General features: G+C 50.0%; 1 protein-coding gene across 1 annotated transcript; it reads left to right on the plus strand.

The window, feature by feature from the left end:
* The first annotated feature begins 23,907 nt into the window (after positions 1 to 23,907).
* Positions 23,908 to 60,546, plus strand: LOC135893499 (protein-arginine deiminase type-1-like). Its single transcript, XM_065421330.1, has 16 exons — positions 23,908 to 23,996; positions 35,554 to 35,734; positions 36,993 to 37,065; positions 39,204 to 39,265; positions 40,810 to 40,927; positions 43,366 to 43,491; positions 45,916 to 46,094; positions 47,805 to 47,908; positions 48,501 to 48,624; positions 49,466 to 49,573; positions 52,642 to 52,793; positions 55,048 to 55,192; positions 56,751 to 56,844; positions 56,926 to 57,005; positions 59,255 to 59,380; positions 60,313 to 60,546. The coding sequence occupies exons 1-16, from the start codon at positions 23,908 to 23,910 to the stop codon at positions 60,544 to 60,546; spliced, it is 1,995 nt and encodes a 664-aa protein (XP_065277402.1).
* Positions 60,547 to 60,948: the final 402 nt, after the last annotated feature.

The following is a 60,948-nucleotide window of genomic DNA, read 5'->3' on the forward strand; positions in this document are numbered from 1 at the left end:
TATGAAAGCCAAAAGTATAACTGGGTTTAAAAACAAAATTAGATAAGTTCATGGAGGATAGGTCCATCAATGGCTATTAGCCAACCCCACATTCTGAGTGACCCTAAACCTCTGACTGCAAAACGGTGGGACTGGAGGACAGGGAATGGACCACTTGATAATTGCCCTGTTCAGTTCATTCCCTCTGGGGCGTCTGGCACTGGCCATTGTCAGAAGACAGGATACTGGGCTAGACACACCGTTGGTCTGACCCAGTGTGACCATTCTTATGTTCTGTAGGTTGATTTCAATTCTAGGGGGGAAGCAAGGTGGCATTCTTTTATATTCTAAAATGGTTGTAAAATCCATTGACACGAGCCGGTGGAGGAGGAAACCCCACAGTTTCTCACACTAAATCCTCCCACTGTTAGGTATTCAGGAACTGTCGTCAGACGTCCCTGGTGTGGTGCTCTGCTCTGTTCAGTGTTGATACCAGTCGGCTCCGTGTGTGTTCCCTCTGTGCGCTGCCCTGGCTCTGCAGATCGCTAACACAGCAGACCCCGAGAGAACCCCCAATGACCACAGACTCCGATAAGGTACGAAGGCACCTGGCCAGGTTTATTGCCAAACGAAACATAGTCTCTAGCTCCCCGGATCAGATGTCTACAGTTCTGCTAGTACATATGTGCTCCCTGACAATGGACTGGCTCAGTCAGTGGCCGGACTCTCCATTGCCCCCTAGGCCAGACAAAGACAGCTCTTCAGGGGTACACTTTTATACACAGGTACAAACAAGTTATACATCACTCCCGACGTATAGAGGTGCAACCCCTCTATGTGTTAGGGTGCCGCCTCTCACCTTGTACATGTTGGTTCGAACAAAACAACTCTATCCTATTACCCTCCTGCCCCTGTCTTTAGGATGGGTCAGCCTGTTCCTTGTTATCTATGTGGAATGTGCTCGTAACGGAATGTTCTGGTACCGTCCTGGCACATTACTAATGCTTAGTACCTTTTAGGTATGTGTATATTTGCAACATCAGCCTTCATCTTGCCAGCTTCTGTGAGCAGGGCCTACTGTACAGGGAGACTTTGGCAAACCAGTAAAGTGCTTGAAACCACTATGGCTTATTGTTAAAGACAGCCTAGTCAGCAAGCTGTAAAGTGGCCATGTAGCAATCTCAGCTTGACCAAGGCAGGAGGGGAGGGGGTTTTGGGGTGCCACAGAAAGGGCAGCTTGACCCCGCATCCTTCCTGATAAGAATTGTGTTGAAGTTGCTGATACATGCATTTTAAAAGAATGAGCTATGCCCTAGGAATGTCTATTGAGGTCTCAAGGTTGCAAGTTCTAGAAAAACCCACACCTGGTTAATCAATAATCAGAAGGAACCTCTTGCTTGAAACTGCTTACTTAACAAGGTTTCTTTAAGGGACATAGGGTCCTGTGGCACCTTTAAGACTAACAGAAGTATTGGGAGCATAAGCTTTCGTGGGTAAGAACCTCACTTCTTGCATCTGAAGAAGTGAGGTTCTTACCCACGAAAGCTTATGCTCCCAATACTTCTGTTAGTCTTAAAGGTGCCACAGGACCCTCTGTTGCTTTTTACAGATTCAGACTAACACTGCTACCCCTCTGATACTTTAAGGGACATGTCATTCTATTACTAATGTATAAATAAGGGGACTCGTTTGGGGACTGGTCTCTCCCTCTGGATGCATCTTGTGTTCCCCACTGGCAGACGGGCTGCCACTGTGCCACTCGAGAGCCACACTCAGCTTTGGTAATTATCAAGGGTTGGGGGTGTTTTACTAATCTTGTTGCGGATGTGTGTAAGTGCTTGAGTCTAAGTAAAGTTTAGCTTTAAGTGAAAGCACTCTTGTGTTGTCCTGTTTGTGCCAGCCATCTATCGGTCGGACGGCCATGTCTCCCCTGATTTATTTCCTGACACCTCCTCGCACAGAGTAAAAGTTACCAAGAGCTTTAGATTGAAAGAATCCCGGGTAACACTGCCTCTGGCTCACAGCTTAACTTTTCTTTATGTTAGCAAAGTCTTGACCATTACTTTAGTTCAGGCCTTAGGCTTCATACCAGGCCTCTGATACAAGGACTTATGTTTCAGGGCCTCATCTTACTACAGGAACATTATGAAATATGAAATTAGTGAGTCTTAAACAAGAGGCATTTGGTAAATAAAATTACAAACTCTAGACACAAACAAATAGGCTTCCACACAGCTTGCATCCCAGCTTTGTCTCTCTTGTTTACCAGGGATGCCACCCTGCTGGAAATTCTATAAAGCTCACAGAGACATACAATGGCTGAACAGCATAGTCAAAGTATATATATATTTACAGGGGAGACGCATGTCTTACAAATTCAACCCTGAGACATTTGTTCTCTAACAAGAGGCAGAATTCAAGATTTCACAGTGAGAGACTGATAGCCCTGGCTAGAAACAGGCGTGACATACTGGATCCATTTTACAATCCATGGCTGCATATGTATGCAGGGAACATTGGCCAATTAATAGCCTAGAGGTCAATGGAGCAGGAACTGAACTTGTGATCTTCCACTCTGAAAACACAGCTCCACTTGAGCGCTAGAAGAGATTCTTTTAGATTGCAGCCATAGCTTGACATGGTCTACACAGGCCAGTCTCTCCAAGGCTAACAGCCCCACCCTTGTGAAGAGGGCCATGGGATCTTTCATTACCCCATTTCAAAAGCTCAGACTTGCGGCGCATAGTGCATGTACATAACTCTCAGTGGAATACAATAAGGACCATCACGTGAAGAAGAAGAAAAAGAAGAAGAAGAAGAAGAAGAAGAAGAATGCCATCTACTGAACCACGACCCTCTGCCCTTGTAGCTGCTGGGTTTTTCTAGGAGGTGTCCCAGCTAACTACTGGCTAGACTCTTCCCTTCTTAACTTTCAAGCTGTGGTCTTTGTAAGTGGCTGGGGAGCAGCCTCAGGAACCCCTAATCCAGGGGACGACTCTAACAGAATGTCCCTGCAGCAGGGTAAGTCTTTCAAGCTGCGTAGCTGGCAGGTGCCCGTCTATGGGAATGAGGCCTGATGAGTTATTTCCTCTTCAGATGCCGCAAAAGCAGAAGTGGCTAAAGAAACCTCCCGGTTGAACAGCTGGTGATTCATGTGACCAGCGCTGAGCGGTGAAGCCTGTCAGTTCGAAGGGGCTGGTTTAAATCCAGCCTAGTTCGGGAAGGACCAAACGTTAATTACCAGGCTGAATGGCTGGAGAGTGGCCAATGGGTCCTGTTGCTAGTTGAACAGATATCAGGTCAGCACCCCATTAAATGGCAGCTCCTGCAGCCTGGTTAAGAACTGAAGGGCAGTGCAGACCAAGCTGCCCTCTCTTGCACTGGTGGCCACGGCTGAGGTTCATTGGTGGGGAGATCTGACTGCTACTGTCCTGGAGCCATGAGCACGGGCATGGTTCTGGAGCACAGGCTCCAGGCACCTGGCTGTCCTGCAGCGAGGAGATCCTAGTGCCCTACCCTCAGTGTGCCAGGTCGCAGCCCCTCTTCCAGGTCCTCCAGAACCTGACGCTGAGGTTCTCTCTCTGCTTTTCCTGAACACGCCCCCCATCTGGAGCTCCACAGAGCCCATAGGCCTCTTCGCCAACCTCTTCCTGGTACTGGCCAGGATGCCATCTACCAATCCAGGAGGCAAAAGTCCTCCAGAGACGTTCTGTGCTACTGTCAGGTCCACTTCTGGTCCCTCACTGGCTCTGGGCAGCATCCATTGACTCCGTGGACTCTTTCATGGAGCAGCAGGTGCTCTCCGGGGTTCTCCGCTTGGTGTCCCCATCCAGTTCCCTTGTGTTTGCCTGCCCCTTCTCAGGGGGTGGGCGTGGTGCTTGGTGGGCCAACCTCTTCACCACCACATTCAGTTCCAGTACAATGACCCAGGAGATTGTGTTCCTCTAATGAACTTTTACAGCTAGGAGCGATTCTCTGACTGAGGGGAGGAATCTCGCTGCTGGAAAATCCAGGGAGGCCTGAATTGTGGGGCTGATGTGTTTTAATTGGCCGCGTTACCCAAGGGATAAATCTGGCCCAACATACTTCCTATTGTTTCCTCTTCAGGGCTGGAAGGAGCGTCCCGGGGCTCTCTCATTGGATCTAGTATTGTTGGAACAATCTGAATGGGTTTAAACACCCTCTGAACAATCTTAAAATCGAATGGGCAGCTCAGAGTCTTCACAACTGTCAACACTGTGAATCCTTTGTCTTGAAAGAGGTTATTTGGCTGTCTTAATTCCAACCGACCCCCTCCGCCTCGGACTACGTCGGAGGACAACCCGGCGAGGGGGTGTACGAGCCCCACGCTGGGTTAGGGCTGCTCCGTGTGTGTGTGTGCCAGGAGGAAGCTGGGATTATAAAAGAGAAAATGGTAACCCAGAACATGGGGGAGGATAAAACGATCTCCTAGCCGCTCAATACACAGAGTTCCTGCATCCGGCGCCAAGAGCCCCCCATTGTGTATGCTCCTGGCTGAGATGGAGCACATATTTCTGGGGTCAACAGATTTGCGGGGGGGGGGAGGAGGACACCAGGGGGTCAACAGATTGGGTGGGGGACACCTGACAATAGCCTTTCCCAGGTTGAGAAATTCCCAGCATGCACAGTTCAGGGTAACACGCTGCAAGCAATGCCACCAGCTCCCAGTGGCCAGTAGGTGTCGCCTGGGCACCACATCACAGCTGTTCAGCACCAGCTGGGATGTGGAACAATTCAGATGGGAGAACTGAATTCTCTATTTGCTGCCCAGCCGGTCAGGAAGGTGTCCCCAGGCCCTTTGCTGCAGGGTGAAGGAGGGGAGCGAGGAGAGCTTTAGGGACTGGGAACTGCTGGGGATCAGGACACGGCTAGGGGGTCCGCAGAGGAGGGGGTTACCAGGTCTGGTGGGGGAAGGAAGAGAGTGATTGATAGATTCAGATGTGGGATTCCTACTGCTTGTCCGCTGTCCAGACCCCACCCTCTGCTGAGAGTGCATCACCTAATATTATATGGTAAAATGAACCATAACCCCCACCCCGCCTCCAACTGTCTATTTTAGACCCCCAGGCGCAGCTGCCGATAGGATGCTGACACCACTCAGCCGCACACTTTATTCCCAGCTAACGTAACCGTGGTCGCTACTAGAATGGCCACAGGAAGTCAGTTCTTGGGTGAAGAGCCTCTGGCTGCAGCTGGGTCCTGGCAAGACCAAAGTGATGCTGGTCCAAGACATCGTCTCCACCTGCCGTCGAAGGCTTCGGTCTCAGGGTCCCGTCTGTCTCCCTGCTAAGCTAGCTCCTGGCGTCGAGGGCTCTGAGCACCCGTTTGACTAGGTGCTAAACTCACATCGGCTCAGGCGTGTGTTTCATCCACGGTTTGAAAAGCTCACCAAAACCTCGCTCAGCTCTGGCATTGTTATATCAGCCTCTGGTGCTGGCCGAAAGCTCCCCCAGCACAGCTCTTGCAGTGGACCAATCCGGGGAGAACTCCTGGTGTTCAAATCAGTTTCATTGCTGATTTTACGAGCGAGGCCGAACCTGCCAGGATGTGTCCCAGACGGCACCTCTCGGGCGCCCCTTTTTTTCAAGTTGGCGCCATCCGTTAGGAGGGGCTGGTTCCTGGGGCTGGAGCTGGGCACAAGGTTTTGATCTTTCAAAACTAAAACGAGGGGCGGGGGGAGGAATTTGAAAAAAAAAAATTGTGAAATTTCCCCACAAACCAGCTCTGCTTGGGCTCTGGCTGCCCTGAGACATCTCCTGAAATCCCCCCACCCCCGAGAAGGTGGTTGATCTCGTGATTAGTCACAGGTTGGAATAAAGACCCTCTGCATGACTTTGGGCAAATTACTCTCTCAATGCCACTCTGGTCCCCGTGAATCACACAGATAAACCCCTCCTGTATAGGGAGATGGGCCCTACACCTGATTTGTCTGTCATCTCCATTTTGACGGTAAGCTCTTTGAAGCAGGGACCGTCTCTGTCTCCATGTGCAGTGCCTAATGAAATAGGGCTCTGATCTCAGAGCCTCTAGGCTGGGGGTGGGCAAACTACAGCCCGCAGGCCGGATCCGGCCCCTCAGGGCTTTGGATCCGGCCCACGGGATTGCCCCCCTTGGCGCTGCGGGCCCTGCACTGCTCTCAGAAGCGGCCGGCACCACGTTCCTATGGCCCCCAGGCGGGGGGGCAGAGGGCTCCGTGCGTTGCCCTTGCCTCCAGGCACCGCCCCCCGCAGCTCCCATTGGCCAGGAACGGGGAACCACACGGAGCTCTCCACCTGCCCCCTATGGGCCGCAGTGCTTCCTGGAGCGGCGCGGGGCTGGGGACAGGGCAGGCATGCAGGGATCATGCCCTGGCCCTGGTACATGCTGCTGCCACCCCGGAGCCGCTTAGATAAGTTGTGCCGGGCCGGAGCCTGAACCCCTCCTGCCCCCTGCCCCCCAACTCCCTGCCCTAAGCCTCCTGCCTGCACCCCGCACCCCTCCTGCACCCCAACCCCCTGCCCTGAGCCCCCTGCTGCACCCTGCACCCCAACCCGAGCCCCCTCCTGCAGTCCAAAGTCCTCCTGCACCCCTGCCCTGAGCCCCTTCCTGCATTCCGCACCCCTCCTGCACCCCAACCCCCTTCCCTGAGCCCCCTCATACACCCCGCACCCCTCCTCTACCCCAATCCCTTGCCCTGAGCCCCTTCCTGCACACCGCACCCCCTCCCACACCCCGCACTCCCTCCTGCACCCCAACCCCCTGCCCCGACCCTGCATACAATTTCCCCACCCAGATGTGGCCCTCGGCCCAAAAAGTTTGCCCACCCCTGCTCTAGGCGCTACCATAACACCCCAAAACTGGCAGGAGCTCTAGAGTAGACTGGCCAGCAGTGCTTTTATCACCATGCCCTCTAGATCTAGATCTGTTCTAAGCAGGGTTAGACAACCCAGGCGTTGGAAACACCAGCACTTGCTATACACGTGCATCCCTGCTTTTGCTACCACCTGAGAATCTGCACTTCTACTAGACTGATGGTGGGAGAATATTCAGAAATGTCTCAGTGTAGATGCAACCAGGGAGGATTAATTCCCCCCCGCCCCGGCACCTTGTGGAGATGTTATCCAGGTGAGGTCTGAGCCAGGATCCTTTCTGAATGCTTAGTACCAGTCACACATGGTAGCAAGGATTTTGCTGCTAGCCGGACCAAGCCATTCCACTGCCAAGCCCTGATTCTCCAACACACTACACCAGCTTTGTGTTAGTAGAACTCCATCAACTCTAATGGGGGCTACACTGGGGTAAGGCTGGACTCATTCATCACAGGGTCCACTACCCAGCCTCCACTGAGGTTAGATTCTCCACCAAGGTCTCCTTGCTTATTCCATCCCTCACGAAACCTCTCAGAACACATGGGTTACCTAGGGAGGTGGTGAAATCTCCATCCTTAGAGGTTTTTAAGGTCAGGCTTGACAAAGCCCTGGCTGGGATGATTTAGTTGGGAATTGGTCCTGCTTTGAGCAGGGGGTTGGACTAGATACCTCCTGAGGTCCCTTCCAACCCTGATATTCTATGATTCTAGGAACACATCCTTTGGCTACATTTTTCAAAGGCAAAATGATGACGAGTACAAAAGCAGCCTCTGATTTTCAGTGCCTGCATTTTGGGACAGTCAGCTAGAGACAGGCAGGGGCCTGGCTTTCTGAGGAGCCAAGCACTGAAGCTGGTTGAAAGAAAATTAAGTGAAAATGAGCTTTTCGACCAAATGGACGTTTTCCTCAAAAAATTCCATTCCCATCAAAAATGTTCAGGTTATTGTTGAAAAATCAGAAACCCCAAAATAGACGGGGATGGGTGTTGTTTTGTTTTTGGTTTTCTGCAGCTGGAAAACAAACAGTTTTCAGTTTTTGAATGAAAAGCTAAGGGTTTTGTTGGTTTTCAGTCACATATTTCATGGGGAATTAAAAAGACTGGCCAGTTCAAACCACAGTGGACATTAGTGCGAGCTGTGGGTGCTCAGCACCTCTGAAAAAATAAGGTCCAAAGAGTCTCAGGATAGACCCCCCCCGAATGAGACGCAGCTTTTCAAAATGTCGGCGTCGGCTGGTAGGCAAAGCACAAATGCACAATGATTCTCATCACTGCCTTGGTCTGGGCACCAGCCCATTCCAATTTGGTCTGTTACGGGAGTGGCCCTTTACTCTGGAAGAGGGATCATAGAATCATAGAATATCAGGGTTGGAAGGGACCTCAGGAGGTATCTAGTGTCCAACTCCCTGCTCAAAGCAGGACCAATCCCCAACTAAATCATCCCAGCCACGGCTTTATCAAGCCTCACCTTAAAAACCTCTAAGGAAGGAGATTCCACCACCTCCCTAGGTAACCATTCCAGTGCTTCACCACCCTCCTAGTGAAAAAGTTTTTCCTAATATCCAACCTAGACCTCCTCCACTGCAACTTGAGACCATTACTCCTTGTTCTGTCATCTGCTACCACTGAGAACAGTCTAGATCCATCCTCTTTGGAACCCCCTTTCACGTAGTTGAAAGCAGCTATCAAATCCCCCCTCATTCTTCTCTTCTGCAGACTAAACAATCCCAGTTCCCTCAGCCTCTCCTCATAAGTCATGTGCTCCAGCCCCCTAATCATTTTTGTTGCCCTCCGCTGGACTCTTTCCAATTTTTCCACATCCTTCTTGTCGTGTGGGGCCCAAAACTGGACACAGTACTCCAGATGAGGCCTCACTAATAATCACAATGACTTTGTTTCTGCAAAACCTCCTCAGTCAGGTTTGGCAGGTGCAAGACTCTACATCAGTGCAGAGATGGTCTGAAGGGGGGTCCCATTTTTACTAAGGGGGGACTTGCAACATTTTGAGGTATAAAGTGATTCATAGATTTCCAAGTCCCAAAGGACCATTCTGATAGTCTCACCTGACCTCCTGCATCACCCAGGCCACCGAATTTCAGCCACTAACAAATGGTCCTGGTGTGGGGCCCCTCTCTCCGTACAGGAGAGCTATTTAGGATGTTCCCAGGCGTTCTGGAAGTCAGGTTGAGACAGAAAAGCAGCTCACATTTGCACTAGTGCTAAAATAATCAATCAACTGTGCAGATTGGAAAACGACTTGATCAAGATCAGTCAGTAGTATAGCTGGGCAGGAAACAATGTTATGTCCCACAAAATTTTTTAAGATTTTGAAATAGTTTTCCCATCCAAATTGGGGTGAAAAGTGGAAATCTTGAAAAAATTTTGCAAACTGAAAATCCAAACGTTTTTTGGATTGGTGCAATCAAAACGTTTTGTTTCAATTTCACCTCTTTATTTTTTTCACACACTGTAAATTAACTTAATCCCAAAAGAAAAAGTTGTTTTTAATGAAAAAAGGGAGCACTTTTGTTTAGAAAATATGTTAAAATGGGACGTTTCAACAATTTCAAAACTTTTTTCCAAAATTTTTTGCGAAACAGGAAATTCATTGAAACTGGCCCTTTCCCATGTAAAGCTTCCGGTTTCACAAATTTGCATTTACTAATGAAAAAAAGCGGAGTAGAAAAATTCCCAGCCAGCTCTAGTCAGTAAGCAAGAGCTGTGAAGAGAACCCAGGATTCCCTCACACCCACTGCTGGGCTCAGTCACCTACATTGTACTGTGTCAGAACACGCCTCTGTTATCAACATCCCTGTTTTACACAGAGGACACAAAGGCTTGGAGAAGTTAAATGACCTGCCCATGGTCGCACCATGGATAAGTGGCAGAGATGGGAAGGAAAGCCCAGGCTAAAAGGACCCACCAGGCTTTGCTTTAAGGCCACCAACTCCCCCATTTGGGTCATTATATAAAGTGCTTTAATTAATGCTCATGTAATGCTGGGAAATACTCTTCTTACTGATCATTAGCACTTAACTGCACACTTTATCTTAGGTAAGGCATCACTCTTCAAAGCCATCTTCAGTCACCCTCTGCCGCTCCTTGCTAACCTCAGCAGGAATGCTGCCACTTAACTCACTAATGGGTCCTCCCTTGATATTTTCGGAATCATCCCTGTATTTCAGGCGGAGGTAAAGAGGCCTGGCCTGATTTTTCCCAGAGGTGCTGAGTCCCCGCAGTTGCTAGTGACTTCAGCGGCAGTTCGGGGTGTCAGCACCTTGTACCCCAACCCATTGTGCCCAGCCGTGAAGGAGAGAACCCATGCAATACATGGGGGGGGGGGGGGGGGCTGGAGCACATGACTTATGAGGAGAGGCTGAGGGAACTGGGATTGTTTAGTCTGCAGAAGAGAAGAATGAGGGGGGATTTGATAGCTGCTTTCAACTACGTGAAAGGGGGTTCCAAAGAGGATGGATCTAGACTGTTCTCAGTGGTGGCAGATGACAGAACAAGGAGTAATGGTCTCAAGTTGTAGTGGGGGACAGGGCCGGCTCTGGCTTTTTTGCCGCCCCAGGCAAAAAAGCCTCCGCCCGCCACCCCCCCCGCGGGGGGGGGCGGAGCCGGGGGGGGGCGGCGAGCCCCGGCGGGGGCTCCGCTCTCCCGCCGGGGGGAGGGCGGCCGGAGCCCCGGGGCGAGGGTGGCGAGCCCCGGCGGGGGCTCCGCTCTCCCCCCGGCGGCCGGGGGCAGGGCGCCGGGGGGGAGGGCGGCCGGAGCCCTGGGAGGAGGGCGGCGAGCCCCGGCGGGGGCAGGGCGGCGAGCCCCGGCGGGGGCTCGGCTCTCCCCCCGGCGGCCAGAGCGCCGGGGGCAGGGCGGCGAGAGGGCGGCGAGCCCCAGCTGGGGCTCGGCTCTCCCCCCGGCGGCCAGAGCGCAGGGCGGCGAGCCCCAGCAGGGGCTTGCCGCTCTCCCCCCGGCAGCCGGGGGGAGGGCGCGGGGGGGGGGGGGAGGGCGGCCAGAGCGCCGGGGGGAGGGCGGCGAGCCTGGCTGTGGCCCCGCTCTCCCCGGCGGCCCGAGCGCCGCGCCGCCCCCCTCCAGGTGCCGCCCCAAGCACCAGCTTGGTTGCCTGGTGCCTGGAGCCGGCCCTGGTGGGGGAGGTCTAGGTTGGATCTTAGGAAAAACTTTTTCACTAGGAGGGTGGTGAAGCACTGGAATGGGTTACCTAGGGAGGTGGTGGAATCTCCTTCCTTAGAGGTTTTTAAGGTCAGGCTTGACAAAGCCCTGGCTGGGATGATTTAGTTGTGGATTGATCCTGCTTTGAGCAGGGGGTTGGACTAGATACCTCCTGAGGTCCCTTCCAACCCTGATATTCTCTGATTCTCTGATTCTCTCTCATAACTGGGTTATTACGGTGGGTCACAGAGTAAGGATCCTTCAGCCAAGAGTCAGAGTGTATTTAAACCCCTCTGAAAGCCACGGTGTCTATACGGACACCAAGTTCCAGGACGATCGGGTCGACTGACACCTAGTAACCTGGAGCCCGCACACCACCAATGGCACGTAGAGAGTACAGGATGGCTGGTTCACCCAGCTGAGTACAGCATTGACAGTTTCGCCCAAGGACACCCAGACACCGTTGTGCCCACGGGCCCCATTCTCCTGTAGGCAGCAACAGCCCACAGAGGGGCTGAGAAACACGTCTCATTTTGCCGCGAGGCGTTTCCACGGAAGTATTCTCATTGACTGTGGGGAGGTGAGACACAGCTCTGCACCCCCCCCCCCGCTGCCTTCATGGAATAGAGGTTAGGATGGGGTTCAATCTGCTTCATCTGTGGATCTTGGGACACGTTGGGAAAGGGAAGCCATCAGCACACAGGCCCCATGTCTCCCCCAAGCCCTAACTAGGTTTCCAAATGCCAACCCTCCAGGATTGTTCTGGAGGCTTGAACTAAAGATCATGTCATGTGATGAAACCTCCAGGAATATGTCCAACCAAAATTGGCAACCCTAAGCATAAACAACAGCGTGGCTTGTCAGGAAGTGAACTCCCAGGCAGTCCTGGGTGGCTTCTCTCAGAGAAAGGGGAGCCTATGCAAGAACCCCAAAGCATCATCAAGATCTTTGATCCTTGCCCAGAAAAGCCCTGGCAGGGTCAGTGGGGAGCAGCTGTTCTCCAAAACCTACCCCTTTCCCAATTCAGAGCCCAGTCCCCACAGGGCACGGACTGGGGCGGGGATCAGAAGGAAAGGGGGAGCACATCATGGAGCCAGCTGTCACGCTCTTCTGTGTCCCTCCTCACCCCTGATCTGCCCAGCTTGGGCATCCATCAGGAAACCAGGGGGACAATAGAATCATAGACTGTCAGGGTTGGAAGGGACCTCAGGAGGTATCTAGCCCCACCACCTGCTCAAAGCAGGACCAATCCCCAGACAGATTTTTGCCTCAGATCCCTAAATGGCCCCCTCAAGGATTGAACTCACAACCCTGAGTTTAGCAGACCAATGCTCAAACCACTGAGCTATCCCTCCCCCCCAATCAACCCCCTAAATCAACAAGTTCAGCCCCGCCCCCCTGCAGAACCTCCAAGCAGGTGGCACGCGAAACCAAACCAACCAGTTGCTAAACAAACCAGCTCCGCGCCCTGAGCTCAACCCCTCCTTTACATGAGGTAGCCAAGAAGTTACCAAGTGGGATCGTTGTTCTTGGCATTGAACGTACAAGCGCTTCTCTTGTTGGCTCCTGCCGGACCTGCCAAGCACGTACAGACAGGACGCGGCCGGGATGTTGGAGAGCCAGCCAGGGGTGACCGGCTACACTGTTGGTCTCCATGGCACCTCAACAGCCCTTTTCAGCAACGCAAGTGGTCGAGCCACAGTGCCGTTGAGTTTCATGGGTGCGACCCTGAGGCCAGACTCACCCCAGGCAGGGGGTTAGCACGAGCTCAAAACGGGGCTTAGTTGGGACTTCAGTGAAGCAAAGGCCCCTCTGCTGGCCCATTTGTAGTGGGACAGGTCCACCCTGAATGATCAGTAGAAAAATCAGGACACACAACACCAAAATCAAAGGAATCAGAGGTAGAGGAGAGGAATGACAAAACTTCCCTCTATGCAGATGTCCGGATTTACTGACTTTGGGCCCTTCACCACGGCTCCTCTCACAAGCATGGAAACATAGAAACATGAGGGATTTTTCACAATTTAAAATAACTTCGCCAAGTCTGAACCTTTCTTCTCAAACGGCCCCACAGCAGGTGGATGGGACTGGGGACTCAGAAAGCCTTGCAAGGTCGTCACATGCATGTACAGGAACAAAACCTACTCTCCCGCCAGGGACGCCACTTCGGATTTTGGAGGGGCTACATAGGCACCTGAAAACTCTATTTTTTTCTTTTGTTGGCAGATAACTTAGCAATTAGCTGACAGGAGCACTGTATCTAATTCCTATATAAAAGAAAGAAAATTAAATAAATATTTGACCCACTCAGCTCTAATACTAACATGTTCTGACATCTTGTGGCAAGTCACTTAAGGGACCCTGGTTATGTTTAAAATTGTAACGTCTATTCCTACTTTGTTCCTAACTCTGCAGAGGGAGATACCCCGTCAGGATTCCTGGGTTCTACCTTGGCTCTGGAAGGGGAGTGGGGTCTAGCGGGTTACAGTAGGGGGCAGATACATCTGGGTTATATTTCAGAACATAAGAACGGTCATACTGAATAAGACCAATGGTCCATCTAGCCCAGTATCCTGTCTTCTGACAGTGACCAATGCCAGGTGCCTCAGAGGGAATGAACGGAACAGGCAATCATCAAGGGATCCATCCCCTGTCGTCCACTCCTAGCTTCTGGCAAACAGAGGCTAGGGACATGCAGAACATGATGTTGCATCCCTGCCCATCCTGGCTAATAGCCCTTGATGGACCTATCTTCTATGAACTTATCTAGTTCTTTTTTGAACCCTGTTATAGTTTTGGCTTTCACAACATCCCCTGGCAATGAGTTCCACAGGTTGACTGTGAAGAAGTACTTTCTTTTGGTTGTTTTAAATCTGCTGCCTATTAATTTCATTGGGTGACCCCTAGTTCTTGTGTTATGTGAAGGAGTAAATAACATTTCCTTATTCACTTTCTCCACACCATTCATGATTTTGTAGACCTCTATCATATCCCCCCTTAGTTGTCTCTTTTCCAAGATGAAAAGACCCAGTCTTATTAATCTCTCGTCATATGGCAGCCGTTCCATACCCCAAATCATTTCTGTTGACCTTCTCTGGTCCTTTTCCAATTCTAATATCTCTTTTTTGAGATGGGGCAACCGGAACTGCATACAGTATTCAAGATGTGGACGTACCATGGATTCATACAGAGGCAACATGATATTTTCTGTCTTATTATTGATCCCTTTCTTAATGATTCTCAACATTCAGTTTGCTTTTTTTGCCTGCCACCGCACATCGAGCAGATGTTTTCAGGGAACTATCCACGATGACTCCAAGATCTCCTTCTTGAGTGGTAACAGCTAATTTAGACCCCATCATTTTGTACGTATAGTTGGGATGATGTTTTCCAATGTGCATTACTTTGCATTTATCAACATTGAATTTCGTCTGCTATTTTGTTGCCCAGTCACCCTGTTTGGTGAGAGCCCTTTGTAACTCTCTGCAGTCAGCTTTGGAATAATTTTGTATCATCTGCAAATTTTGCCACATCACTGTTTACCCCTTTTTGCAGGTCACTTATGAATATGTTGAATAGGACTGGTCCCAGAACAGACCTCTGGGGGACACCACTACTTACCTCTCTCCATTCTGAAAACTGACCATTTATTCCTACCCTTTGTTTCCTGTCTTTTAACTGGAGTGCCTCTCAATGCTTCCTGGATCATCTAAGGATCCATAATTTATTTAATTTAATTTAATGACAAGCCTTTTGTTATCTTAATCACCTTGCCTCTGTTTATAAACAAACTCCCTGCCCTTAGGACGGAAGCTGGGAGCAGCACAGAACTCATCACATTCCTTCTGGGGCTAGGGCCAAGACCTCTGGTAGGAAACTTGGTGGGGGGGAGGGCAGGAGCCCCCTCCGCCCCTCCAAATGGCACCCCTATCTCCCACTCAGATTGCAATGAAAAGAACCTCAAAGTTAGTCCAGTGGGCACATGGCGTTTTACAAGGCCAGTGATAAACGGGCTAGTAAATCCCCAAACTTACACATCCTTTACCCCCTTCATAAGCATGAGAAATGTTCGATTGCTGTTTGAAGTTTGCCAAGTCCCCCATCCTCTCTCATTTCTGAAATCTCCCTTTTTAAAGTTTAGTGTCACTCTGTCACTGGTTGGTACACTACTTCCCCCGAGGAGGCTGAACTTAGTTATGGCGTGGTCAGTATGAAATAATGGCTCAGCAGCAGTTGCTTGCTGAATTAGCTCCCGTGGGTTACTTGTGAGACACAAGCGTTCCTTGGTGAGCTGATACTGTGCTTCTAAGGTGGCCACTCACGCATCCCCAGAATATTGTGCATTGCGAGACTGCTGGGAATGGTCTGGGGCTGCCCCTGCTGGCACGACTGCATCTCCACCGGCATGAGCGTGCGAGGTCACACCGGCAGGGGTGCCACGGTGCGCTCTTCAAAATAGTGTCGCCCAGCCGCGATACCGGACAAACCCATATCCAGTTTTGTCTCAGTGTTGGACACAGGACAAGCCATTTAAAGCCAGGACCGTCTGGCTTAAAACTGGCCTGCCTTTGTGTGTCTGTGCTCTCACGTCACTGAATGACACGCAGGATATCTAGGCCCACAACGAACTCCTGTCACGAGGGAGTGCAAGAGAAAGCAGATTGGGAAATGATACGGACATATACAGCGTTTCCATTAGCCGACCTTGGTACTCAGAATGGGAAAATGGGCGTACGTGCATAGCCAACCAAGGTGTAGCCGTTGGTATAAGGTGCCGGGAGAGTGACACCCATAGGATGAGAAAAGCAACTGGATTTACCTGAATTTCAACTGGCAATCGGTTTTTGTCCAAATTTTAGCTAAACAACAACTGAAATCCCAAAGTGTGTCACACCTGGAGACTGCCAGCAAGGGCGAGAACATAACGTGCTTTGATCAGAGTCACGCTCCAAAGACACACAAAGGCCAACACTTCCGGTTGGAAACCTCCATAGGTGAGCCAAGCAAGCACCACAGAGAGAGAAAGAATTAGAAGACATCTGGCTAAACCAAAAGGCGCCACGGAGATATCATTGCCTTTATATCTTATCTCCCTGTGGCTTGGGGTCCAACACAGCCCAACAGCAGGTAGTTCTTAAACCTTGATCCTGCAGGCCCTTGTGCTATGTTCAAAGCTGTTTTCTTGCCATAGGGGTGTGAGTGGAGGCTCCATGGGGTGGTTTGATATGTGGTTCCTGTGCGACTTAAAAAGTCCCAGCTTTTGTTCTCATGGGCAGCAGCACCAGACATTTGGTTGCCCTCCCTTAGGACAGGCAAGAAGTTGATAGTTGGGAAGGATGGTGGCAAGAATCTAAGCAGAATAGATTAAACACAGAGAAGCTGGACAAGTCCACCGAGAAGCCAGATCTTCCGGTGTACTTGAGGCTCATGGAAAGACCTAGACATAGAGGAATTGGTGTGATTCCATGCCAGGGAGGAGCCAGATCCTGCACCGAGGTCCAATAATCTCCATATACCACAGGCCATCTGCTCCTCACAGATTCTATCCATTGTAGACACTGGCACCGACCTTCACCAGGAGAGCTGCTTTAAAAGCCCTTCCGAGCTCTGCCAGCAGGGGGCAGATGCTGAATCAGGCCAGGATGATGATCAATGGTTTGTATCGGGGTAGCCCCAGCCAGGATCGGGGCCCCATTCTGCCAGGCGTGTTACCAACATATAGGAAGACAGGTTCTCAGGACCACCTCGACATTAACACTCCCAGCCCATTAAGCACAAGCATGTAGGACAATTTTGCTAAACTTGGCAGGAGGCTCTGCACTCATTAGATAGGCTTTTCTTAGGGTACAGCCGCCCAGCTAATTAAACAAATCCTTATGCAAACAAGAACGGCAAGCGACGACTGGTTTAATGCCTCTCTTTATTGCAGGTAATTAGCCAGCAAGGCTATTGAAATTACCACCTTCAGTTACGCACATGGAGGAATAAATAATGTGCAATTATCGGCTCGGGGAGATTATTAACCTTTTCCTGCTACGATGTCGTTATGAGGCCGATTAAAATGCCCAGCAAGGGGTCAGGTTAGCTCTGATTCCCTTCTCCATAAGGGAGGGGTTTGTTTACCTAGGGGGTCACAACTCAATAGGGGGCATGTATAGGTATCAAGGGATTGTAACCACCCTGCCCCACCCACGCTGCTAAATGGGAGATTGCTAGATCCTGGCTAGGAGATGGGTTCTAGTAGGGAAAAGGCAGAACTACCGCCATAAGGGAAACATTTAACAGAGACTGTGTCGGGGGCTTATAAGTGCATGCACATTTCCATGTCAAACCCTGTTGTCAGCATGAGTAACTGGGACGGGAGCTGGGGAGCCCTAGGTGGGTGAGGAGAAAGCCTCCTTCCTGGGCCATGGAACCAGAAACTTAGGTCCTTGGCTACTATTCCAGACACAGTAGACTCTGCAGCTCTCCGCCGCGGATGGCAATACGGCCAGTGGATCCATGCATCCCCAGATCCACCATCCGCAGCACCCCTGATTTCTGGGGGTCATAGCACACAATGCCGGGTTCACTCCCCTTGAGCAGACCCTCCAAAGCCTGTCCCACTGCACAGCCCAGCGTTGACGCTGTATCTGGGACCCTCCAAATACAGTGGGGGCAGGAAGTTGCCCAAGTCATATCAGTGAGTGCCTGTATTGGGACCTCTTGGTATGTCACAGGTTTGGGTTCTACCAACACTAGCCTGGCTAATGATCCACCATGCAGGACCCTGGGGTGGATCAGGATTAAGTTACACACCATTTGCCAGACTGGTGGGTATGAAAAAATTACACGCGAGCTACTCCAAACAGGCATGGGATTATTTCTGGAATTGGCTTCTCCGGAAGGCAGCTCTCCTCCGATGACCTCCCCATCACAGCTTCAGCTGATCGTATTTCCTGAGTTTGAAGGAGTCACTTCCAGAAAAAAAATGGGCCCGATCCCCATGTGCAGTATGGCGTCACCAACACCCGTGCAAGTGCTAACAAGTCAGAAGGCGGTTTGCATAGTTGATAGCGATTCCACAAGGCCCAGGGTATTAAAGAATCAGGTCCGACGTGTCTGCAGCTCGCTCCCCTTGTTAGAGTACAGTCACACAGTCGTTTCTATTTCTGCAGGCCCTGCTGCACGATTTTCAGGGTGATGTTCGTTTCATAACACCCACTTGTGCAATACGGCTTAGAAAGTTATAAATAGTATATTTTCCCCTTGCGAGAGATTTGTGTAGCAGGATCAAAGTAAACAGTATTTGGGGGGGCAGGGGCATCTTTTTGCTCTGTGATCGTACAGTGCCTAGCACAATAGGGTCCTTCTAGGAATGCAAATAATGATGATAATTACAGCAATATTTAAATGGACCACATGGGATGAATTTTCAACAAAACATTCGGAGGGAGCGTTCCCTCTCCTTTACTCCAGGATTAATCAGCACGGAGCTCTACTGTGAATCAATTCTGTGTCACAAGCAGCAGGGCAGCCCATAATTTGTTTGGGGTGTGTGTGTGTGTGTGTGTGTGTGTATTGCACTTTTCAGTGCTCCGGGGTCTGGCGGAGGTGGCTGCCATTTTGGGTCCAGGTCAGTTGCAGCACGGTTCAGAGGAGATGCACGGTGTGCTCTCTCTCATGGAGAACTACTTTTGTTCTTTCGGGCATGCCCAGTGCTGGCACCCAACTGTGCTGATGCCCTTGAAGAATTTTTCTGGCCGTCCCAAAGTCAGCAGAGTAGATTTTCCACCTCTTGCCCTTCCCTGTTCCTCAGGTTCCTGTCTGTCTCCCCCCAACCTCCTACCCTCTCTCCCAATAGAGCAAGATCATCGCCTTAGGGCTAACCAGGTATTTTCCTACAACCTCGGCTTCCAAGAAGAGGTCCTTCCAGTCACAGGGCTTCCCGAGTGCCTCCCTAGACAGAGGAAGGCTGCACAGGTGGCTAACGTAGCCTCTTGCGTCTCTTTAAAAAAACCTGCTTATCTCTCTGAGAGCTGCTGATGCACCGAGTGGTTGGAGCAGTGGCTTGTTCTTGGCACAGGCCTGGCTGAGTCCAGGAGCCATTTCAAACAGGACGGCACAGGAGATGAAACTATGGAGGGGCAGAGAATCTTCCCTGGGTGGCCAGTGCTGAAATCAGAGCCAGGGGAACGAGTCAGGCTGAAAAACAAGCCCGACCAAACCAGCTCCTTTGTCTGGCAAGCCCCACCCCAGCTCAGCAAATTCAATTTGACACGGGCGAGAAATAACGCTACCACCAGATAGATACGTGCATCTCTGCGGCGTGTCGAGGCACCGGGACATGTCAGTCACAGGCTGCAGACATCAGAAGGTCAGGAGCATAGGGCCACAGGAGACGAATAGCCACAGGAGAGCTTTATGCTCCGGGGGAGCCCATCTCCGAAGCGCAGAGGGGAGTTCACCGATCTCTCTGTGGTCCAGATTCCTCCACCCACCCCTAGTTGGGTGTCTTCCAAGCTTTTAATAAGCAGCCTGCGGTACAAGGTGTAATTATGAGAAAACGCTCAGCCCTGTCGGAATATACGATTTAAAGTTCGAAGCACCCCTGCGGCTGGGTGGGCAGATAAGAGCCACGCGCTAGCCCCGACAGATGGAGGAGAAAGAGACGGGTGTAGCTCCCGAGCAAGGAAAGTCGTGTGTGTTAACAGGAGGAATAATATAGCTGCTAGTGACACAGAGAGCCATAAACGGACAGGGGCCCAGCTACAGTACCCACAGGCGATGGTACTTTTCCATCTCTCCTCCTCTGCCCCAGCAGAGCAAGGATCTTGGGCTTATACATTGCAGAACTGCTACTCTGGGTTCGGGGAAGGAGGAGGAGCTCCTGCTTGTGAGAACAGACTCTGACACTACAGAGTCTATGCTGGCGTAGCCCCTAGCATGGACGCAGAAAAACTCCTTCTGATGGCATAGGAACCCCACCTCGCCGAATGTTGTTAGCTGTTGGCATGGCTGCGTCTACTCTGGGGGTTTCGTTGGCATAGCTATGTCGCCGGGGTGTGTGTGTGTGTGTGTGTGTGTGTGTGTGTGTGTGTGTGTGTGTGTGTGTGTGTGTGTGTGAGCAAGCCACAGAAACTTTGGAGCTCCCACGGCACACGGGAGCAAATTCTACACCATGGGCCTTGACATCCTGATGAGGTTCTCTGTCTTGGTTCATTTCTCACTGCAGCGTGTGGACTGGAATGGTAGGGCGCTGTGGGAGAGGAACAAGGCGACTTATCGGGGCAGTGGGCAGCTCTGGACTGGTCTTAGGGTGACCAGATGTCCCGTTTTGAGAGGGACAGTCCCGATATTTGGGGCTTTTTCTTATATAGTCACCTATTACCCCCCATTCCCTGTCCTGATTTTTCACACTGCTATCTGCTCACCCTAACTGGTCTGCAGATGTCAGAACTACCTGAGGAAGTTAGCACTATGCCCAGCTCAAACCAGGAGCTCACTGATAAGCAGTGACAATGTCACTTGCACGGATACATAGCACTTTCCAGCCACAGATCTCACGACAGATAACAAATACGAATTCCTTCTCATAGCTGCCCTGTGAAGTAGGTACAGTATTATTACAACTGTGTCCACACTGGGGTGGTTGTACTGTTTAAAGTATACCAGTGTATATACAGTCAAAGCTGTATAATGTGTTTGTGTAGACAAGACTCCATGCTGTGCATAACAAGAGCTATCCCAGCACCTCACCCAGACACTTAAAGGTGCAGCCCCCAGTACCACTCCTCCATGAAATTTGGTTCTTTACAACCCTGACCCTAATCTCACTGAAGTCAATGGGAGTTTTGCCTGGAACTTCAACGGGGCAGGATCAGACCCGGCGAATTGCAGGTTTTTAAAGGGGTTTAAACAATTAAATATTAAATGGCTGTGTGCAGTTTTTCTGTCCTAGCTTCCCATGACCAACTCCTTCACGGGCATTAAGGGCTTGTCTACATACAGAAGTTGTACCACTTTACCAGTGTAATTAAAGCCGCACAGCCCCCTATATGGTGTGGATGGAGTTCTTCGGGTGGCGTTCTTTGGGTAAAAAGGTGCCTTTGGCCTGGTCTACGCCTAAAACATAGGTCACCCTAGCTACGCCGCTCAGGGCTGTGAAAAATTTTGCACCTAGTGTGACATACTTGGGTCAACCTAACCCCCACCGTTGACACAGGTAGGAATTCTTCTGTCTCTCAGAAAGGCGGATGACCTGCATTGATGGAAAACCCTCTTCCGTCGATGTAGAAAGTGTCTACGCCACAGTGCTACTGAAGCAGGCAGAGTTGCAACTGACCAACTCTGAAGAAAATGTATCTATGAAGTGGCTCTAGAACGAAAATATTTCTAAAAAGAAAAGGCAATCGGAAAACACAGGGATTATAATAGGGGTGACAATGAAACCCATCTAAAGATTACACCCCCGAACAAAGAACCTTCAACCAAATTTACTATGGCCGGTATTCACTTAAAACTTATACTGGCATTACTATGTCAGGTACAAGTGTGATTTTTTTTAACCAACATATGGTTGTGCCGGTATAAGCCCTAAACACTTAGAGGCATACAAGTTCTTCTGCTGGTATAGCTTATGTCTCCCAGGGAACAGGTATCAGCTATACTGGCAGAAGCACTTTTATGCCAGTACAAGTTGCATCTCCACTAGGAAGGTTTGCCAGTTGTCAGCAAAAGGCCAGTGATTCTGGAACAAGCTTTGTTAAGCTCCTCAAATTTGCTCCAAGACTGGGCTTGATAACTTTATGGAGGGGCTGGTAGGATGAGACTGCCTGCAACGGCACGTAGCTGATCCATGGTTCAAAATATCTCCAACAGCCAGAGATGGGACACCAGTTCGGGAGGGCTCTGAGTTACTACAGTGAATTCTTTCCCAGGTGTCTGGCTGCTGAGTCTCCACCCACATGCTCAGGGTCCAACGGACTGCCTTATTTGGGGTCAGGAAGGAATTTCCCCCCAGGTCAGATTGGCAGAGATCCTGGGGGGTTTTCGTCTTCCTCTGCCGCATGGGGCACGGGTCACTTGCAGGTTTAAACTAGCGTCAATGGTGGATTCTCTGTAACTTGAAGTCTTTAAACCATGATTTGAGGACTTCAGTAGCTCATCCAGAGGTTCTAGGTCTATTGCAGGAGTGGGTGGGTGAGGTTCGGTGGCCTGCGACGTGCAGGAGGTCAGACTAGATGACCTTGATGGTCTCTTCTAATCCTAAAGTCCATGAGTATGTCGGCTCCTTTTTGGTATCCAGCACTTGTTTTGATTCATTCTAGACTGTTGGGAAGACATTTTCTCCCCAGTCCAAGTTAGATATTTTCACTGGGTATAACAGAGCCACCTCAGAGCCACCTCAGTTGGGGTCAAAGATCCAGAGTCACTGTGCAAAGCAAAAAGGACTCTCTTTTCTCCCCTCTGGTGCAACGTCAGACAGGATGGACTCCACCCCATGCCGGGGGTCAGCAGAAGGAGCCTGCCAATATTATTTATTATTTGTATTGTGGTGGTGCCTAGGGACCCTAGTCACAGAGCAAGACCCAAAAAGGATTATCCTCAGATGCAGGGCTGGCCGTACGGGTGGATGACATGGGTGACCGCCGTGGTCAGGGGAGGCTCCATAGTGAAGATGCAAGGAGCAGAGCAGGGCGGGCCTGCGGTATGAGGCCATGGAGGGGGAGGCAGCGGGGGCCAGGGACAATGGGGGGATGGGTGGGGAAGAGTGGGAGCTGGGGTGTCAATATACAAGTTGGCCCAGGGTGCCAATTTTCCTAAGGCCGGCCCTGCTCAGATGAAGCCAAAAATCTCCTGGGATTTCGCCACCATTTGATCCTATCCATAGCCTCGATTCAGCCCTGAACCTGAACCCAGAACATAACCCCGAGCTGGGTCTGAACACCACCTCCTAGAACACTCCCGTTTGCCTACCCCAAGGCGGGTTTTTAAGACTCAAATAACCTTGTAAAGCCCCTAGCCCGGGTGAAGCGCTCCATCTGACCATCCCCAGGAGCAGCACATTGAGCAAACACCCAGGACTTTCTGATCTTCCACACCTGAGTTTGTCGTGAGCCAGTCTCCGCATTTGGAATGACCATGCAGGCAACGCTTGGAAGTGGCACACTCCAACCGAGCCCACACTACAAGAAGGATGTGGAAAAATTGGAAAGAGTCCAGCGGAGGGCAACAAAAATGATTAGGGGTCTGGAGCACATGACTTATGAGGAGAGGCTGAGGGAACTGGGATTGTTTAGTCTGCAGAAGAGAAGAATGAGGGGGGATTTGATAGCTGCTTTCAACTACCTGAAAGGGGGTTCCAAAGAGGATGGATCTAGACTGTTCTCAGTGGTACCTGATGACAGAACTAGGAGTAATGGTCTCAAGTTGCAGTGGGGGAGGTCTAGGTTGGATATTAGGAAACACTATTTCACTAGGAGGGTGGTGAAGCACTGGAATGGGTTCCCTAGGGAGGTGGTGGAATCTCCTTCCTTAGAGGTTTTTAAGGTCAGGCTTGACAAAGCCCTGGCTGGGATGATTTAGTTGGGGATTGGTCCTGCTTTGAGCAGGGGGTTGGACTAGATGACCTCCTGAGGTCCCTTCCAACCCTGATATTCTATGATTGGGTCAACCCAGCTTCTGCCCTTTCTTCCTCCACCCCCTCATCTAAAACCAAAACAGAAGTAGGTAGAGACCTTGGAGGGGGAAGGGCCTGAGCCTCCAGCTAGTCAGTTCAGATAGGGAAGGGAGGAGGGTGGAGCAAATTTTCTATGCCTTGTAATCCAGTCATGCTGGTTTGCCTGTAAAAAAACAGAACAGCAGAGGAGCACAGCTGCTCACTTCGCACACGTTTATGGGCCAAGGCCAACTATGATGCAGCGGAGAGTCCAGGTGTCCACCGAGAGCCCCAGCTATGCCGTCTGTGTGCTGGGCACAGAGGTCTCTATAGACATCTCTGGGTAAGACATTCATTTTTCATACCGGGAGATTTGCTGATCTTTGTCACTTTCTCTAATCCGTTTCGACTGTCCAAGGCCAATAGGGTGGGGAGCGGCCTCTAGTATTTCGTGGTTATTTTACAGATGAGCCCAAACGAAAAACATGGATCTAAACTCCCTCGCTGAAACTTGCATCCCGTCTCTGGCCCTCCATCCCAATTTCCTAGGCAGCGTTAGCATAATGTGAGATCTGGGGTGAAATGCTCCCATTTTCAAAAGGGAATCAGACACTTACTGAAACTCAAGGGAAGGAGGGTGACCAGATGTCCCGATTTTATAGTGACAGTCCTGATATTTGAGGCTTTGTCTTCTATGGGTGCCTATTACCCCCCAGCCCCTGTCCCGATTTTTCACGCTTGCTCTCTGGTCACCCTAAAGGGAAGTGACTAGGTCACTTTTGAAAATGGGACTTAGGCACTTTTGGAAATTTTCCCTTGGTCTCCTTGCATTATTTCCACTGCTGGAAGGAGACCATGGCCTGGTATCACCTTGTCCCTAAATGGCTATGGCTACGTCTTCACTGGGGGAGGGGGGGGAAATCGATTTAAGATATGCGAATAGCGTAGCTGAATTCGACGTATCCGAGCCGACTTACCCCGCTGTGAGGACGGTGGCAAATCGACCTCCACGGCTCCCCCGTCGACAGCGCTTACGCCTACCTGCGCTGGTGGAGTACAAGCGTCGATTCGGGGATCGATTGTCGCGTCCCGAGGAGACGCGATAATTCGATCCCTGAGAGATCGATTTCTACCCGCCGATTCAGGCGGGTAGTGAAGACGTAGCCTATGTGAGGTATTAAACCAGTTCTGAAATGCAGATTCAAACACAGATAGCTGAGGCAACTGCAGATACTAAAGCCAGTGCACACCCCTGCTCAATGGATGCTATTTCTGGCCATCAGAGTGCTAGGCAGCAACCGCGCTGTGGGAGTAACTTGTAAAGAAAGAATAAATATGCCGTCTTCTAAGCACATAAAAGTACATGAATATGCCAGAGTACGTTTTAAGGGGTAACCTAAGGAAAAGAAGATTTTTCCGATGCGAAGACCAAGAGTTACTTTATTGTGCCAGAAATGAGGTTGTATTTGCTAATGCTGTTCCATTATGACGATTTAATAACGTTTGTACCGAAATAGTGCCTACAGGCAAACCAAGCTAGGAACCTGTTTTGCTAGATGTTGTTCTACACATGATTATTAAAAGTATTTCTAGGATTGGAGCCCTAGTCTTGGACCGGGACCCCCACCGTGCTAGGCGCTGTACAAAAAGATTGTTCCTGTTCTAAAGCGCTCGCCGTCTAGGTAACACAATGGTCGACATTTAAAGGTCAACATTAACCTGTTGTTGCCTTATTGTTACACAAGAGCAATGGTGGTGGAGGAGCCCAGACTGGGGTGGTGAGAATTTGACTGCAGGTGCTGCAGGGTTGGGGGTAAGGGTGGAGGTTGAGGGTTTTTGGCTATGAAGATTGAGCATGGGTGGGGCGCCAGGTCCTGGCTGGCTGGGAGCTTCCCCCCTCACTAGCAGCCCTTTTCTGGCTTTCACAATCATGGCAGCATTCAGTCCTGCTGCCTGACAGGCGCTGTGGCCCAGAGCCATTGAAATCAACAGGGGTTAGGCACCTCGCTGTGTTGGAGGATCTAGGCCTGAGTAAATAGACGACTTCCTTCTCCCCCAAGCACATACAATAAACCCAGGAGAACACACGCACATCTGGCACCAAGCCTCGAGTCCTCTCTTCCATCTCCATCCACTTCCTTTGGCAGCCACGGCCTCAGACTTCAGGACGGAATTAAAAAAATAATAGAACAACTCGGAACGATCCAGTGGTGGACGCAGTTACCCGTGTAACCACGCAACCTTACTGGAGTCACCCTCCTCCTCCCTTTCCCCATTCCCTTGAGTCATTGTCATGGCTACTACCTCATGTAAACCAATCAGGATTATTTACATTGAGAACATATGACTAAGGGAACACGAGCAACATACTGGTCTGAGAATCACCTCTTAAAGCAGGGGTGGGCAAACTTTTTGGCCTGAGGGCCACAACTGCATATGGACTGTATGGTGGGCTATGAATGCTCACGAAATTGGGTGTTGGGGTGCGGGAGGGAGTGGGGCTCTGGCTGGGAGTGTGGGCTCTGGGGTGGGGCCAGGGATGAGGGGTTTGGTTGCAGGAAGGGGCTGCGGGCTGGGGGTAGAGCAGAGGGATTCAGAGTATGGGAGGGAGCTCCAGGCTGATGCAGAGGGTTGGGGTGTGGGAGGGGGTGAGGGCTCTGAGCTGGGGTGCGGGTTTCAGGGTGGGGCCACAAATGAAGAGTTCGGGATGCAGGAGGGGGCTCTGGGCTGGGGCAGCGGGTTGGGGTGCAGGGGAGGGGGCAAGGGCTTCAGCTGGGGGTGCGGGCTCTGGGGTGGGGCTGGGGATTAGGGTTGCAGGAGGGCGCTCTGGGCTGGGACCAAGGGGTTCAGAGGGGGATCAGGGCTGGGGAAGGGGGTTGGGGCCCAGGAGGGTGCCAGGGGTGCAGGCTCCAGGCGGCGCTTACCTCAAGCAGCTCCCGGAGCAGCGGCATGTCCCCCCTCTGGCTCCTACGCGGAGGTACGGCGCTGGCTAGGTGGCTCTGCGTGCTGCCCCCTCCGTAGGCGCCACCCCTGCAGCTCCCATTGGCCACGGTTCCCAGCCAATGGGAGCTGCAGAGCCGGCGCTTGGGGCAGGGGCAGCACACGGGGCCCCTACACGTAGGAGCTGGAGGGGGGACATGCCGCTGCTTCTGGGAGCCACGCAGAGCCACAGCACGCGTGGAGCGAGGCAAGCCCCCGACCCCACTCCCTGGCTGGAACGCCTCCTGCTGGTCATCTAGGAATTAGCTCTCTCAGCCCTGGAGCGCCCTCTATGGGCCAGTGTCTTGCCCTCTGTTGCCTATCCCTCTGCAGTCTCTTTATCTCCACCACGTATAGGCCCCAAGTCCCTCCCAGACCATGGTGCCCCTTGCCTTGGGGTGCTGCCACTCACCCAGGGAACCCCACACCTCTGAGCTCACTGCCAGTCTTCATCTAGCCCCATCCCTCAGGGGCAAACTGCAGTCTGAAGTGGCCACTCATCACTGGCTAGGGGGTTGGACCTCTTGCGTTTCCCTGCAGCCCCAGTACCTCCTTAGGCCTTCCTGCCAGGCCTGAGTTCCCCAGCTCAGCCTGCCCCTTCCCCAACACCGCTCTGTTGAAGGTACCCTGTGCTCCCAGGCAGCCCAGTCCTTCCCACCTCAAGGCTGGAGTGAGACTGCCTGACTCCTACCTCACAGCCCTCTTTATACCAGCCCTACCGGGCCCGGATTGGCTGCTACCTGCCTTCCCCTGATTGGGTCCTTGGGGCAGCCCTTTCCCAGAGCTGGTTTTAACCCCTTTCTCTCCGGAGCGGGGTGCTCGCCACGCTACAAGGTCCCTGGGTTAATCACACATCCCCAGTATCTGTTGCTTCTCAGGAGTGCCTGTGTTTTAGCAACAGTAGCATACTAACAGTATGCATACTTTTGCCAAGAGCATGAATTTGTGAGCATCTACTTGAATACATGGCCTCACTTTGGTGCAGGGCCTCAGGTCTTGCACCAGACCCAGTGCTCCAGGATCTCTCTCTTTCTGTCCCCTACCCTGGTCATCTCATCATACATCTTAACTTGAGGGGAATTTCCCCACCTCCTCTAAGAAATTATGAAACCATTTGTTAGTTTCAGTAAAGCATCTGCCCCAAACCTATAAGGATACAGCTTTGAATACATAAAAGGCCAGATCCTCATGACTTTAAAGGAACTATGATCATTTGCAGCAGCTGATGTAGTGGCCCAAAATGTAGAGCTGGCAGAAAAATGGAAAAGATGTCCCGAACAATTTGGTATGTTCTACAGTGTTTCTGCTTCGCGGGCTCCAAAATGGAACTATTTTTCCCTCCCCCGCCCAAATCGTGAAACTTCTTCAAAATGTTTAGATGTTTTAAAATATATCTCCCAGGCCCTCCCTTCCTCATTGGTGCTGTTGAATGCAATTAAATGAATGACATCCACGATTCTTTCTTCCATTTTTTCATTCCCCTTTCCTTTTGCTACTCTGTAACTTTTCACACTTTCTCTAACCTTGGGAAAGGAATAAAAGGGGAAAAAAAGGAAAGGTAAAAAATCAAAGTCAGGCCATTTTAAATTTTGAGTTTTGACAAAAATCTAGAACATTCGTGAAATTTTGTTTCATGCTTTCGGTCTGGGGAAAGGGCCATATTTTGCTGAAAAATTGCTTCAAACAAAACATTTCAACCAGTTTGACTAAGATGTCATAGGATGCAATCCCACTTTCCCATCCTCTTTCCCTGCAGGGGGCTTTCCCCTCCCCCACTCTGGGTCTCCGCTTTCATGCCTGCCCATCCACCCAATTCGCCCCCATAGGTAGAGTTTGGGGGGGGGGCACAGGAGGGCATTGTCCACCCCCCCGAACTGCAAGCCTCAGGCAGGCAGCCTGAGGGTGCAAAGTAAGGCCTTGGCTACACTGGCGCTGAACAGCGCTGCAACTTGCTGCGCTCAGGGGTGTGAAAACGCCCCCCCCCAGCGCAGCGCTGTAAAGCGCCAGTGTAATCAGAGCCTGCAGCGCTGCACGCTCGCTCGCAGCGCTGCAAGCTACTCCCCTCGGAGAGGTGGAGTACATACAGCGCTGTGAGAGCTCTCTCGCAGCGCTGGCGGCGCGACTACACTCGCGCTTCACAGCGCTGCCACAGCAAGCGCTGCCACGGCAGCGCTGTGAAGTCCCGAGTGTAGCCAAGGCCTGAGAGTTCTGCAGAGGAGACAAAAGATTTGTCACGTGCTGCTCCCAGCTTATGCCCCTGGGGCAGGGAGTCAGAATTTTGTTTATAAATAGAGTGATTAACTGGTGATTAAGATAAGAAAGGGCTGTGAGGGTGTTTCCTAAAGTTAAATGAGCTGTTCCAAGCTTGGTGAACTGCAAAAAGTAAAAAGAACAGGAATACTTGTGGCACCTTAGAGACTAACAAATTTATTAGAGCATAAGCTTTCGTGGGCTACAACCCACTTCTTCGGATGCATATAGAGTGAAACATATATTGAGGAGATATATATACACACATACAGAGAGCATGAACAGGTGGGAGTTGTCTTACCAACTCTGAGAGGCCAATTAAGTAAGAGAAAAAAAACTTTTGAAGTGATAATCAAGATGGCTCAGTACAGACAGTTTGATAAGAAGCAAGTGTGAAAATACTTACAAGGGGAGATAGATTCAATGTTTGTAATGGCTCAGCCATTCCCAGTCTTTATTTAATCCTGAGTTGATTGTGTCTAGTTTGCATATCAATTCCAGCTCAGCAGTCTCTCCTTGGAGTCTGTTTTTGAAGTTTTTCTGTTTTAAGATAGCCACCCGCAGGTCTGTCATTGAATGACCAGACAGGTTAAAGTGTTCTCCCACTGGTTTTTGAGTATTATGATTCCTGATGTCAGATTTGTGTCCATTAATTCTTTTGCGTAGAGACTGTCCGGTTTGGCCAATGTACATGGCAGAGGGGCATTGCTGGCACATGATGGCATATATCACATTGGTAGATGTGCAGGTGAACGAGCCCCTGATGGTACGGCTGATGTGATTAGGCCCTATGATGATGTCACTTGAATAGATATGTGGACAGAGTTGGCATCGGGCTTTGTTACAAGGATAGGTTCCTGGGTCAGTGTTTTTGTTCAGTGATCAGAGGATAATGGCCTGTAGAATGTGTAGAATGTGGTGTTACAAGGATAGGTTCCTGGGTCAGTGTTTTTGTTCAGTGATCAGAGGATAATGGCCTGTAGAATGTGGTGTTAGAGAGCTGTCTAGCAGCCTCTTGGTCATATTCCAATTTATTCATGATGACGACAGCACCTCCTTTGTCAGCATCACTTACCCCATAACCTCAGCCATGCTGAACACAACGCCATCTACAGCCTCAGAAACAACCCTGACATCATTATCAAAAAGGCTGACAAAGGAGGTGCTGTCGTCATCATGAATAAATTGGAATATGACCAAGAGGCTGCTAGACAGCTCTCTAACACCACATTCTACAGGCCATTATCCTCTGATCCCACTGAGGATTACCTAAAGAAACTACACCATCTGCTAAAAAAACTCCCTGACAAAGCACAGGAACAAATCTGTACAGACACATGCCTAGAACCCCGACCAGGGACATTCTATTTGCTACCCAAGATCCATAAACCTGGAAATCCTGGACGCCCCATCATCTCAGGCATTGGCACCCTAACATCAGGCTTGTCTGGTTATGTGGACTCTCTCCTCAGACCCTACGCTACCAGCACTCCTAGCTATCTTCGAGACACCACTGACTTCCTGAGGAAACTACAATCCATCGGTGATCTTCCAGAAAACACCATCCTGGCCACTATGGACGTAGAAGCCCTCTACACCAATATTCCACACAAAGATGGACTACAAGCTATCAGGAACAGTATCCCCAATAATGTCACAGCTAACCTGGTGGCTGAACTCTGTGACTTTGTCCTCACCCACAACTATTTCACATTTGGGGACAATATATACCTTCAAGTCAGCGGCACTGCTATGGGTACCCGCATGGCCCCACAGTATGCCAACATTTTTATGGCTGACTTAGAACAACGCTTCCTTAGCTCTCGTCCCCTAACGCCCCTACTCTACTTGCGCTACATTGATGACATCTTCATCATCTGGACCCATGGAAAAGAAGCCCTTGAGGAATTCCACCATGATTTCAATAATTTCCATCCCACCATCAACCTCAGCCTAGATCAATCCACACAAGCGGTCCATTTCCTGGACACTACTGTGCTAATAAGTGATGGTCACATAAATACCACCCTATACCGGAAACCTACTGACCGCTACACTTACCTACATGCCTCTAGCTTCCATCCAGGACACACCACACGATCCATTGTCTACAGCCAAGCTCTAAGATATAACCGCATTTGCTCCAATCCCTCAGATAGAGACAAGCACCTACAAGATCTCTATCAAGCATTCTTAAAACTACAATACCCACCTGCTGAAGTGAAAAAACAGATTGACAGAGCCAGACAAGTACCCAGAAGTCACCTCCTACAAGACAGGGCCAACAAAGAAAATAACAGAACACCACTAGCTGTCACCTTCAGCCCCCAACTAAAACCTCTCCAGCGCATCATCAGAGATCTACAACCTATCCTGAAAGATGATCCTTTACTCTCACAGATCTTGGGAGACAGACCTGTCCTCGCTTACAGACAACCCCCCAACCTAAAGCAAATACTCACCAGCAACCACACATCACTGAACAAAAACACTGACCCAGGAACCTATCCTTGTAACAAAGCCCGATGCTTTGTTATGCTTATGCTCTAATAAATTTGTTAGTCTCTAAGGTGCCACAAGTACTCCTGTTCTTTTTGCGGATACAGACTAACACGGCTGCTACTCTGAAACCTGCAAAAAGTAAGCAGCTTACAATTGTTGTATTCAAGAGATAGTAACAAATTTACCTTTCTTTGAGCTGATAACTGATTGTTTAGAAGACAAAGGAAATGCAGTAGATCTAATCTGCCTGGATATCAGGAAGGCATTTGATACAGTTCCACATGAGAAATTATTAGTTAAATTGGAGAAGATGGGAATTAATATGAGAACTGAAAGGTAGATAAGGAACTGGTTAAAAAGAAGACTACAACGGGTCATACTGAAAGGTGAACTGTCAGGCTGGAGGGAAGTTACTAGTGGAGTTCCTCAGTCTTGGGACCAACCTTATTTAACATTTTATTACTGACCTTGGCACAAAAAGTGGGAGGGTGTTAATAAAATTTGCAGATGACATGAAGTTGGGAGGTATTGCCAGTCCCGAGGAGGACCGGAATATCATACAAGAAGATCTGGATGACCTTGTAAACTGGAGTAATAGAAATGGGATGATATTTAATAGTGCAAAGTGCAAGGTCCTGCATTTAGCGACTAACAATAAGAATTTTTGCTATAAACTGGGGACTTATCAGTTGGAAGTGAGAGTGGAGGAGAAAGAGCTGGGTGTATTGGTTGATCACAGGATAGCTATGAGCCGTCAACTTGATGCGGCTGTGAAAAAAAGCTAATGCAGTCCTAGGATGTATCAGGTGAGGTATTTCCAGTAGAGACAGAGAAATGTTAGTACCATTATGCAAGGCACTGGTGAGACCTCAGCTGGAATACTGTGTGCAATTCTGGTCTCCCGTGTTTAAGGAAGATGAATTCAAACTGGAACAGGTGCAGAGAAGGGCTGCTAGGATGATCTGAGGAATGGAAAACTAGACTTTATGAGATGAGACTCAAAGAGCTTGGCTTCTTTAGTCTAACCAATAGAAGGCTGAGGGGAGATATGATTACTCTGTATAAATACATCAGAGGGATAAATACCAGGGAGGGAGAGGAGTTAAAGTTAAGCACCAATGTGGACCCCAGAACAAATGGATTTAAACTGGCCATCAACAAGTTTAGGCTTGAAATTAGATCAAGGTTTCTAACTATCAGAGGAGTGATGTACTGGAACAGGCTTCCAAGGAGAGCAATGTGGGGCAAAAAAAAAAAAAAACCCTAACTGGCTTCAAAACTGAGCTTGATAAGTTTATGGAGGGGATGGTATGACAGGACTGCCTACAATGGTGTGTGGCCCATCGGCAACTGCCTGTAGCAAAAATCCCCAACGGCTGGAGACAAGACACTAGATGAGGAGGCTGTTCTTTGTAGTATCTGCCTGGTGGGTCTTGCCCATGTGCTCAGGGTCTAACTGATCATATTTGGGGTCAGGAAGGAATTTCCCCCCGGGTCAGATTGGCAGAGACCATGGGGGCTTTTCACCTTCTTCTGCAACATGGGGCACGGGTCACTTGCAGGTTTAAACTAGTGTAAATGGTGGATTCTCTGTAACTTGAAGTCTTTAAACCATGATTTGAGGACTCCAGTAACTCAGCCAGAGCTTAGGGGTCTATCACAGGAGGAGTGGGTGGGTGAGGTTCTCTGGCCTGCCATGTGCAGGAGGTCAGACTAGATGATCATGATGGTCCCTTCTTACTTTAATAGGAGTATCCTAGTAAGAATAGACATTACAATTTTAAACTAACCAGTGTCCCTTAAGTGACTTGCCACAAGATGTCAGAACATGTTAGTATTAGAGCAGAGTGGGTCTAATATTTATGTAATGTTCTTTCTTGATATAGGAATTAGATACGGTGCTCCTGTCAGATATTTCTAAGTTATTATCTGCAAAAAACACTGGAGTTTTCAGTTGCCTAAGTAGCCCCTGCAATCACAGTTAAAGTTGTCCCCCCCCAATCTGAAATGGTGCCCCTATTGTCAGGCATGGAATTTGTCCCCCCCCCCATGCAGCCCTGTTGGCCTGACTGGAGCCGCCCCCCCAAATATAGAAGTGAAACTACACCTATGCCCCTCTGGGTTCCTGCTTTTTTCACCATTACGCCCCCATTCCTTTGCAGGTCCCTGCTCCCTGTCCACCCTTGCCAAGTCCACTCCCCCACCCCCAGCCTCCCTATTCCTCTCACTCCGCTTGCCCCCTCATCAGGTCCCCACTTCTCCCACTACAAATCCTCCTTATAAGGCTCTCTTAGGTTTCAGAGGGGTAGCCGTGTTAGTCTGTATCAGCAAAAAGAACAGGAGTACTTGTGGCACCTTAGAGACTAACAAATTTATTTGAGCATAAGCCCACGAAAGTTTATGCTCAAATAAATTTGTTAGTCTCTAAGGTGCCACAAGTACTCCTGTTCTTTTTGTGGATACAGACTAACACGGCTGCTACTCTGAAACCTCTCTTAGGTCTGTTAGAGTCCAGGCAACAGACAATGTCTCCATGCAGCAAATTAAGTTGCTGCCTCCGATATAGGTTGACAGCAGTAGGGGGCTGCAGAAAGATTTCTCTGCTGGCCAGACAAGGCAGTCTGGAGGCCCCGATTTTCCTGTGAATCAGTGTTCCCATTTAAACTAAAATCAGTAGGCGCATGCCCAGGGCCAGCTCCAGGCACCAGCCGACCAAGCACGTGCTTGGGGCGGCACCTTGTAAGGGGCGGCCAATCTTGGGGTGGCGCAGCAGCGCTCGGGTTTTTTTGTTTGTTTGTTTTGTTTCGGCGGGGCGGCGCTCGGGGGGGTTGGTTTTGTTTCGGCGGGGCGGCACTGGGGTTTTTTTTGTTTGTTTGTTTTTGGTTCGGCGGGGCGGCGCTCGGGGGGGTTGGTTTTGGTTCGGCGGGGCGGCGCTGGGTTTTTTGTTGTTGTTGTTTTTGGTTTGGCGGGGCGGCGCTCGGGGGGGGTTGTTTTTGTTTTTGTTTCAGCGGGGCGGCGCTCAGGGGGGTTGTTTTTGTTCAGCGGGGCGGCGCTCAGAGGGGTTGTTTTTGTTTTTGTTTCAGCGGGGCGGTGCTGGGGGGGTTGTTTTTGGTTCGGCAGGGCGGCGCTGGGGGTGTGTGTTACGGCGTGGCGGTTTTTTTTTTTTTTTTGCTTGGGGTGGCAAAAAAGTTAGAGCCGGCCCTGCGCATGCCCATTGCTGCCTAGAACATCCCCTGAAACTTGGGGGGCTGATGGGATGCAGCGTCCCAAAGTTAGCACGTTCTAGACAAACACCATTGAGTTGAACATTAGACTCCACTTTGCTCAGTCAATTCAAGATTGTGAGACGCCCAGATCCGACAATGGCAGGGACCACATAAGGACCCCGCCTGCAAGTAATTCACACAGTCTATGGCTGTTCTCTTCATGCCTATAAACACACGCGCACTTTGCCAGTCTTCCAAAATTGGCCCCAGAAGCCATGTACTTGTTCTGGCAGCATGTGATAAATCTGACATTAACACTTCAGCGGTACCCACCAGAAGAGAAGAAGCTATTAGACAGGTTTACAGGTAGATTTAAAATTCTAGAGGAGGCTGAGTGATGACAGATTAATCTCTCTCTTTACGAGTTGCTTCAGGCACTGACATACTCATGTAAAGGGAAACAGGGAATAAATCCCTGAAATATTTTTCTTATGGTTAACGTTTACAGGAGAGATGCAAATCACATGCAAGACAAAAATGCCTCCCCATAGCACATTTAGGTGTTAATAGGTTAATTAATGTTCGCAGGGTGCTTTGAAAGTGTGAAGTGCCGTACATGCTGAGTGCAAAGAATAATTATTGCTTGCAGATGCAAAATCCAGTCCATTTAAATGCCACCTTTTAGCTGAGAACCTCAATCATTAATTTAGCGTCATAAAAATCCCATTTGGTCAGGATTAGATCTGGGGGAAAATGTTCAGAGTCAACGCAAAAAAAAAATAAAAAATGCAGATTTGGCAACATCAAGATGTTACGTGAATGAATTTGCGCCGATTTCACCGATGACTCACAGCACCTATGAGAATTTCCTGAGTCTATGGGGATCTTTAGTGCTTTTATGCGTATACATAGACAGTGAGAGGGACAACTCTGACGGTAACCAAGCGCTCCTTTCTGTCCCAGATCCATACCAAGTGGTGCCACGTCATTTGATGCCCGTGGTACCTCTGGAGTGAGGGTCTATGTTGTCTACAACCCTAATGCTGTGAAGAAACCTGCTGGTACATCGAAATGGACCCTCAATTCTCAGGTGGAGGTCATAGTGTCCATGGACATCCCAAGCAGTACTGTCAATGATAGCAAGGTGCGTGGATTGCTGGGCTTTGAAAGAATCACATGATCATGCCTAGAAACATGGGGTCAATCTTTGCAGGATCAGAAGAAAGGGGCTATTTTAACTACGGGATGTGGCACAGTTGCAGAGTGTTTGTATGTCAGAAGCACAGCGATCACCCAACTTCTAAAGAATAGAATCCTAGCTAAATCTGTGTCGTTAACAGCCACAAAAAGACATAGAAGCGAGTAAGGGTGTGTGTGAAGGGGAGAGAGGTTGCTCAAATAATGGAGAGAAGAAGGGTTAACATGCTGGAAATTCAATGATTGAAAAGTCTGGTGGCAGACGCCCAGGAGCTGGTGCAAGAGAAGAGAAAACTCTTCTTTCACCTTGGCTTTAACTTGGAGATTAACTGTGCATAGGCATTGTCACTCTAGATGAGTGGTGCGCAAACTGGGGGGGCACTCTCCAGGGGGTGCACAAGAGGTTTTTTGAGGGAGGCACAAAGAAACTGGGATCCCGTGGGTCCCATGAATGCCCTCTCCAGCAGCCGCTGCTCTCTGGCCACCCAGCTCTGAAGGCAGCGTCGCCACCAGCAGCAGCACAGAAGCAAGGGATTACTTCAAATTACAAGTCATGGGGGGGGAGTGTGTGGGGGCGGTGACAAATTATGTGACTGGCAAGGCGGGGGGGGGGGCGGGGTTTGTAACTGGAAAAGCTTGCGCACCACTGGTCTGCATAGCCCGGGGCAGAGAGCCTCTCAGCCCGGCTCGACAGATTCTCTAAAAATAGCAGTGGGCTTCACAACACCAGCTCCAGGCCAAGCCACAACTTCAAAGCACTGAACACACAGCTATGTTTAGAGAGCGAACGCAAGCCCTGCGAGCCCCCGTCTGTTAACCCAGGCCGGGAGGCTCGCTGCCATGAGCTGAGTAGCCCAGAAATGACACAGAAAATTCCACGCAATGGGCTTCCCCACCGCCTGTTCCATCGGTAAATTGCCTGGGGTTATAAATCCATCGCCAAGGCCTTTCCCAACTCCCCTTAGCGTGAATTAGGCCTGTTGGATGAATGACTCACCAACTGAATCATCAACTGCCATGAGCATGCAGGATGGTCCTACAGTTGATTTATTGAGGGTGGTCTCCATACCCCCAGCACCCAACCTCAGCAGATATCGGGCATCATGTCTCTCTGAGGGCAATGAAGAGATCACATTCGACAATGGGAGCATGGCATGATATGGACCTTTGCTGGAATGGATCGTGACCAGGCAATGTCTTCACAGGTTAGGATTTCGTACTATGGACAGAAAGAGAATGCACCTATAGAGGGGGCTTGGCTGTACCTCACCTGTGTCAGTAAGTATTGTAAAAACAATTGGCTAAATACACTTGAGACACGCAACCTATTCAGCAAATGGGAATTAGTTTGTGTGCGTCTATAAATACTGTAACAGGTTCTATTTTTCCATCCACTTCATTATAAACTATTCAAAGGGAAGAGAGCAATGGATAAGCCTCCCTTCATTAAATATATATAAGATATGTGTATGTATATATATTAAATATAATATGTACAAACATTCCTTTCAAATAAATAAAAGGGAGACGTTTGTGTTTATGTGTATATTTAATATATATGCAGTGTATATAATAGAAACCAGTGGTTTTCAACCTGTGGTCCACAGACCTCTGGGGGTCCGCAGACTATGTCCAAGATTTCCAAAGGGGTCCGCACATCTATTCAATGTTTTATTGGGGTCTGCAAATGAGAAAAGGTTGAAAACCACTGATATAAACATATTATACACCCCCACCCTCACCATATATATATTTCATGCAGGGAGGTTTGTACGTTTCTCTCTTCCCTTTAAACAGCTTATAATTAAGTGGATGAATGCAAGAAATAGAATGTTAGCATGTTAATCTCGCCTACCCCACCAAATCCATATTCTGTGTCATGTCCCTACCCACCTGGTGTTCTACACCCCTTTCCTATCAACAATATGACTATCTGGCTGGCTAGCAAGGGTCCCAAAGAAACTGGGTGTGGGATTTTCAAAAAAGGCACATACAGCAGAACCTTAGAGTTACGAACACCAGAGTCACGAACTGCCCAGTCAACCACACCCCCCATTGGGAACCGGAAGTACACAATCAGGGAGCAGCAGAGACCAAAAAAACCAGATAAAGGACAGTGCTGGGTTAAACCTAAACTACTAAAAAAAAAATAAGGGAAAGCAGCATTTTTCTTCTGCATAATAAAATTTCAATGCTGAATTAAGTCAATGTTCAGTTGAAAACTTTAAAAAGAATAGCCCTAATGTTTTGTTCAGAGTTACGAACATTTCAGAGTTACGAACAACCTCCATTCCCGAGGTGTTAGTAACTCTGAGATTCTACTGTACATTTGAAAATCCCACCCTAGGAAGCTGACATTTTCCCACCTGCTATGGCCCTCTGAAGATAGGGTGATGGACACTGGCTTCTCAACCAAATGTTTGTCCTGGGCTCAAACTCTGGGCATATACGGGCACTCCCTTAGTCTCCACCAGAGCACATAAAGTGATTCAGCTTCTCCATGTAATGTTCACAGCACACACAGAGAGAGAAGTTAGATAAAAAACACAGCACTCTCTTTCTGGAAGGCTGCACTGTAACACTACTTTATATCTTAGCATTCAGAACCCTAACACACAAGAACCCCAAACCAGAGTTAGACAAAGCAGGCTGCTCCCTAAAACAGCGAGGCACAACTCATCCCATCTTACTTTAGGGTGGCTCTCTGCAGACTGACTGCTGAAAGACCAGATTGCAAGCTTCCCTGCAGATCCTCTGAGCCTGCAAGCAGGACCAGGAAGTAGCCACCTCCTCCTCCATTCCCATGCCCTCTGAATGATGCTCACTTTGTTTCTCCCACTATCTTTTTTTGATCAGCTCAGTGGACTACCAGACAGAGAACCACCATTTGGTTAGACCTAATGTCTACTATTGACTAGGGGTCCAGTAAGGAGCATATGGTCAGAAATCTGGGGGGGGAGGGAAGGAACATTCGCTGAAGAAGGGCCCCTTTAAAATATTTCATCACTGCAGGCAAATATTTTGGTGTTTACATGCCCATATTCTGGAAACATTTCTTCCTGCTTTCACTGTACTTAATCTTCATTCAACAACAAAAGGCAGATATCAAAGAATCATTGCATCCATGAAATTATTTCCACCCGTGCTTTCCTGCTCAAGGGACCAAAGATGGCAGTAGAGAGATGAAAATCATAGGAAGTGGCAGGAAAAGGCTGGAAGATACAGATTCTGAATGGAGACCTGGGGAGTCCTGTTCACACAGCCCTGTCCTGTTGTGTGTGTCGAGGGTGGGGGAGTTGGTGCTGTCCAGATATGGATGGATAGCATTAAGGAAGCACCCAAGAAATCAATGCTTTGAATGTGTTCATTCTCCTGCCATCTGGGACCGGGGCTTCCGTCTGCCTTTGTGATTTCAGATGTCTCTCTGGATGCCGACACAGACCGCAGCGGGATGGTGAAGAGCAATGGAACCAACAAGGTAATGAGACTTATTTCATAGTTGTAAGCAAGGAGCAAGGTAAAGCATTCGGCATGGAAACACTCTGGGTGGATCCACTTCCATTTCCGTTCCCAACAGGCACCAGCAACCAGAAGCTGACAGTGACAAAGGATGTGTGTGGAGACAGGCTGTTTTCTGGATCTCTGAAGAAGCCAACCTAGTCCCAGTATTGTTTTTCCATGCCCTGCCACTATGAAACCATGGCATTGGCCCTGTGCAAAATTCTCCTCCCTGCTACTCCAGTGCAGAGTCAGGGGTCAGGAGAGCAGAAGTAGCATTAGAGAAAATAATTTGGCTCCCTATCTTTTTCCATCGGGCTTGAGATTTGCTAGGGACTCCATCCATCAACAGGGTTGTGCAAAAAGAAAGAAACTACCCCTGGATCGGTGTATTTGCTGCGGGTGCCAGCTTGCTCCATGCCTAGGTTAAAGAGTCGGATGCCCAAGTTCCCAGTGAATGTTTGTTCATGGAACAATACAGGGATAGATTCACCCCGGCTGCTCTCCTGTAGGGACTCTCCCCAGGGAGGGCAAGTAGCTTCCGCTTTCCTTCAAACCATGTCTACACTAGAAAAAAAAACAACCATGGGTTAACTGAGGTTATGTCTACACTAGCACTTTTGTTGGTACAACTTATGTTGCTCAGGGGTGTGACCCCCCCCCCCCCCCCGCGAGCGACATAGTTTCACCGACAGAAGCGCCGGTGTGGACAGCACTATGTTGGTGGGAGACGCTCTCCTGCCGACATAGCTACTGCCACTCGGCGGGGGTGGTTTGATTATGTTGACAGGAGAGTCTGTCCCATCGGCACAGAGCGGCTCCGTGGGAGATCTTACAGCGGCGCAGCCGTATCAGTACAGCTGTGCTGCTGTAAGCTCTCTAGTGTAGACATGGCCTAATTTGGGTTGAAATGCTAGTGTAGGCCCGGCAGTTGTAGTTTTCATACAAGTTTAATACAGGGCTGAGATCATGTGTTAAAACTACAACTAACTCCCTTGTCTACATTAGGGTTTTAGCCCATTAGTTTGTTAACATGTTAACATCTATTTTCCTAGTGTAGACATGGCTCTGGGTTTTTGCCAGCCAGGGGCACCCTTAGAGTATGTCTGCACTGCAATTGGGAGGTTTGATTGCTAGTCCCGCCACCCAGGACTCCCATACGTGAGTGGCCACCGAGAGTCTTGGCCAGACAGGGCTAGTCCATGCAGCCAGCCATGCTGCTGCGACTTCACAGGTATTGTTTCTTGAGCTAGCTTTGCTCTCAGGAACGTCTCCTCGTGCGGCAATCACCTTCCCCACGCGTCGGAGACGGACCCGTCGCTGGAGGCTGCTCTCCGGATGCGCTGACCCAGCACATCCGCTGCACACGCCTGACCGCACGCACCCCATCACAGGCGTGGCCACTCGCCCTGAGCATTGCCAGGGCTGTTAGGAGGGAGGAGAGGAAGGGTAGATTCCGGGTGAGGAGGAAGAGGGAATTCAGGCTCCGTTTTTGTTCCAGATCCCTTTGTGTTTCCTCTACAGACGCAATGGACGTGGGGCCCTGACGGGCAGGGAGCCGTGCTGCTAGTGAACTGCGACAGGGACAGCCCGGGTGCCAAGGATATGGACAGTGCTTACCAGTATGTGCAGTCCTATACAGGTACTCACTGGGAACAGACCTCTGCTCTGGGCCAAGCGTTAGACAGGTGCAGGGGGAAGTCTGAACATGAGCCAGGCCAGGCCAGAGCTAGATTGATATTTCATGGGCCAACTCTGTCACGTGCTACCACTACGATTCCAGCGCAGGTGAAGTGAGTTTCAGTGTGTAACACCCGGCGATGGGATCGGACAGTCCCTCGACTCATGTCTCCAACCACGGCTACTTGTCTTTTGTTGGGGGGGGGGTCCCCCTTTCTCTGCACATCTCCCCTCCCCACTTAGGGCTCATCTACACAGGGAAGTGAGTGAAAAACAGCTAGCGCGGGTATGAATTTGAGTGCGGTGGGTATTCGGCACTAACTCCCCATGTAGGTGCTCCTTTCCTCACGAACAGTGCCTTTTATGCAGTGTGGCTTAATCCACTTTGGAAGTGTACTGACCTAATCTGCACAAAGGCACTCATAGTGTGGAATCGGCGTGTCCACACAGGAAACTCGTCTGGAACCGCTATTTGGCTATTCTGCACTAATTAGGGGGGACTTTTTCCCCATGTAGACAAGCCCTTAGATGCTATCCTGGCTGGGAAAACAAACGGAGTAGACAAACAGAAGTGGGAGTCTAATATCTTAACCTCATGGCTTCAAAAGAGGCTCCAATTTTCAACCTTTGACCCATGCAAGCAGTGACCCGCCCCTGCTGCTCCTAGGCAGAGGCGCAGCAGGCGGCTCTGCATGCTGCCTTTGCCCACAGGCACCGCCCCCGCAGCTCCCATTGGCTGTGGTTCCCAGCCAATGGGAGCCATGGAGTTAGCACTCGGGGTGGGATGGGGGCAGTGTGCAGAGCTGACTGCTGCACCTCTGCCTAGGAGCAGCTGGGCGAGGTTGTGGGGAGCTTGTGGGGAGCTGCCTGAAGTGAGCATCCCCTGAATCCGGCACCCCACACCCCCTCCCGTGCACCAACCCGCTGCCCCAAGCCCCCTCCTGCACCCAAACTCCCTCCCAGAGCCTGCGCCCCATACCCCCTCCTATGCCCATAGGCTCCAACTTCCACTGTTCCTAGTGGGTGCTCGACCCCACCCCCGCCCCTGGCCCCGCCCCTGCCCTACCCTCGCCCTGCGCCATTCCACCCCTCCCTCCAAGTCCCCGCCCCTGCCCCGCCTCTTCTCCGCCTCCTCCCCTGAGTGCGCCCTGGAAAGTCTTAAGCCCCGCCAAACAGCTGTTTGGCGGCAGGAAGCACTGTGGGAGGTAGGCAGAGGAGCAGGGACGTGGCTCACTCGGGGGGGGAGGAGCTGGGGTAGAGGGGTGGGGTGGGGTGGGGAGCTGCCAGTGGGTGCAGAGCACCCACTAATTTTTCCCCCTGGGTGCTCCAGCCCCGGAGGCACCCACGGAGTCGCCGCCTATGCCTGTGCCCTAACCCCCTGCCAGTCCTGCGCCAACCGGACTTTCAACAAAGATCTGAAATGCTGGTTTATAGACCTTTCCAGTTGGTGAAGTGCCTGATAAAATAGCTTTTACTGTATAATAAAAAATAAATATAAAGTGAGCACTATACATGTTGTATTCCATGTTGTAATTGAAATCAGTATATTTGAAAATGTGGAAAACACCCCAAAATATTTATATAAATAGTATTCTATGATTGTTTAACAGTGCGATTAATTGGGAAAGTCAAAGTTTCAAGGCTTGAGATTGAAAACCTCCACAGGTCACTGTGATAAGATACTTGTCTTCACTTTCAAGGCCTTTCACAACATATTCCTCCCACTCCCCCCCAATCATCTCTCATTCAATATCAAAAGGTTAGGAGTACTTGTGGCACCTTAGAGACTAACAAATTTATTAGAGCATAAGCTTTCATGTAGCCCACGAAAGCTTATGCTCTAATAAATTTGTTAGTCTCTAAGGTGCCACAAGTACTCCTGTTCTTTTTGCGGATACAGACTAACACGGCTGCTACTCTGAAACCTATCAAAAGGTTGACTCCCACCTCCAATCAGCCCATGATGGCAGCCTCCTTTGCCCACTTGCAAAATTTTCAAACCAGCACCTTCATGCTTTCTCCCAGGCTGCCCCTCACGCTTCAGAGAAGCTCCTCATAGACATCTGCAAAACTAACTCATTCTCCTGCTTCAAACCCTCCTTAAAACTCCCCTCTGCCAGAAAGCCTACAGAAAACTGGACAACGGGTGGGCTGCTGGTGTTCTGAGACCACTGCCTGTCACAATGACCAGTGTTGTTTCATTGTTTCCTTGTATTCCCCTGTCTTACTGTGGTCTCTTGTCTCATACTTAGACTATGAGTTCTTTGGGGGACAGGCAGCTTTGTCTCTTTGTTCTGTGTTTGTACAGCTCCTAGCACAATGGTCCATGACTGGGCCTTCTAGGCATTATGATAATACAAATAATAATAGTGGCTAATGCCTATCTCTTCTCTTTCCAAGATCTTGAAGACATGTCACTTATGATCCTGAGGAGCCAAGGCCCCAATGCCATCTTTGCTGACTACAAGTTGGTTCTTCATGTTTCTGTGTCCGATGTGGATAAAGTGAGAGTTTTCCATGCCAGTGGTGAGTATTTAGCCTTCCTGTCTATGTAGGGGCTTGGGTGGCCCCATCACCAGAATATCTGAGCCACTCACATATATTAACGAGTTTAGGTGGAATTCGCTTGAGTGCCTAAATGAACTAGATCCATGAAAGTCAACAGCGCTCGGATGGCTAAGCAGAACTAGACAAAAAACAGATGTTTTGATTTGCTGAAAATTTCTAAACATAAAAAAAAAATGTTTGGGGTCAAATGAAATGTTTCATTCAACCCCAAATAAAATGTTTCTTTCATTTTTGAACATTTTCTGACTTTTGGAAAAACTTGGAAATAAAATTAAAGGACATTTCAAACCGGAAAAGTCATTTTGAATCAGAAAACTGAAAAGTTTCATTTTGAAAAGGTCAAAATCCAGAACTGTGGATTTTTTTTGACCGAAACAATTCAGTGAAAATTGACACAAATCAGCAACATGCTTCGGTGTCGCCCAATCTGGATTTTTTGCTGGAAAAAAGTTTTTCCCCCAAAACATCCCCCAGTTCTACTTCTAAGGGTACGTCTACACTACCCGCCAGATCTGCGGGTAGTGATCGATCTATCAGGGATCAATTTATCACGTCTAGTGTAGACACGATAAATCGATCCCCGATCGCTCCGCCGTTGACTCCTGTACTCCACCGCGGCGAGAGGCGGAAGCGGAGTCGACGGGGGAGTGGCGGCAGTGAGGACCTAAGGTAAGTCGACCTAAGATACGTCGCTATTCTCGTAGCTGAAGTTGCGTATCTTAGGTCGATCCCCCCCCACCCCCCCAGTGTAGACCAGAACTAAGACATTGTTCCGCCATCTGTCTCCAATACCACACGAAGCAGGAACGTACCAACCCCAATGGAGGCGCTTAGAAATTAAGGACCAGACTGGGAAATGCTTTACGCTGCCAACAGTCCCCCTCCTTGGTGAATAACTGATTGGCAGTGTGAGCAAGGAGTTTAAATCTGGCCCCACTCAGGGACAAGGAGTCTGTGAGTAGAACAGTGTAGCTGCAGAAGCATGGGCTACTCGCCTAAGTACAAACCCGTAGGAACATACATGGGGCAGCTCCCCCCAGCCGCCGTGGCTACACTACTGTCTTTTAGCGTGCTAGCTCAGATGAGAGTTAGCACAAATATTTCTGCATGAGCTGGGAATCACACCCCTACCTCCTAGTGTAAACGTACCCTGTGGCCGAGCCAGAAACAGAATCCATCTCTCCGGAGCCTTAACTCCAAGACCATCCTTCCTCCATGGCAGTCTCTTGAAGTCCAGTGATCTGACAATACATTCGGCGCATGACGCTACAGCTCTCAACCGCCAATATCATTCTACATCTGGTTTCTCTGGCTTTGTAATTTTTCTTGATAATTTAGGCGTTTCGTGCCATTTCCTGTTCCTTCGACTCATTTTTCCTGTACAATTTGATGTCCTCCGAGTTTAAAGGTATTTCCTGTCCTCTGAGCATCTCTGCATTCTCTTCCGTTAGCCCTTTTAGAAGATTGGGTTACAAGACAGTTTGGGTTATTAAAAAAAAAGAATAATGCTTTGTTTGAAGCAGCCTGCTGAAATTTCAGAGGGCAAGGTCTGCTTCTCACACCAGCTCGTCTCCGACGATTAACTGGGTTTGACGTTCCATTAGGCATTTCTAAGCTCGCCTGGGGCAGGCCTGACTGCCTACAGAGCCCAAATACATATGAGTGGTGAGCATTGCTCTGCTACACGATTGCCAGCCCGCCCACCCCACCAAATCATGATGCAAGTCAGTTTTTGCAGGACAAACTTCAGAGGTGGGTAGTGTGACCCAGGGGAACAAATACACGGCTGGTATCCAGGATGGCCCACGTTCTAATCCTGGTACTGCCACTGACTCATTGCGTGAACTTGGATATTAGGGAAAACGTTTTCACTAGGAGGGTGGTGAAGCACTGGAATGGGTTCCCTAGGGAGGTGGTGGAATCTCCTTCCTTAGAGGTTTTTAAGATTAGGCTTGACAAAGCCCTGGCTGGGATGATTTAGTTGGGAATTGGTCCTGCTTTGAGCAGGGGGTTGGACTAGATACCTCCTGAGGTCCCTTCCAACCCTGATCTTCTATGATTCTATGAACTTGGGCACGACACTTAGATCAAAGCTGGGCAAACAGATTCTTATTTCAACACCTAAATCCATGGCTGAGTGCTGAGTCCCTGCAGCTCCCATCCAAAATGAGGCCATGGATTTAGGAGGCCAACTTTAGACAACTCACACTTGAAAATTTTGGCTCCAGGGTGTCCAAAGGAATATTAACTGTATCCACTGGATAATGCAGGAGACGCTCTCCTTTGGTATACACCACCTTCTTCCCACCTTCCCCTGGCCGCCCCGTCCACCCCGGGAAGTGTCCCGTTCACACTGTGGTGTGTATTCCTTCCTGTCCCTAGGCAGTGGCTCACTCGCCCAGTACAAGCATGTGCTGGGGTCGCATAAACGCTCCTACGTAGTGGATCGTCCCAGCGGAGAAGAAGAGGACACCTTCTACGTCGAGGGATTGGCCTTCCCGGACGCTGACTTCTCAGGGCTGGTTTCCTTCAGCGTCACCCTGCTAGAGGTCTCCGATAAGGTACGATACACTCTTGGACTCTGGGCAGTAGAGAGAGATGTTTCTAGCTGCAGCGCCTTTCAGCCAGTGGAAGGATGATCACGTAGGGAGGCAAGGATCAAGGACACTGGCCAGGCCAACGTAGTCCCCTTCCCCAGGAGGAGGGTTTCGGAAAGACCAAAAGGCTCAGACAAATTAGAAACAACCCTGAATTTCCAGCCTCCCAACTCTGGCCAGGACTTTCATTGTGTTGAACAGGGGTTCCCAGAACCTGAGCTTCTGGTCAGTTGCTCAGAGAGGAACCTTCCCTTGGGAGCACTTTTTGAGCACATCAGGAAGCATAAAACAGAATAAGGTCAATTCAACCAGCCTCTCCCAGATGCCCTATGAGGTGGACTGGCCTGTAACACCCATCTACCCCCTGCAGCCAAATCTGGCACCCACTGGGATCTCCATGAGGAGAACCTGCTCTAACCCCAATCAATAACTTTCCCCTGGACAGTTTGGTGTTTTCCATGGCTCTCCCCTCGAGCCCTGTTCTGGCTGAAAGGAGGGGGCTGCTGGCTGAACCCCGAGTCTGAATGACCATCATTTTAAAGGGCCATAAACACTACGTTTGATTGTGCTTGTTGCCAGCTTGTGATGTGATTAGGGATCCGTGTTTGTCACAGAGGTCGCAGGACGTCACGGAGGTCGTGTTAGTCACGGGAGCGACCGCAGCTCGGTGGCTCCCGGCACCAATCCCGGGGCAGCTGGAGGAGCGGCTGCCCCCACCCCAGGGGCTTTCCCCCCTTGACAGTGGCTGGAGCGGCAGCGAGGCCCCCAGGGCTTTCTCCCCCCCGGAGGCTGGAGCGGCAGTGGGGCTCCCGCCGCACAGCTGGTGTCACAGGCCCCCACGGGGCTCCCTCCCTGCAGCTGGTGCCACACCCCCCCCCCCACACACAAGATTCAATCAGGGGTATTTATGGTATATGTCATGGACCGGTCACGGGCTGTGATTTTTTTGTTTCTTGCCCGTGACCGGTCCATGACTTTTGCTAAAAATACCCGTGATTAAACCGTAGCCTTAGATACGCTGGAGGGTTCCCGGCTACCCACGCGGCAGTTAACGCCCTGCCCCTACCCACATTCATGGTTCGACATTGCCAGGGCTAGAGAGGAGCTCAGTTACACCAGGACCAAGTGTCGGTTACTGTGCAGTGAAGACAGGACCTCCTGAGCACGTCTATGTCATTAGGTTAGCCAGGCCCCCCAGCAGAGAGAAAACACATACAGCAGAGGTTAAACCAACTCAGCTCTCCCTGGCGAGCCCTTCCAAAACTCAGACTGTGGTTGCAGCCTATTTTCCCATGGGAAGGGGCTTGGAGTGGCACTGGAGAAGACCGCTCCCTGCCGGTGGGGAAAAGAAAGGGTCATGAAAAAGCCATGAGAATGGCCAGCACCCCCTGCACCCTGCGTGGAGATGGCCTCCTAAGCGAAGTGGCAAACCAACTATCGGGTGACCCTCCTTAGCTGCACACTTGCAATTTAAGGGCGTTTCTTGCCAGGAGCGCTCCATCTTCTGCTCGGCTTGCTCTGCCGTTCGGTTCCCGTAAGTTCTGTCACTGCTGCGGTGCCCCCTAGTGGAGAGTAGTGCACAGCTGGGTTCTGAGTCCTTCATTTCGGAGCCTTCAAAGACCGGGTTTTGCTTTTGCTCGGGGCTCAGTGATTTTCATCTCTTGTTGCCTATAGAACGCACCAGACACCCCCGTTTTCACAGACACCGTGGTCTTCCGGGTGGCCCCGTGGATAATGACGCCCAACACCCTGCAGCCTTTGGAGGTTTTTGTCTGCAGGTGAGAGCGATACGACTGATCATTTCAGTCACCAGTCCATATTGGGGTGGGGTGGAGTCCGCAGCTCAGAGGAGCACAGAGGGAACATGTGTATCACACTCACACAGTGTGTTACGCATCCCAGTACAATGGCCCGTATGCAGGAGAACAACCTTCTACTGCTGCCAACTAACAGACTTGCTCCTTTAGTTCAAGTAGCACAGGTGTGTGTACTACGCAGCCAAAGATTCTCCTTGAGTATTGTCCTCCACCCCCCTACCCACCCCCGGACAATCTAGCCCCGTCTACAGGGGAAGACGTGTTGCAGGCTCGCTCTCCTGTTCTCCCCAGTCCAAATGTTGAAGAACCTGGACCTGCTGCCACTGGCATCCATTGAAATAGGATGAGGATCAAGGCCCCCCCATTTGTCATGCCGCCGTTTTGCAAAGTTCCTCCTTCCACAGGAGCTAAACATTTAACAAACGGAGCAGCCTGTGAATGGGGAGCGCAGGGCACAGTTTGGATTCTGGCTGGGTCCCTGTGACCCATTCCCCGTAACGCATTGACCCCTCTGCTCCATGTAGGTTCCTCTCTTTACTCATTTTCCTTCCAGCATGGAGAGAGACTCCAACTCTAATGGGGACTTTTTGGAGGCTATGAGAGCCCTAGTGAGGAAAGCCAACTGCAAGCTGACCATCTGCCCTGAGGTTGAAAACCAGCATGACCGCTGGATCCAGGTAATAATACATGACTCTTACCTAGCACTTTTCATCAGTAGATCCCAAAGTGCTTTATCACGATCTCCATTTTACAGATGGGGAAACTGAGGCACGGGGCGGCAAAAACCAAGCTCACCCAACAGGCCAGGGATAAACCCAGGTCTTCCAAGTCCCAGGCCAGTGCTTTGGCCACTAGATCACACTGCCACTCAGAGTAGCGTATCACCACTGCTTCCTCAAAACCCAAACCAAGCCAACAGGGATTAGGAGCCTTATCTGGGGCCAGAATCAAATAAATAAAAACTGGTGACATTCATCGGTAGGTGGTGTTTTGATCAGCGGTTGGATACTACGTCAATCAGGACTATACAAATGACGCCAGATAGGTAGCTGGACCCTGCCAGCCACCCCTTCGCTGTCAGCAATGACTCTCCCAGCTGGCATTACCCAAGGCATCATTTTCCAGGCACTGGGGGAGAAAGGAAAACCACGCTCTCTTGTCATGTGGGGTCTATTTCATATTTGTGATCCTCCGCTTAATTAACGCAGCCTGAAGGGGAAGGACGAGGGTTCATAGGCCCTGCGGGAATAGCATGTATCAAGGATGGGATTGAAGGAGAGAACAAGGTTTGGCATATACAAGTGTAAGCCACTGGTGAGTGGGTATTATAGGCCCCCCTGGAGTTGTTGCCACCCCCAGCTATGTGTGCAACCGGCAGTTCAATCCCTGGCGTGTCCACCACCAGGGCACCCAAACACCCCCCACACACGCTCAGCCCACACCACACGTTCCCACTAGCCAGCGACTGATAGCGCTGCTGCTGTAAGAGACCCCCTCCCCGCTTTCTCCCCACAACAGGACGAGATAGAGTTTGGCTACGTGGAGGCTCCCCACAAGACGTTCCCCGTGGTCTTTGACTCCCCCCGGGACAGAGGCCTGAAGGATTTTGCTTTTCGAAGGATTCTGGTTTGTAACTATTTTTTGAAGTGGCCGAGAACAGACTCTCTCCAGGGGGTTCCTGATCCTGGGGGCGGGGTGAGGTTTGGCCGCTCGGTGTCATCCAGTCTCCTGGAACTCACCGCCCTGGAGAGGGGATGTTGCTCATTTGGGGTCTGCTTGGAGGGTTCCTTCTGACTTTGGTGAGTTTACTCATCGGGTGTCCATGTGCAGATTAGAAGTTCTAAATGCAGAAGCACCATTCAGCACACATTAATTAGAGCACACGTCCGAGAAGCAACTAGCATCCATTAAAGGCCCACTGCGCTAACCCTCAGAAAAACCCTACTGCTTGCAATAGATGGGTCAGACAATCAAACCCAGGGCAGCAGTCTCCTTTGGCTTACCTCCATTGTACAGGGCCACAACCCCACTCACTTCAGCGGGATCACTCCCAGGTTAGCCTCTGATGTCCCAGTCTGATGCCAGAGGACGGAATCACTCGTGTTTTACATCTGGCTTCTCTCCCTGCAAGGCCTGAACCCACAGACTCAGCAGGAGAGTTTGCCCTGGGCGGCTGTGTCACGGAGTCCCCGGGCGATGCTCTGGAACTGCTCCCCACAAAGCCAGTCAGGACTCTGGGGAGCCTCCTCTCCCTCGGAGCAGACCGTCTTCAGGGCAAGAAGCTCACACGGCTTCACCTTCCTGGGTCTGACCTTGGAGCATTCAGCATATGCCCCTCCGTGCGCTTCCCACAGCAAGTCCGCCCAGGCGGGGTCCTGGGGAAGCCAGAGGGTCCTGCACACACCCCCACTTCGCAGTCAGACGTGACTCTCAGCCAGCCAGTAAAACAGAGGTCTATTAGATGACAGGAACACGGTCTAAAACAGAGCTTGTAGGTACAGAGAACGGGATCCCTCAGCTGGGTCCATTCTGGGGCCCAGCGAGGCAGACAACCCCCGTCTGCCCTCACTTCCCGTCCCCAGCCAGCTCCAGCCCAGCTCCCTCACTTCCCGCCCCCCTCCAGCCCCTCCTTTCTGCCCTTTGTCTCTCTCCCAGGCCAGGAGGTCACCTGATCTCTTTGTTCACCTTTAGCTATCCCCTTGCAGGGGGGAAGGTCCCTGGCCATTTGTTGCCAGGAGACAGAGTGTTGGCCATTTATGCACACTGGAGACTTAAGAAATGCATAGGGGAAACTGAGGCACCCACACAGTATTCAGAGGAAACATTAAGAACAGTCCCACTTCGTCACAGGCTGATTCTAAGCAATGCCAACCATCAACCACTATGTCCTGTCCCCCCAAGCTTTTCTGCAGAGACTTCTCGCTGGAAAAGAAATCTCTCACTTATTGCAACAGAGCCATCCTCCAGAAAGGGCTAGAGAGCCCGGCTGTTCAAGAATTAATCCAAACAACACTTCACTGAACACAAGACCAAGCCCTGTGCAAAGTTAGAAGCAGACTCGCTTTGCTCTTTCCTTTCGCAGTTATGTTACACAAAGCAGAGGTCTGGCCACTCTTACCTGAGCGGGGTGTTTGTGCGCGTTTGTCTGTAATGCCTCCAGACCCAGGAGCATTTTGCGAGCGGAGACTATACTAACTTTCTACGTCCTGTGATGGGAGGAAGGGGGCTTGTGACTACGGATCTTTATACCCTCCCACACAGCACCACCTGTGCCAGGAACAGCACCACAGCCTCCCACTGAACCTGCCCCACAGTCACTTGGCCTCATATTCTTGGCTGTTGTCTTCGAGGGTTCATGGGCGGTTGGTGCTGGGGGCTCCATATTCCGTCCTCGCCTGGGGACGCTAAGGGGCCACTTGCTTTGATGGCTAAAACAAAAACACTTTTTTAAAAAAAGGTGGGGGAGGGGGTCCCGGAGTGGGGGAAGTTCCATTGGAGAGGGATGATTGGATGAAACTAAAAAGGGGGTGGAGTCAAGGGACTATAAAACTGATCTCCAACAGCTAGGTACATCAAGCTAATGCAAGTGTTAGTTCAGATTGGAGCAGGGGAGAAGTGTGTGATGAATTTTGTGTGTGTGTCTGTGTGTGTGTGTGTATCAATTATTTGCTGTCAGTCATGGGGCAATGAAAGCGTGAGAGCAACTCTACAGCCTGATGCGTGGGGCACCTCCAGAGGGTGAGGGAGATGCAAGTTTAGAGCCCTGTGCTGATAACACATTTAATTAGTTCTACAGAGTGGAAAAGTAGGGGGGGAATGAGCAAGAAAGAAAACTGTCCCTGTGGCTCAGTAGCTAGGCTGCTCTTTAGCAATATGAGAGATCTGAGTTCAAATCCTTTCTCTTCAGCAGGGCACTAAACCTAGGTTTCTCAGGGCCTGGGCTGAGAGTTATACGGAGACAAGCTGCTCCTCTGTATTTTGTGAATCTTGGCTTCTTGTTAAAATGCCCCAAATGGAATGAAAATTGGAGTCAGGTCAAAGGAAACGCATCACTCAACCCCGCTCACAATGTTTTGACTTTTCGATTCACCGAAAAATCTTCATTTTCAGTTCAACCCGAAACAGCCCCTTTTCCAATTTTCTTTGGAATCGCCAGCGAACTGAAAAATCCATCCTCTGCATAGCTGTACTCATAACCCCTTCTCAGACTAGTCACCAGAGGGAGTCAGAGAGCCATGCTGGACCAGTGGGGCTTAAACTAGCCCAGCCCAGCTCTTTCTCTGATTGCTTCTTGTTGTCTTACATCTCTCCCCAGCTGGGAACAAAAGCCAAGAACACCTGGGAATGGGTGGTGCATGTTCTGCCACTTCAGGGAGGTGCCCAAGTGTGATCTAGAGCTAGTATTATTTGGTTTCGCGAAGGAGGTTGAATGCTTACCCTCCAATGATAGGTTTTATTGGGGTGAGGAACTATTGGTTGAAAGGAACAGCGCCCCCTCCTGGCAGGGTCAGGATAGGAGGGGATTTCCTTGCCTAGAAGGTTGGCTCCTCTGCTCTTCCCCATACCCAGCCTGGGTAAGGATTATTTTAGACGGGCAGGTCAAGCCTTTAGCACATGCTCTGACCGCAGCTCATCACCGCAATGAACAGCGCGCCTAACTGGACGGTGCGTTGTGTTGTTCTCGTCCCCGAAAGGGCCCTGATTTTGGCTACGTGACCCGAGTACCTCCTCACGGACACGTCTCCAGCCTCGACTCCTTTGGCAATCTGGATGTCAGCCCTCCGGTGACTGTCCAAGGGAAGACGTACCCGCTGGGAAGGATCCTCATTGGAAGCAGCTTGCCCAGGTGAGGGAGGCGCATGAGGTCTTGGTGTGAGAGAGGATTAAAGGTGCAGCTAGCGGAATAAAGGCCCCGGGGGGAAAGCTCCCGCGTGGGGAGATGGAGGGGAAATTTGCAGATGCAGGTAGGTTAATAGCTCACTACTAATGTCTGCAGTGGTGCGACCGTCCCCTACAACCAGCACTGTCAGCTTGCTGCTGAAGCCTCAAAAACAGCAGAGAGAATGTTCACGTTCCCTCTGCTATCTGTCACTTCAGCTGCTTCAGGTCTGTTATCTCCTTAACATGGAAGAGGGTTTTTTTAACCACGTGGAGATGCAGCGTCTGAGCCCCCTTCTGTACAGAGATGTTAATGAAATCAGAGGAACTTACACACACCCCAACTGCCTCTAAAAGGCAAAGTCTTTATCATGCAATGGGAGGGGATGGGCAACAAGATCACACCCTGCTGTTTCTAGCTAGATACCATGCTTATATGGCTCCCATCACCACAGTATCTGAGCATCTCACAGTCTTTGATGTATTTATCCTCACAACGCCGCTGGGAGATGGGGCCATGCTATGGCCCCATTTTACAGAAGGAGAAATGAGGCAGGGAGAGCCAAGGTGACTTGCCCAGGGTCACAGGGGATGATTGTGGCAGAGCAGGAAGCTAAAGGCTGGTCAGCCCAGGCTGGCATCTGAACCACCAGGCCATCCTGGCCCGTTGGCCAGTATTGCCCCTCGTTTCAGTGGAGCACACTTCAGTGGCTTGCAGTTTGAACACACAACCTTAGGCGCCAGCCATCCCCAGAGCGAATAGACTTGATGACCCTGGAACGCACTTTGATAGAACATGGTAGCAGCAGGGGAAGAGCCTTATCTAATCCAACCGCCCTGAGTTACAGGAATAGGAAGTCTCCTGGAGCGTTCTTATTTAACAAGCTCCTGGGGTCACGTTTGCTCAGAGACGTGTATCTCCAAGCACCACCTACAGGTGTTCTGTCCAAGGAAGCAGGTCACGGCTCATCTCACCACCTCCACTGTTACCAGCCTGTGTAGCAAGGTAATATACTTACAGTGCGGGCTGGTGGACAGTGAAGCATAAGTGGAGGAAGAAGTGATTCCACTTACTTTCGTTATATGGACAGAGAGTGGGATCCCTGCCCGCCGACCTAGGAGACACCTGTTATCCCACCAAGAAAGCATTCTGCTTCAAATCTGCTGGGAGATTCACCAAGCTGGCAGCTCTGCAGAACCAGTAGATCCAAGTGACATTGTCAGTACCAGGGTCTGGAAGAACAATCCTGCTTCTTGCTGCGGAAGAATTCACCAGCCATGATGTTCGGCTAGAGGAAGGACCAGAGTGGAAGTCTGGTTTTTAATATCCCCACACTTGGAGTTGGAGTTGACCTCTGTGACTTTAGAATGGCTTAACCCAACCCCCCCGATCGGGACACCACCAACCGATGGAGACATTTGGATCTGAGTTCTGCAGCTTGGGCCCATTTCTCAGTTCGAGCAATGGAAATCTGATTGCTCTGCGACCCTTCCTTGCTCTGAGTCGCACTGATCCGAGTGGGACCGCTAGCATGGATAAGTGCTACTCAGTGGGTTAAGAGTGGGACCTAAATTCCCCATATAATAAAGTCATTCGAACTCCACTGTGCATGTCAACCTATTAGAGATCAAAATTAAAATATAGCGTTTACGGGCTTGAGTCCCCATTGGCTTGCACCCAATGCAGTATCATTTCCCCCCAGCGCATGCGTACAAGCTGCTACCATTCTGATGTCTACAGCCATTTTGCACTGGTGGGACTGACCCCACAGACAGCAGGGCAAGGGAGAGGCAGGCTCAGAAAAGGTTAAACGCCTGGAGTGAGTGGAGGCTGGTTTGCTCTGCTCCGAAAGGCTGGTGACTGGAACTCAGCAGCTGTTCCGGGCAGCCAGTACGAGGTGGTTCAGCTAAAACAAGAGGACTGAGATGTGCTTTGTGTAATAAAGAACCCTGCTTTACAAAGAAGTCTGTTCACTGAGATAAACACCCTCCCCCCCCTCCCCCCCATGAATCTGGCGTGGCGTTTACGTGGGACATTCCATGGAATCGCATTAAAAGAACAAACTCAGGCATTTGGAAAGGTCAAACAAAGGCTTTGTTTCAGAATAGCAGAGTATTGGCTGTTTTTATCAAGACAAAGCTAGTTACAAGGGAGGATTGGGAGTCGGGACTTCTGGGACTTCTACCAACTCCTATGTTCTCCCCTCCATCTGAGTTCCCAGGTCGGGCGGCAGGAGGATGACAAAGGCCGTCAGGGACTTTCTCTATGCCCAGAAGGTGCAGCCCCCCGTGGAGCTCTACTCTGACTGGCTGAGTGTGGGTCACGTCGATGAATTCCTGAGCTTTGTTCCAGCCCCCGATAGGAAGGTACCACTCACCAGGTGATGTTTCTAACCAGCCCTTCCCTCCCTTCCAGTCAGGCTTGGCGCTTGGAGAGCATTCTTCATCTGCGTCTCTGGAACCAATTTACAGAGGTTGGGGAGCATTCCTCCCATTTGATTGATGGGGAAATCGAGGCAGAGGGGAGGGGAAAGTGACTTGCCCAAGGTCAAACGGTGAGTCTGTGGCAGAGCTGGGAATAGAAAATGCATCTCCTACTTCCCAGCTTGGTGCCCTACCTACTAGACTGTACTGCCTCCTTTTAGAGGGGGAGAAGTCGCAGAATATGTGTCTATAATAGTTACACTCTTCCAGCAACTTAGTCTGTAAGCCACATGGATGTACATTTGGCTGTGTTCCATACTTTGAATTCCTCTAGTGACTTTCACCTGAGACTCTCTGCAAACATCAAATAAGCTCCGCAACCCATCTGTTAGGATGGGGAAATAGCGTTGCCATTTTACAGGTTAGGGAAACCGAGGCAGAGGAAGTGACTTGGCTGAGATGACACACTGACTTACCTCAAGGGCCAGCATCATGTAATAATAATAACATCTATTTTTAACAGAAAGTCTCTTTGCCTCTGTTACCTGATTCTCTTTGGGACCTTGTACAGCTCCAAGCACATGGCTGCATCCTGATTCTGCGATCACCCCACTCAGCAGAACCAGGCTCGTTACACTTCTGGTTCCAAATGCAGATTTTCAGCCGCAATTGCCTTTCATTTTTCTCATGCTTCCATGGGGGGAAAAAGCTTCCAATTCCCTGAAATTCCACCATCACTCATCATTTTGAGGGGGAGAAATCATATGAAATGAAAAGGAATGTTCTAGGAAGTTTGGGTCAGATGCACATAGTTTTAATTGTAATGTATATTTCAGCTCAATGGTTTGAGCATTGGCCTGTGAAGCTGAGAGTTCAATCCTTGAAGGGGCCATTTAGGGATCTGGGGCAAAAATCTGTCTGGGGATTAGCCCTGCTTTGAGCAGGGGGTTGGACTAGATGACCTCCTGAGGTCCCTTCCAACCCTGATATTCTATGATTCTAGTAGTGCTGTAATTGGGGGCCAGCTGTACCAGCACAAAGTGATAGATAGCCTGGCCCCAAATCATTCGCAATCTAGATAAGGCAGGTGGGGTGGAACAGGCAGGTCTGTAGCAGAGCTGGGGCTAGAACCCACATCTGCTGATTCCCAGGCCCCTACCTGGTCCATTGCCTGGATGTACTAGACCAAACAGCCGCTTGTGAGGGTCTTTTTTGGCCCCAATTTCCCCACTGCTGCTTCCGTTGGTTCCGCTCCCCCAGAGATAGCAACAGGGGGCACTCTAGTGTAGACAGGATTCCGGCAGCCAGTGGTGGCTGAGAGCATGCTCAGAGCAGGTCTGCGTGAAGGAACGCATCAAGTGCCGGTGAACACCAGTGCCTCGGCTGCATGAGCTCTCCCACCATTGTGTCACCAGTGAGGCTGAACCAGGGAGATGGGAGATCTCGGAGGGAGAAGTCTAATGGAGACAAGGCCAGACACTGACTGACTCTCTCCGTTAAGGGTTTCCGGCTGCTCTTGGCCAGCCCCGATGCCTGCTACAAGCTGTTCAAGGAGAAACAAAGAGAGGGGCACGGCAACGCGGCCCAGTTTGCCGGTGAGTGGCTCAGTCAGGACGCCTCTGGCACTCACAGAGGCCGGCAGGTGGGTCTCACTTGCTGTATTCCTTTCCTCCCAGGGCTGGAGAACGTGCAGACCATAACAATAGACGAGATGCTGGCTGATGAGACCCTGAGGAGTAACAGTGAATTCGTGCAGGTAGGAGTGGGGAAGAGGGAAGGCCTGAAAAGACCCCAGCAATACCAAATGCAGCACCCTAGAAGTCCTATGGCTCCCCCCTATTGAAGGAGCATGCATCCTCCTGCAGCTTGAGCAGATCAGCTCATGGGCTTTGTCCCAGAGTCACCTTGGATGTGATCCATGAAGAGGCTGAGGTCTGACCGGGGAGGAGGGGGGGTGAAGTTCATGAATTCCACCAAGTGCAGAGGGTCAGCTACCCATACTGAGTAATGCTCTTCATCATCATCACGGCACACCCCAAAAGGAGGTAGTCTCCTTGCAGATCAAGACCACCCCGGTCGATCTCTAGCTAAATCCTGAAGATGTTCTAGTTGGATGGTCAGATTATGTCCATCTTCTCAAATTAACCTCAAAATTCCCCACCTCCTCTGTGCCCGGGTAGCCCACAGTGAAAATGCCAAAGTCAGGGCAGGCTGCTCCCAAAACTGGTGGTTAACACTGTAGTTAGACTCACCAACCAGTCACAAACTGTGCTCCTGATCCCCCACACTGCTTATCAAGAAGCAAACCAAAAAGAAATCACACAGCCCCCTTTCTTGCATTCCAGTCTCAGGTTCCCAATCAGCAAATAGATCCAGTAAAGTGAGAAGTTATTTAAAACTCTACTCAGTATACAAAATGTTCTTCTGATCCCCAAAGGGCCAGCCACATTACCAGATCAATTCTAGTTTGGATCTTATCCAAGATACCATGCTGCCAGCCAATCCTTTTGTATCTAAAACTAAACATTTATTATAAAAGAAAGGAAAAGAGAAGAGAGTTGTTAAATGGTCAAAGGTATCAGATACATAATATGACTTCAGAGTCTGTATATCAGGTTCATAGCAGCATTGGTGAGTTAGCTGGCTTGTAAAGTCCCTCTGGAACACACCCAAAGCTTGGATGGGTCTATCAGTCCTTTGTTCAAAGCTTCAGATTGTAGAGAAGTTACTCCAGAGGTGAGAAGCAGGAGTGAAGATAAAATGGAGAAGATGCAGCTGCCTTTTTATATCCTTTGCCATGTGGCTTGAAAATCCTTTGTCCCAAACACAAACTCACAGCACATGGGCATGGAAAAGGTCTTGGTGTCCCTGTCCACAGGCGTGTCCTTGTCCCTGCATGTCCTGCTGACTCATAGGTGTAGCCCCTGGCTTCTCTCAATGGGCTCCTTGTAAAGCTGATTGTCCTTGATGGGCCATCCAACAGGGTAGATAGTGCTGATGCCAATCTGTCTGGGGGTGTCACCCCGAAGCACAGCACAAGTTTGAGATAGAGCTATATCACACATATTTATAACTCAAAATACAAAGATGATACACACTTATAAACAAGATGATCATACTTAGAAAACCATAACTTTTCCTCTGATACCTTACATGGCGTACCTTGTAAGATCATGGCAATTTTGTAATATTGCATCCGAAGAAGTGGGTTGTAGCCCACGAAAGCTTATGCTCTAATAAATTTGTTAGTCTCTAAGGTGCCACAAGTACTCCTGTTATTTTTGCGGATACAGACTAACACGGCTGCTACTCTGAAATTTGTAATATTGGTATCAATAATATTATAAATGGCCATACAGCATCACATCCTCTACCTAAAGACTACATACGCGACATGTCTGAGGGAGGGCATCTTTTATAGCAAAGCAAGGGGGGATTTCTAGTGGATAGCAAGTTACAACCTTCGTGCTGTAACAGCGGCTCCAGACCAGGTGCTGCGTAGAAAGGAGAGCAGAAAAGCACAGGAAAGACCAGCTGCAATGGAGCAGTGGTTTAAAGCATCTAATGGTACAAAAGGAGCGGAGAACATGGTATCTGGTGTCAGGGGGCCATGTGCAACAACATTCAGGTGGGGGGGGGGGCCCGGTGTGGACAGGGGAGAATGAGAGGCTTCAGGGGTCAAAGCTCATTGATCTGAACGGGAATCTTTCCATTGAACACAATGGGCTTTCAATCAGGTGCCTCATGGCGTTGCTATGTTGTATCCTCTTGCTTCAAGCTGATAACAGGGATGGACAGTACAGTGACTCCTGACAACATCTAGAAGGGGTAGAATATTTGCCCTGGGACATTAACGTATCCCAATAAAACTCCGCATACAGACTCCGGGGTTACCTGCACGTCTGTCGCTGCAAATCACAAGCAGCAGAAATACAGCGCTTTCGCTCCACGCTTCCCAACTGGCCCATAATCGCCTCCCTCCTCTCCAATCCTTTCTTTCCCCAGAGCTGCATTGACTGGAATCGACATACCCTTAAGGAGGAGCTGGGACTGACTGAGCAAGACATCATTGATATCCCTCAGCTGTTCGTGTTGAACAGTTCTCGAGCGGACGCTTTCTTCCCAGACATGGTGAGGGGACCGTCCTGCTCGTGCAGTTGCTTCTCATTTCTGTTCCATCCTCTGCATTGCCCATCAGACTCCTCTTCCCCACTTTGCTCCCCCCTGCCAAGCACTCGGTCCTTATCTTCCATAATTTCCCGCTCTTTCTCCTTCTGTCTGGTGACCTCCTGAACTCCTTCAGCTCCCATGCCCTCAGAGAATGGGTCTCAGACAGAAAGCAAAACTAGGGTGACCAGACAGCAAGTGTGAAAAATCGGGACGGGGGTGAGGGGTAATAGGAGCCTATATAAGAAAAAGACCCCAAAATCGGGACTGTCCCTATAAAATCGGGACATCTGGTCACCCTAAGCGAGACCTCCCCACTAAATGCAGGAAGGTTGAAAGGAGAGCTGAGCAAATGACAGATTTTTCAGTTCTGTGGTGATTTAGAAAAGTCAGGGGGGAAACCATTTTGGGTCGGACCAAAAAGAAAATGATTGACGTTTTCAGCACAGAGTAAAAAACAATGGTTGAGGGGTTGAAGGAAAAGTTTTGTTCCACTCGAAACGTTTCATTTTGATTCGGATCATTTTTTAATTTTTGAAAAACAACTTTAAAATAAAATGACAGGAAATTTCAAAGCAAAGAGTTGTTTCAGAATGAAAAATGGAAACATTTCCATGAGGAAAATAGTAAAATGAAAAGTTTTGATTTTGGGGGGATTAAAGATTTTTTTTTTAAATGAACAATTCTGTGAAATCAACACAAATTCATAAAACAATTGAGTGTCACTGAATCTGCATTTTTTAGTTTAAAAAAAAAAAAAGTTTTGGTTGAATAATTGAGCCCAGTTCTAGCTAAGAGGATAGGACACAAGACGGGGTTACATGTAAAACACTGGAGATGCTCTCGTGGGACCATGTCTGGCTGTTGTCCATCTGTCCCTTTTCTCCTGGCTGCAGGTGAACATGATCGTCTTGGGGAAACACCTGGGCATCCCGAAGCCGTTTGGGCCGATTGTCGACGGGCAGTGCTGCCTGGAAGAGAACGTTCGCTCCCTGCTGGAGCCGCTGGGCCTGGTTTGCATCTTCATCAATGACTTTTTCTCCTACCACACCCTATCTGGGGAGATCCATTGCGGCACCAACGTCATCCGGAAACCCTTCTCCTTCAAGTGGTGGAACATGATCCCCTGAGCAGAGGGGGTGAAACCCCAATCCCCTGCTCAGCACTTTTGCCAAACAAGGGAACATGGGACCAAGTTGATGCTAACAAACTCTGGACAAGGACTCCTGGAATCTGGCAATCTAAGAAGTTTTGTAAATAAAGAGAACACCATCCAAGGAAGCCCTAGACCCTAAGCTAGAAGCCCTAGACCCTAAGCTAGAAGCTCTTTCTAGCATGCTATGCCTTCATTACTCTCACACACCTGTTCCTGCCACTGCAGTTAGCGCTCAGGTGCCCTTTAGAGGTGCATGTTAATCACAGCTACACATACAAAGTGGTACATAATGCACAGCTGCACGGCCCAATTATTACTTTGCGTTTTAATATCCACCACAAACTCAGCACCTCCAGTGGATCCTGCTTCAGAGCTT

Source organism: Emys orbicularis, chromosome 22 (assembly GCF_028017835.1).
Source record: "Emys orbicularis isolate rEmyOrb1 chromosome 22, rEmyOrb1.hap1, whole genome shotgun sequence".
Classification (NCBI taxonomy): domain Eukaryota; kingdom Metazoa; phylum Chordata; order Testudines; family Emydidae; genus Emys; species Emys orbicularis.

What these genes read in the sequence shown, in the direction of transcription:
- LOC135893499 (XM_065421330.1), top strand. Translation starts at nt 23,908, where the DNA reads ATGATGCAGCGGAGAGTCCAGGTGTCCACCGAGAGCCCCAGCTATGCC. An exon ending in GTACTGTCAATGATAGCAAG is followed by an intron (nt 35,735 to 36,992) that starts GTGCGTGGATTG and finishes ATGTCTTCACAG; the next exon opens with GTTAGGATTTCGTACTATGG. An exon ending in GCTGTACCTCACCTGTGTCA is followed by an intron (nt 37,066 to 39,203) that starts GTAAGTATTGTA and finishes TTGTGATTTCAG; the next exon opens with ATGTCTCTCTGGATGCCGAC.